Source organism: Pristis pectinata, chromosome 7 (genome assembly GCF_009764475.1).
Source record: "Pristis pectinata isolate sPriPec2 chromosome 7, sPriPec2.1.pri, whole genome shotgun sequence".
Classification (NCBI taxonomy): Eukaryota; Metazoa; Chordata; class Chondrichthyes; order Rhinopristiformes; family Pristidae; genus Pristis; species Pristis pectinata.
In genome coordinates this window covers 98,583,243-98,655,331 of record NC_067411.1, presented here as the reverse complement: position 1 = coordinate 98,655,331, position 72,089 = coordinate 98,583,243, and the positions used below count along the sequence as shown (strand labels likewise).

The following is a 72,089-nucleotide window of genomic DNA, read 5'->3' as shown; positions in this document are numbered from 1 at the left end:
GGGAGGTTATGCTGCAACTGTACAGGGTACTGGTGAGGCCGCACCTGGAGTATTGCATGCTGTTCTGGTCTCCTTACTTGAGAATAATGTGAGATCACCCATTTTGTTTGAAATCAAAAAGTGGATTATTTAAACAACAATATAACACTAGCAGTCCTCCAAACTTCTGATACCATGTGCTACCAGGAACTTGGAGGACTGCCATTGTTATACTGTTATTCAAAAATGAGAAAACAAGATAAATCAAGCAATTCAGCTCAATTAGTTTAACTTTAGTAGTGGGAAAATTATTAGAATCTATTTGTTTAGAAAGGTTTCAATTCACTCAGGAGCAACTAAGTTGATTGAACTTTTGAACAAGTAGCAAGCTTGTTGACAAGACAGCGTTCGATGTAGTCGACATGGATTTTAACAAGGCTTTGTCCACCATGGCAGGCTTGGTGACAAACATCAAGTCCTATGGAATGCCAGGGAGAGTGGCAAATTGGATTGATCATTGACCTAATGGCAGGAAGCAAAGACTAAAGATTAATGGGTGTTTTATAGCAGGTAGGCTGTTACCAGTGGCGTTCCTCAGAGTTCAGTACTTCGTCCCTTGGATTTTGAAATGTACATTAATGCTTTAAATCTAAAAGTAGGGGCATGATAAAAAAGTTTGCAGATGGTACAGAATTAGCCATGCACTTGACAGTGAGGAGGAAAGCTTTAGACTGTAAGAAAAGGTCGATGGCTTGGTCACCTGGGCAGGAAAATAGCAAATGATGCAATTTAATCAAGAAAAGTGTGAGGTTGTGCATTTAAGGAGAGACAAAAAAAGTGAAGGAATACATAACTGCCAGAATATTGAGTGATGTGGAGAAACAGAGAGATCTTTGTGTATGTCCATAAGTCCTGAAAGGTGGCAGGACAAACTTTAAAAAGCATCGGGGATGGTTCCGTTCATTACACAAGGCAAGCAATATAGGATACCTTTATTAGTCACATGTACATCGAAACACACAGTGAAATGCACCTTTTGCATAGAGTGTTCTGGGGGCAGCCCACAAGTGTCGCCACGCTTCCGGTGCCATCATAGCATGGCCACAATTTCCTAACCCGTACGTCTTTGGAATGTGGGAGGAAACCGGAGCACCTGGAGGAAAGCCACGCAGACACGGGGAGAACATACAAACTCCTTACAGACAGCGGCCGGATTTGAACCTGGGTCGCTGGCGCTGTAAAGCATTATACTAACCGCTACACTACCATGCCTGCAAAAGCAGGGAGGCTATTCTAGGACTGTATATAACACTAGTTAGGCAACAGCTTGAGTATTGCATCTACACATCCTTGTCTCGGTCCATCACCAGCAGCTACATAACAGAGAACGCTCTGATCTATGGGCTGTGCCCAGGGACACACACCGACACAGACATCAAGTACTGCTGGAAGGTCATCAACTGGATGAAAGATGCTCCTTGGTCTGCCTGAAACTTGTTGGTCTCCTAGCACAGCGAGGTGTCCATAAGGGAATGCTGCTGACTGGCACACTGCAGGAGTAGGTGCTGAGGGACGCACTGAAGCTTGGTGCAGCCAATGAAAGGGCCCTGTGGGGAAGGACCACAGTCTAGGGTCCTTCTGCTACTGCACATGAAGGGGCTGAGTCAGGTAGGGAAGCCCCTCAAACTTTGAAACAGTGTCTCACCCCAGGGGGTCACATGAGTGGCAATGGTGCTTTTTTCTGAAAAAAAGTTAACACTATTGAATGTATTGACCATGAAGATAAAAGTCTTTGCACTGTGTTTATATATTTTTTATTATGAATAAAGTAAATATTTTGGAAAAGATATTGCATCTGGTCATCACTGTAGTGTTGAATAATCTCCCATCGTGTGAATAATTGTAACATTGGGATCATATGGTGTGGTGGGAAGCTTGACTAAGTAAGTTAAGGCTTAATTAATTGCACAGCTAATATTTAAACTCTATAAATACTGTTGTTTTTGTTAGTTGTGATAAGAATCTTGGTTTTTTAAATTATCTGGGGAGATGCTGCAGAATGGAGACAATGTGTACACAACTCTTTGTTAAAGTGGCCTTTCTGTGCAATAACTCACAGTAGCATAGTGGTTAGCCCAATGCTTTACAGTGCCAGAGACCCGGGTTCAAATCCAGCCACTGTCTGTAAGAAGTTTGTATGTTCTCCCCGTGTCTGTGTGGGTTTCCTCCACGTGTTCCGGTTTCCTCCCACATTCCAAAGACCTACAGGTTAGGAAGTTGTGGGCATGCTATGTTGGCGCTGGAAGCATGGCGACACTTGCGGGCTGCCCCCCAAAATCACTATGCAAAAGATGTATTTCACTGAGTGTTTCGATGTACATGTGACTAATAAAGATCTTATCTTACAATAAGTTGCCTGTTTGATATTTAGAAGGCTTGAAAAATTTATATTACTATTTAGAACAAAGCTAATATGGTCATTAAAGCAATAGAAACAAGGGAATATGAGCAACTCCTGAGATCGCAGCTCTACGGGAAGAAAGGGCCAGGAATGAGAATTAATGTGGCTTTGGAACAGCAGAAGCAACTGATCAGAGACTGGGGTGGTAGATTTTCTGTGTAGTAACCTTTTAATGGCAAGAGTGCTATGTTTTTTTTAAATAAAGGTTAACACTACATAATGTATTGACCATGAAAGTTGTCTGCTTTATCATATGTGGGAGATGTTGGCATGGATAGCCAAACCACCATGAGGAGATATGGCTTAGGCTAATTTATAAAGTTTAGATGAAAGGGGAAAGAATGAGACTCCTTTCTCTGGAAATGAGGACAGTGGTTAGGCTGATAGAGTTCCACGAACTTGAAGAATTTGGTTCAAACAAGGTCTTTTATTGAGCTCAATATTAGAAGACTAGCGGACAGAATGTAGCAGTTGGCGTAACGCTACTACATCGCCAGAGACCCAGGTTCAATTCCAGCCGCCGTCTGTAAGGAGTCTGTATATTCTCTGCGTGGGTTTCCTCCAAGTGCTCCGGTTTCCTCCCACATTCCAAAGATGTACGGGTGAGGAAGTTGTGGGCATGCAATGTTGGCACCGGAAGCGTGGCGACACTTGCAGGCTGCCCCCAGAACACTCTATGCAAAAGATGTATTTCGTTGTGTGTTTCAATGCACATGTGACTAATAAAGATATCTATCTATCTATCTATCTATCTATCTATCTATCTATCTATCTATCTATCTATCTATCTATCTATCTATCTATCTATCTATCTATCTATCTATCTAATATTTTCTTGGAATATCCCCCATTTCTCTCCAGAAGATATTCAGAACCTGCAACATTCAAATCTCCCTTCAGAAAAGTGTTAAATCTCGCTAAACTGCAAACTGTACTTTAGCACTATTTTGTTTCCTTCAATAAATGATCAATACTTCCATATATCTGCAACTTAAATTATAACCACTCCACTACTTTTTCCAATATACTGCCAGTTTATTTTCTTGTATTTACAGGTTGTTTATAAATTTGGCTGAGCTGGTAGAAATTTCAATTCAGGCAGAATGTTTTAGCTCCAGTTTGGAGCCAATACCAGCATAGTTTAGATTATATACTTGATTGTAAGAGTTGAGTGTAATTCTGAAAAAGCACTGCATTGACGGAGGAGCTGACAGTCAGTGATTTGTCGAATGAAGATCACATCTGCTTCGGTGTATGAAATTCTAAGATGTTATTCAAAGAAGAGATAGGGAGCTCTCCTGGGGTTCTGGGCAAATTCATCCCTGAACTATCACCACAAGTACCAGATCTTCTGAACTTTAGCTTACTTGCTGCTTGTGGGACTTCACTGCATGCAATTTTATTGTTGTGATTTTCCACAGAACAACTGAGCACTTAAGTCGTCAAGAGATAGAAGGCAACAGACCAAGTGCTGATGAATGTGTACTTGGTGGCTAGCAATGGGACATGGTAGGCTGACGAGCCTTTTTCTTTGCTGTATGGTTCCATGACTCTTAGTATAATTCAGTAAGTGGGGAAAAAGGAGAAACTGGGGGAAAAGAGGCTAAATAAAAACTTGCTGCTCTTTTTGGTTGCTGTGCTAGGGTCTCAACTCGAAACGTTGACAGTCCATTTCCCTCCATAGATGCTGCCTGACCCGTTGAGTTCCTCCAGCATTTTGTGTGTTGCTCATGGATGTGCGCTTGTTTAAAAATACCTAATCTAATGCTTTAAGGTTAAGTTGTGAGTTAGTGGGCAGTGGGAAAATGATCCCTCTTGTGTCCATTGATCTTGATACTAGAGATTCAGTCTTACTGGACCCTGCCACTTTGATCTGGCCCACGCCTTCATTATCCTGGTCCCACTCCATTTGCCTTTATTGGGATCTGTGCCTTATTCTTTATTCCATATCTTAATAGGGTGGGATAGGGGTCCCAGGTATTGTAGATGTGTGTGTGAAGTGGGTGGGAGGGGTTATTGGGTTTGTGGAGGGTTTTGCCTTGTGGGGGTGTTGGCTAAGTTTTGTTGGGGTGGTTCAGTGTTGTGGGATATTAGGGTTAGGGGAAGGGTTGTAGGTTGTTACGGTTAAGGTTAGGCGTTGAGTTTGCAGGGCTAGGGTTCAATGCCCTGACGTCACTTTCAGGAGCTAGCACTGAGTAAGGGGCAAATGTTCTAACACAAGAAAATCACACAAAAAAAGTGCAAAGATAATGTTCAAAATGTACTCAAAGTTATTGGTGATGTTATAACGATTTGAAAAGTACTTAATATGAAGACTAGAGAAATTATGTTAATTTTAGTTTGCATTTTAAAAGAAAGAATAACAAAGTAACTGGATAAGTATCAAGACCAAACTGGTTAGTATTACTTGACTGTGAAAAAAACAACCTTACAGTTAGGTTATTTCCAACAATATTGGGAAAGCCTTAAAGAAACTAAGCCAGAATTAAAGGTCTTAAAGGGGTCTGTTCTTTTACTTGGAATTAAGAAGTTTAATTATCTAGAAATTGTTTAAAAATACACTTCTCCAAAGGTATGATTATCGTTAAATATGCCTTTAGACAAAGAGTTTAGAAAAGAAAATACCAGGAGTAAAGTGAGCCGGGAGAAGAATATGCAATTAAAATATAGTGTAAGTTCTACTATATTATACCAGATATTCTCAAGAGGACAGTCTCAGGCTTATATCATCAAGGTTTTTCTAAGATATCAAGCTTTCAGTATATATGTAGCCAAATTTTGCCAAACTCGGACTTTTGGATTTGCTGTTGGCTTGAGAGGATTTGAAAATGAGTGAGGTGCACAGGGCATGACTTCTGGAAAAGATATTGGAATATAATGAAAATCCTATTGTAGAACTCAGGGAGCAGGTACGGGAATTGAAGAGCTCACTTTCAACGAAGCAAAGGGAATCCTAATGTAGAAGCACAAGATAGAGTGAGTGGACAACTGACTGTAAGGTCTCTGAGCCCTGTTTAGAGATGGAAGTATGTTGCTACATGGGCAACAAGGATAATTAGCCTGTTTGACATTTCTTAACCTGCCAGTGACAAAGTTCAACAATGACCGATATATCGGTCTCACTTCACAGCAGTCTAGAAAGTTTGAAATTTTGTGACATGGGAAACATTCTACATCCTATTAAGAGGATACTCACTTTCCACTAGGAAAGTTACGAAAATCAAACAAAAAACTGCTGATGCTGAGACTCTGAAATAAAACAGAAAATGTTGGAAACACTCAGCAGGACAGGTAGCTTCTGCGGAAAAGGAAACAGAGCTAATATTTCAGGTCAAAGATTTATAGAGGCTGAGGGGTAGCAGAAAATCTGCATCACACTGTCCTTGATGCAGAGAGAATGGAGGAACACAACATAACAGAATCAGAATCAGGTGTATTATCACTGACATATGATGTGAAATTTGTTGCTTTGCGGCAGAAGTACAGTGGAGGACATAAAAATCTATAAGTCACAAAAATAAAGAAGTAGTGCAAAAAAAAAAGGAATAATGCAGTTCATGGGTTCGTGGATCGTTCAGAAATCTGATGGTGGAGGGGAAGAAGCTGTTCCTGAATCGATGAGTGTGGGTCTTTAGGCTCCTTTACCTCCTCCCCAATGGTAGTAATGAGAAGAGGGCATGTCCCAGATGGTGAGGGTCCTTAGTGATAGATGCCACCTTCTTGAGGCACCACCTCTTGAAGATGTCCTCAATGGCAGGGAGGGTTGTGCCCGTGATGGAGCTGGCTGAGTCTACAACCCTCTGCAGCCTCCTGCACACTGGAGCCTCCATACCAGGCTGTGATGCAACCAGTCACAATGCTCTCCACCGTACATCTGTAGAAATTTGCAAGAGCCTTTGCTGACGTACCAAATCTCCTCAAAATCCTAACGAAATAGAGCCACTGGCATGCCTTCTTCATGATTGCATTAATGTATTGGGCTCAGGATAGATCACCATAAATGGACTGAGTTTAGCAGATATTGCGAAGATGCATTTCTCTATAGTTAAATTGGTAAGAACTGGAGAATGTAAATCATGACAATCAAATGAGTTCATACGAGCATTATAATGACTGCACATACCCTAGCTGACAAAAGGGCCGGTGCCTTAAAGAGAATGGTACACTTTAACCTTGGCAGTATTGTGTCTCGCTGATATTCTTTACAACTGAGTGGTAAAACTCAAGTATTGTTGGCCCATGAGAAGCACTATGGTGAAAGGATTTATGGGATTTGGAACTACATTCAAAGTGCTCCCACTTCTCACTCATTGAACACAGAACATAGAACACTACAGCACAGTACAAGCCCTTCGGCCCACAATGTTGTGCTGGCATTTTATCTTGCTCTAACGTCTATCTAACCTTTCCTTCCCACATAGCCCTCCATTTCTCTATCATTCATGTGTCTATCTAAGAGTCTCTTAAATGTCCCTAATGTATCTGACCTCACAACCTCTGCCGGCAGTGCGTTCCACACACCCACCACTCTCTGTGTAAAAAACTTACCCCTGACATCCCCCTTATACCTTCCTGCAATCACCTTAAAATTATGTCCCCTCATGTTAGCCATTGTCACCCTGGGAAAAAGTCTCTGCCTGTCCACTCGATCTATGCCTCTTATCATCTTGTACACCTCTATCAAGTCACCTCTCATCCTCCTTCTCTCCAAAGAGAAAAGCCCGAGCTCGCTCAACCTATTGCTTCCAATTCCTTCCATGTGTCTGTACCCAGCATATTGCTGGCTCTCCTGATCAGATGAAAGCTTTCTTCAATTTGTACAAATGCTCCAGTAACAGCAGTTCTACCAACAGATGAAGTCGTGTGGCATTACTTACACATTATTTCCACTCCCATATTTAGTGTTGCATTATTGACAAAGAGAATAACAATTTTTTGTAAAAAATTCATGTATACATAATATAGAACTGTACTACTAAATGAATTCAGTGCTTCTGTTTTTAAGACCACTCCCCAATTGCTGTTGGATTGCAGACACATACAGCAACTAATATTTTTCCAACTGCTGCATAGGAAAAAATAACAGGAGAGTGAAGATATCATAGAGTGATATTTTAGGATATCTACCTGTGTTGTAGGAAAATGTTATGTGGTACATCAGCCAAAAAAAAGCTTATAATCTCATAGTGGTATACAAAAAATAAATTGGAAAAATCTTTCATAACCTTGAGTGTACCCAAATCAGCTTCAATGTGCTGCAGTATTTTATGAGAGGCAGTGATGATGTCAAATGCTATAATGGACTTCCGTTCTAATGGCAAAAACAACATGAAACCACTTGGGTAATGTAGGCCAAGTGAAGCAATTCTACATTGTGACTGGCCCATGAGTATTAATAATGATGTAATTAAATTGCTTTAATTGTGCTTTAATGAATGTTATCCAATGCATAGCATTCAGCAGCGGTTAAACAAATTGTACTGCTGTAAACAGAAATATCGCAATGCCATCAGTTATTAAAAAGCATTGCTACTGAAGACAGAAAAATATTATAACCAAAACAGGAGGACTTGCATTTTAAAGCAAAATGGACATCTGATTTGTGATGAATGAAAATAAACTTTTGTACTGTTTCAACCATAGTGTTCAATAACTTCATTCAACTCAATACCGTGTAACTTAATTTAAAGATGGTTGTCATATTGCCCTAAAGAGGGGTGGAAGATAGCTCAACGGTATGGGAGTATTTAAAAAAAATGATCTGGATCAATTGGTCAAAAAGAGTTGTAAGATGGAGTGTCCTGTTTAAAAGTAAATGCAGTTTTCCTCTTGCAGAAGTATTGATATTGTAACTCTGATAACCAGCTATCCAACTATTTGGAAATCCCAGTGTTTGGCATCTGGCACATAGGTGATGATTCCCATGCTCCATTGAAACCCAGCAGAGCCCCGGTTCCCATGCATCCTGAAAATGTTTACTGAAAGTTGTATTATAACACCACGTGACATCTAAGCAAAAACGAGTTTAAAGTGTGTTGGACTATTAATATGAATAACATTGAAAATCGGCCAGTCCAACACCACCAAAGTCCTGAGCGTGCCAGATCATTGGAGTTTTACTGTATTTCCAGTTTGATAGTGTACTGATTTGTTACTTGATCTTTTGATGAATACAACTTGATAAATGACCAAGAAGCTCCATTGGAATTATCTCAGATCTATTTGGTGGAATATATATTCAGGAGAAGATACAGGAAAGAACTGTGTGGCAGAGTATTTGGTATAAACAGCATTTTGGACTTTAAAAATAATATTGCAGCCCATTGCTTCTCACATCATATTCATATTATGTCCAATTCAAGATGAACATTGTGCATTCATTAGTTGAACATCAAAAGGTAGAGTTTCATATTGTTCTATCCCTCTCAATTAAAACAGTCGTTCTCTACCATTCAGTCAAGTACTATACAAATTTTCTCACAAAAGACCTTTATTTCATACCTCAGTGTCTGCATCAATCAGCTTCCCACTTTTTATAATTTCAACTTCCATCTGAATTCATCACTCACTTTATCATGAATTTACTGCCCTCTAATCCCCCCTTAACCTCTCTCCATAAAAGTTCCCCTGACCCCTATATTCATCATAACTCCCCTGATCTTGCTATTTCTATTACATTACAGCCATCGCTGATCAGTCCCTTATTTTAGTCTCCATTCATCCCCCTTCCTCATCTCAATGCCTTTGTGTCTGGCCTTGGAAAAGAAAACGTTCTCACTGAAAAATGCACACTCCCAACTGTCTAGTGTTTTTGTATATTCGAAACAGATGTGAAGTTAGTACAGGAAAGTGATGCTGAAATAAAGATCAGCTAAGATATTACTTTAGGGCAGAGCAGGAACAAGGGGCTGAATACTTTCTTATTACAACACAGGAGCTCATTCGGTCCACAGGGTCCATGGTGGCTCCTAGAAGATCAATACCATTGGTCTTACTCCCCAATACTCCTGCAAATGATTCTCTCTTACCAATCCATTTACTCCCCTTTAGTTCTTTCGGCATTTATCTAAACTAGAGGATAATTTACTGCATGAGAAACACGATGATGCTGGAGGAACTCAGCAGGCCAGGCAGCATCTGTGGAGAAAAGCAGGCGGTCAACGTTTCGAGTCAGGACCCTTCTTCAGGACTGAAGATAGGAAAAGGGGAAGCCCGATACATAGGAGGGAATTGCAGAGCAGTGATAGGTGGACAAAAGAGGGGAGGCGGGGTGGGCACAGGGTGGGGATAGGTAGATGCAGGTAAGAGATAGCGACGGGCAGGTGCGGGGGAGGAGGGGAGAGCAGATCCACCGGGGGATGGGTCAAAGGTGAGGAGGGAAAAAGGGTAGAAAAAAAAGAGATAGACTAGAAAAGGGAAGAAAAGAAGAGGCATGGGGGTGGGGGGGGGGGGGAGGTTAAGGGAGAACATCTTTGGGAGAAACCAAAGCACCCAGCAGAAACCTATCTGGTCACGGGTAGATTGTACAATCTCCATGCAGACCGCGCCCGGCGTCAGCATTGAACTTGGGTCCCTGAAGCTGTGATGCGGCAGTGCTAACTGCTGTCGCACTTGTATTCTGTTTCTACCTCTTATGTTCTTTACCGTCCATTCACATTCCTACGGCCACTGATCTGCTCAGCTGCACACTCGGGTCCTCGTCCTAGTCCACATTAATGCTAAGTCTCTCCCCCCTGCCCCGCCCCCAATCCTATAACCCTCATACGTAACTCCTGGCTTTTCTCTCCTGGATTCTCCTTAAACCTCTGTTCTCCAGTCTCCTCAACTCTCAACGTGAACAGTGCAGCTTCTCCTACAATGAGTCTTCAGCCACTAGATTTGAAAAGTAATCAGCTGGCCCTACCATTAACTCCCCACTCCAAACCAACCAAGCCAAGCTTCCTCTACGATCCCTTTCTGCCTTTGCTGTAAACTCAGTTTTCCCTTTTCTGTTCCTGCTTGAGCTCACTTTGTCTGTGAGACCTACATCGAACTCTCAGACTTACTGCAACCGAACTGCTGCCTTTCTTTTCTGCATCCCCTTCTCCTCAGGCATTGCCTCATCATCCTCTTGTCCAAGTCTGCCGTCATCTCTCTCCTCAAAGAATCTCTGATGCCTTTGTCCACTCCATCTATAATTTCTCTTCCCTCACCAGAGGTGTTGAAGACAGTGGTGCCTTCCGAACCTGTGATCCTCAATCCTGCAACTGCATGCTTGTAATTTCCCGACTACCTGTCCCCTGCCTTGGTAGTGGGAGTGGAATGCAGTCACTTTGATTCTCCATTCCATTCTGACCTCGGTTCTGATGCCTTCTAAGTATATAGATGGCAATCCCTTCACCCGCGCTCCTTCCTGTGTGTGAAACAATGGTTCAGTTCTATTGCAAGGAGAACTGCCTGTAACATTGGCTCAGTTCTTCCTCTCTCCAGACACTGCTGGAGCTGCTTTTTTCCAGCATTCCCTTTTAATTCAGATTTCCAGCAATTGCTATATTTTGCATCTCACAGTTCCTTCATTTTTTTTCTTTTTACTGTCTAGAGGGACCCAGGACTACAAGTGCAGAATTCATTGAAAGCAGCGTCACAGGTAGACAGGGTGGTGAAAAAGGCGTTTAGCACACTGGTCTTCATCAGTCAGGGCAATGAACATAGGAGATGGGACATTTTGCTGCAGTTGTATAAGTCCTTGGTGAGGCCACACTTGGAGTATTGTGTACGGTTTCAGTCACCTTTTTGTAGGAAAGACATTTTTAAACCAGAAAGATTGCAGAAAAGATTTACGAGGATGTTGCCAGGACTAGAGGGCCTGAGTTATAGGGAGAGGTTGGCCAGGCTAGGTCTCTATTCCTCAGAAATGCAGGAGAATGAGGGCTGACCTTATAGAAATGATTAAAATTATGAGAGGTATAGATAAGGTGGACAGTAACAGTCTTTTCCCCAGGGTAGGGGAGTCCAAAACTAGGGGACATAGGTTTAGGGTGAGAGGGGAAAGATTTAAAAGGGACTGAGGGGCAACTTTTTAATGCAGAAGGTGGTGAGTATATGGAACGAGCTGCCAGAGGAAGTGGTTGAGGCAGGTACAACAGTTTCATTTAAGCACTTGGATAGGTCCATGGAGGGATATGGGCCAAATGCAGGAAATTGGGAGTAGCTGGGTGGACAATGTGGTCAGCGTGGACTTGGGCTGAAGGGCCTGTATCTGTGCTGTAGTGCTCTATGACTCTATGATTCTATATTCATCTGCCCCAATTTGCACTTCTTCAGACAGACTGCTCCCTCTTACACAGCATTGAAGGCAATAGTGTCAACTGGGCAACCTTGGTCTTTGTCATTTTTCTTTCCAATCTTTTGCTGAAGCTGAAACACATTTTCTTTCATTTCCAGTTCTGACGGAAATACATTGACCAGAAACCTTTGTTTTTCTCTCTCCACCAGCACTGCCTAACCTGCTGAGTATACCCAGAGTTTTTGAGATTTCCTGCATCTGCAGGTTTTTTTTTCCTGCGCAGCTACCATCGGGCAGGAGGTACAGAAGCCCGAAGTCCCACAGCACCAGGTTCAAGAACAGCTACTTCCCTCCAACTATTCGGTTCTTGAACCAACAGGCTAAACCCTAATCACTACGGTTTAGCAACACTATGGCCACTTTGCACTAAAATGGACTTTTTTATTTGTTCTAATTGTGTTTACTTGTAAAAAGTGTATGATTTATGTTTTTCTTGTGAATGTTGCTTCTCTGATGCTATGTGCCTGTGATGCTGCTGCAAGTAAGTTTTTCATTGCACCTGTGTATACATGGACTTGTGCATCTGACAATAAACCCGACTTTGAATTGTTTGTTGCTGTAATATCACATTAGGCCCTAAGGTGGCCTTTGAGCCAATATATATTTGTACATATTCTCACTAAGTACTCTGTTCCATAACATTGCTTCACTCCAGTCTGCTTCAGCTAACTTACATTTTTATTAATTGCAACTTTGCTTTCTTTAACATACTCTTCCCCAAACTCCCTTCCTACTTTACTCTTTGTAAACATGGAATATAAAACACTCTGTCACCAGTGTTCTAATTAGCACCAAGTCCTGTTCTCAGGTCATCCATTTTTGCCATCTACACTGCTGTTGGTTTATAAAGAATTTAAAAATTCTCATCGTTTTCAAATCCTTCTACAGTCTTATTACTCCTTGTCGCCTCTATTTTTCTCCATATATACAACCTATCAAGCTCACATTCCGTCCTCTAAGATCACACCCAACTTTAATCACACCTCTATTCACAGCCTTAGCTTCCGCTGCCAATATTGCAAAGTTCCGGCATTCCCTCCCTAAACCTCTCCACCTCTTTTTTTCCCCCTTTAGCACACTTATTTAAACTCACCTCTTTGACCAAGCTTGTCTTGTGTCTCATGTCACTCGGTGTCAAATTTTGTTTGATATAAACATTGTACTATGTTACAGCACTACATTAATGTAATTTGTCACTGCTGAGTGTCATTCACAAAATATTTCTGTACATTGTTTTGTGTTCATCTCTTAATTGTACCTATTTGTAATAAGTTAACACTTCAAAAATGAATTTAATCTCACTGTGCAATGATTTTTATGACTATAAATATCCATTTAACTGAATAAAAATGTTTGTGTTATGCAAAACCTAGAGCTACAATCTCTTAATATTTCACAACCTCAGGACATCCCAATGCATTTTACACACAAGTCATTTCCAAGCTGTAATGTAGAAACTGCAGTCGTCGGTATGCAAGCAGCAAGCTCCCACAATCACGGATGAAAAAAAGTGGCCAGATGATTTTATTAGGTTTATATTGATGACTATTTTCCAGAACACCAGGAAAACTTCCTCTGCCCTTCTATGAATAGTCCCAGGGAATCTTTTATATCTACTTGAAAGGGAAGACGTGGCCCCAGTTTAACAACTCATCCTAAAGAATATGCATGTAATGATGTACCTGAAGATAATCTGGTGGCACGGTCACCTGAATTCCACAATAGTTTTCCATGCCTGTGGAACAATCACACTACACTATTTTCACCTGCCCAAGTACAGCAGATATGAGCTGTTCCCTTTTCTTTCCCAACATTATTCTACTTTAGTCTTGCTTTTTATATCTTCCCTATCCCGCATTTGTACCAGATAATGGGCACTGACAGATTTGTTCAGTTGGAGGTTGAAAATTGTTAGTATGTTATTAAAAATTTAACCAAATAATAAGCAAATAAGATGATTATTTGGGATGTTTTCCCTCAAATATGTTCAATACTGACTTTTGTTTAAAGAAGAAACACTAATGTGCACATTTCACTCTGAATAGTATTGCACAAGTTTTATTTAACTGCTTTTTTTTTTGCCATGATAGATATTTCTAATGACTAGGTATTACTAGCAAATAGCTTACTCACTCCAGCAAGCTCCGCTACTGTTGCTAGGTTTTAGCTGTTGTGCTACTTCATATTTAAGAGTTTATATATTTTTAAAACACCATTATGTAGTTAGAGCTTTCAAACTGCACTTTAGTATAATCACTAGTGGTAACAGTATCGTTAGCTCAGATTGGTTCCAAAGGCTGTAGAAGAGTTACAATGGAATATTGAGTATAGTGTACAAAATGCAGCACATTATTCATTCACATTCTCTTTGGTGTTTGGTAATCCCTTGAACTAGATAGGATCTTAATTCAAAATGAGCCAGTTTTATTGCCTTGTATTTTAATCAATGCATTAAGTGCACAATCCAACCCTAGATTCTATAAAATATGAATGAAATACATTGCCACGGCTTCTTAATTTACAGATTCTTACAATATAACTTATAGAAAACATCAAGTTATTTGTGCAATCACTTCACAATCTTAAAATTGGCAACCATGCACATTCAAGAATCATTTATAAACAAAAAAACTTTAAAGATATTTGGTATTTAAAAGTCTATCCATACAGAAATCCAGCTCAATTACATGTTACAGTGAAACTAGTTCCTCTAGTCACCCTGATTTCTCTTCAAAACCCTTGGTTATTAACAATCAAATATAATTTGAACTTGGAGTAAGGAGCCACAATCTGATATAATTACAACTTCTGAGTAATAAATTCTGATGTTAAATGCACGATCAAGCATCATGACAAACCTGTGATGAATAAGAGTATGTGGTTATTTACTATCTTGAGATCTGTACTTCTTTTATTAAGTGCCTTCACAGAGAATTAGTAAGCCTTTTTATTTTGCCAGATTTTGCAGAAGGACTCCTGTATTATAAAAAAGCAACAATAGTGATGCTGTTCGCAAGAACTATTCCATAAGCTACCGATAGAATGAAAGAGGGGTGGTGGCAAGAACATTAACTTACACAGTATAATCATTTTACATGTAAACAGGAGATACAATTTTGAACGTGCAGAATTTCCTATGAAGTGTATCCTTGACTGGAGGATGGAACTTGGAGCTGAGCACAGCCCTACAACTGTCCAAATCAGCATTGGTGCTATGATTGAGTCACCTGCTAGTATCTAAATATGATAAAACACAGGTGTTGCTACTCGAGTTTATTTCAGATATACAATTTTTATTTCATTCCCAGCATTAATTGCATACAAGGATTTCACTGGTGGTATTTTTTTTATTGAATTGCTACAATTTTCTTTGATGCTTTATTTTATTTCTGAATGGTTGACTGGTTAATTGTGCGCTAGGTTGGAACTGGAGATATATATAGGCTTGACCAGGGCTGGGTTTTTGCTGAAATCCTGGAGTTTTATGTTTACTTTAAATGATTGTGATTTTCCAGATTTGTTTGCTTTATATAAAATTTGATTAAAGTTCTTAAATTGCCATGTACAAGTATGAACTTGTACTTTCTGGATCATTTATGCAGGTCTCTGGATTACTGCAGTGGAATACCACTACAACTCCATGTTCCCCACTATAACAGAAATAAACTGAATTACAAACTTGCATCATTTTGGAGAGATGTTTACATCATAAAATGCATTAAATAGGTTAAAGAAACATCTGTATTAAGTAACTAGTTCAGTCCCCAAGGTGACCAATTTCCACTAGTTTTACTGAAACATGTATCTTATAACCAATAAACAGCCACCCACATAAACACAAGAAAATACCCTGCTGCATTCAAATCAATAACAATGATTTTATTAAAAGAAAGGCTTCAAGCCATTTCAGTGCATTCCAGCACAAATTAAACATCAAATGCAAATACATTTCTTTAGAAAGGCCTCAAACATTTACTACTGGTTATGGATAGCCAACCATATGTCATGGAACATTCAAATTCCATATTTATGTTTGGCGCACCAACTTTAGGACTATGATTCAGAATCAAAAATGTTCAAATTCTCTCCTAGGATCTTGGCTTCACTGATGTTAAACCCCAACTCACTGATACCAGCTAGCCAAATTAAATGTTGACACTGAATCTCCGTGTACGTAAAATGTGAGATATGTTATTCCTTAATATTCTTCAGGAACATTATATTCCTTGCTTAATTACAAGTACTATCAATTTATTACCCTATCCTCTGATCTACAATTGTGCAGGTGGGATTTCTGTGTTGCCTGGTCTCAGTGCAAGGTACTTTTGTCAACAGTACTAAAATAGCCACTTTGTTTTGGTGATAGGAGTGTCTCAGCTAGTTTGGAGATGGAGTTGCCTGGTTTTACCTGATTTGCCCTCAATTCTATCCCCAATGTCGCTGCAGATCACCTACAGCATTGTAACCATCGTTAATGCTGGCTACATAGTGTAGCTGCTAACTGGCTAGATAAATAGGAATAAATTATGCCCGTCAACGGCTTTTGGCAAAAGGATCAATGAATTAGCCATTTTTACTAACTTGTCAGTATTGCTTAAAAAAAAATGTATGATTACATTACTTCTATCTTTTGGTACAAAGAAGGATAAATAACTACATAGTTTGGCCATACCTAACAATTTATAATGCAAAAAATTAAACCAACCAAGCACAGACCAATTCCAATTACTGATATTACAGATTTCAGTTATGACTTGGGTTTCATTAACATGATCATCTTCAAATTTATCACAGTACAAGTCACATTCACAGAGGAAGTTGTTATAATTACATAAACAAAGAATATGAAAGGACTAATTTTATTAGCTTCAGAACATAACTGTATACAGCTTAGTGGGTATTGCAAATGGATATTACCTTAAGGGTTAGGCCTCATTATAAATGGTCAATTACGATTACTTGCTATTTCTAGCATTCTATTCTAATTAACTGAATTTTGATCTTACTTGTCTGATATGTTTTCATTATTTAATTTGCATCTACAGTAATTGCACCTAACTTTCAAAGAAGTTAAATGAAAGTGGAATTTGTCATTCAAAAAAAGCATTATCAAAATGGCCAGAGATCATAGTTGGCCTATAATGTATCAAAAATGTGCTGTTGTACTATATGGATGAAACTACATTTTGGACTGTTGAATCAGACAGATTTGTCTGAAACAGCACCATTCAAGGATGCTATATACAATTTGTATTTAAATGATAAAATCTGATGAAAATTTGTTTCAAATTTCCAATAGTTATTATTTGCATGTCTTTAGCAAACTGGATTAAAATCTATAGCCTAATCAAGTGTAGCACTCCCATCCATCGCTCGCAACGGATATGTAAAGTTACACACATCAAGAAGAATACCATTCAGCAGCAGGACAAGTATACCAAAATAAAAGACAATAAAACCTTCTTGGCACATTATATTTTCTTGAGAAAATGTTAAATATTCCTGTATCAATTACTGAAATTCAATTTAATGGAGGGGTAGAGAAGTTGTCAGCTTTTACATACTCTATTTAATGATCAAAAGTGTAACCAAAATCAAAAGTATTTTCTCATCTTTTCATGTTGAAAAGATATTGAAAATATTGGAGGTTCACCAATTAAATAGATAGGGGAGACTGCTTTAATCACAATAGCCTTCCTGTCCTACACTTTACCTTGTATCATCCAATCTCCCAGTAACGTATTTTTTTGCAAGGTTTTGGAACATGAGAAGTATTATATATCTGCATGGTGCTGTTACAGGCAGAGAAATGCATATAACAAAGAGTTTAAACATTTAACTTGCAATTTTGGGGCTTTCAATCTAAGATGGAATTCAGTAACAAAATTTGTGGAGGAGAGGCTAAGATGTTACAATATCAAAGTGAAATAAATCCATCAGCTTGCAAGTGAAGTTTCATTCAATAGATCTGAAAGTTATGTAAAAAATTGGAATTCCAGTTCTTCTTTATGATGTGGTTACAGTGCTGAGGTGCTTTCAAAAATAAGTTTCCTTCACTGAGGCAAGCCACAATATCAGAGTTCCATTGTACTGCAGGGTTTTTTGGACAATTCAAAAACACTATTAAAATAAAAACCACTCACCTAATACCTTACCTCAAGCAACAAATCAAACTCTCTTACAGCAACAACCACAACTTCAAAGAAATTTGTTCCCTTAAAAATCTGAAATATTTAACCTTTACTGTAATATACAGTAGATATATTCACATTCCAGCTGTAAAGACTTCTTTACAGTGAAGAATGCTGGATTTTCCAACAAAAGGATAAACACAACACATTTTAACAAACAGCTCAGTTATTGCTAAGAAATCTGTCAATACCAATTGTTGTTCAAACTGGATTTTCTTAGCTCAACATTTAGAACCAATGAAACAGTACCTATGTTTTGTTCAAAATCATCAAGAGCTCACAACTGATAAAATAAAGCCCATTTTCACCTGTCTGTGGGGCGGTGGGGGCAGGGGGAAGGGAAAAAAACTCACCCATTATCTTTATGTTTACATATGTATATTGAAGGGACACAGACGTGTTAAGATTCAAGTCAAGCTACACATTAACCAGAATGTCATTTTGTAAAGCTAATTCTAGAATAAAGTTCTATCCCTTTGCTAACTTTTGGACTTAAAATTCTGATCTTAAATTTCTAAGCAGATTAAAATTGATGTGGAGTTGGAGAATTAAGTCCATCAATTTTTAATCTTATTCATGGTTATACATCAACTTTGATCCACTGGTTTACCAACCACTTAAGGCCAAATGATCTTCTGTTGATAACTCCAAAGTTCTATCAAAGATAAATGACCTATCCATGGCATTAGTAACATGTCATCATTCCAGCTTCTAAGTTTCAAATTGTTAAGACATTTATTCACCCTGAGAACCAGAGGAAGTGTTTGAAACGAGCAGGTTAATCTGTGCTCTGTACTTAGCAATATGCTGTTTCCACAATGGTTTAAAATATCCCTTCATCCCCAAAAAGTGACTTTAATTTTATGTTCAGATCTAGGAGAATATTTGGACGTCCAGCTTTATCATGCTAGTCACTCACGCGACTGTCAGGTACTGATGATAGAACAAACCAAAAAGACTTGTAGAGAACAGGCAAGCTGCAATCCACCAGGTTAGAAAGGAGAGGAGGCCTCGGAAGAGTAATGGAGTGAAAACGTTCTGCAGACCATCCAGTGCCATTGTTATTTGTGTAACAGTTAGCTTCTTGTTTTCATTGGCTACAAGGGTAGATGATTTAACAGAATTGGAGGCTTCAACGATCTCCTTAGGAGACACATACGAAGGTTCTGAGAGGAGTCCCCAGGAATGGTGACCTGTTTCATGAAATATAAATGAAACACCGGTTTGTCAATCACTTCTGAAGCTTTACTTTATATTCTTCTTTAGTCATCATAAAAAGAGGCAAATTACAAAGATGATCACAGTCTCAAGAGGTGAATTTGAATGACGTAAATTCACCTTAGTCTCCATGTCGGAAAGACAAAACGACGAATGCTTGTGTTTATTCTGTTTGCAAGTATGTACCCAGCTTGTTTCCATATCCTTTTATCCTCCTTTCCTGCAAACACCTGCCCAATCCGTTCTGAAGAATTGCCAAGGAGTCTGCTTCAGTCACAAACTCCAATTCCTCTTCCATCCTGCTGCAAGGTTGTCCCTCTTCCTGTGCCGCAGCTGCTGCCAGCAGCCCCTCCCCAACTTCCAGTGCCTGTTGTTATTGCTGACTTTGGTCATGGGCTGAGACCACTGACCTTCCCACCCTTTGGTATATCCACAGACCATCCTCTCTCCCTCTGAGCTGCAGTCAATGCCCACCTCTCTGTGCAGTTGCTGTTGTGCTTTCCAAGCACGTCCATTTCTCTCAAGATCAAGACTATATTGATTTCTCCTTTCTCAAGTGGCAACTAAACCTAGAAATAGTTGACATTTGTATAATTTCTAATAGTGTGAAAACACAATTATTGAAAATTCATAAATAAAAACCCATTGCACTTTGATTTATTGGGATACAAAATTCGGAAATGCCATAAAATTGCACGGGAAGATCTGCCCTCAAACTCTGAGCTCAATTACTGCTACTTATTTTGCAATTTACAAAATCACACTCTAGTCAGAAAGGAAGCAATACTGTGAAATAGGAATCAAACTAAAAACAAGTGTTACCACAGTTACAAAGACTGTGTAAGCAAACAGCCAATAGAGGGCTCTCTCACATATTTAGCAGCAATGTTCAGCAAAAGATTTTGCACAATATGTTTTACCTAAAAACTAAACTCTTTGTAGTTGTCTCGCCGTACTAATGTTCCCCAATAAAAATGACTACTTGGTGTCAAAGCTACAGCTTCAAACAAAACACGTTGCAGATTTTGACTGAAGTGAATAGCATAGAGCAGCAGACTCCATTTCTACTTCTCTCCTTGTTTCCCAGTCTTCATTCTCCCAAGAAGGTGCCAGTCTAATGGAGTACTAATGCACGGATGCATGCAAACCTTCTATTCCATGTCAAAATGACAATTTTTCCTGTGTAACCCCTGCACAACGATTGTTGCCATGCTACTCTTACCTCATGCAGACTTTCCAAAAGAGACCACTGGGCATCAAATGGAGGCAGAAAGGTTTTCGAATTTTCCTTCATGGTGAACTTGTAATCGCAAAGAATTGGGACACTACCTTGGCTGACTTCACGGATCAAACACAGGGTATTCTGGTCAATTACAGCTAAAGATCAGATTAAGTTCTAGCTTCTACCACCATTGAGTTGAGATACCAGAAATGAGATTCATCAGTATTTCATATCAATTGAAGTTGAAAAGAGAACGTACCAATGTTTCAAACTTACCCAGGGTTTTTAAAAGCAGTGTTGTATGAAGAAGCATTATCACAGGTGCCACATACTGAAGTGCGATCACACAAAGGTAATAGAAAACCCGGGCAACCTTCAAGCAAAGAAAAATATTAAGTTATTTTATCTTCATCGATACGCTGCTTGCCTTAGAAACAAAGCACGTCTTTGATACATCACCTTCCCAGGTTCAATTCTTAGCAAATATTACTAGTTAATATGTTGTAATTCATATCTTTCACTAAACTCACTGACAGAATTGCATGTGTTCCATCTCAAAGCCATACATTTCCGATACTTGTCTAATATGAAGCTATTGTAGTTCTTTCCTACCTTTTCAAAATTCACAATGTTCAAACATTAACAGAATCGTCCACCGAACTTGTCTGTTCAGCATTCAGTGAGGGAGCTGGCAGTGCAGTATTTAAAACAATTCTCCAGTGAGTGCAAAACACTAGTGTGGTACAATAAGACCCAAGTTCCTCTCCCATCCTGAACTTTATGATGATTCCAGCATTTTAGCACAGTCTGCTGGCATCTGATGTTTCACTGATGGCAACGTCAGAGTTTTTGTGCTTGCACAAGCATGCACTGAGACCCCAACGTGGAACAATGAGAACAAATAGTGACAATTTTGCTACCGTTACCTTGCAAAACCCCATTCATTCTCTCATGCACTCTTTTCTGGAGAAAATCAGGGTAATGAACAGAGCAGCTTTTCAGCGCTGTTTTAGTATAAATACGCACTGTATGTGCAACGTGAAACCCACAAAGCAATCATGTGTTGCGAATATTTCCTTTTGCCCTGTCATAAATTCAACACTACTACAATGTTTAGTTATCTTTCCCCAAACATCATGGCCAGGTCTTTTCCTTCCACAACAAAATATACAAGTATCAACAGACCTCACTCTTTTTCGTGCTACTCTTCTGTGCAACATTTAGTTGCTCCCATTCACCTTAGTCCTTTAGGCATTCCTCATTTTCTTACCATCTTTTGCAGATCCTTCGTACTGATCCGCCCTGCCTCTTTCTTCATTTGTTCTACACTCTTTTGTGCTAAGTTTAGGTATGCTTGCAGGTGTTGGCGAATTAAGGCCAGTCGAAGAACACAGAGAAAGATAATAATCCACAGTCGCAATGAATCATATGTAGCCTCTGACATTCTGTAAATCATTTAACAAAAGTAGTTTTAAACAAAAGACTTACAAAAACCTTGACCGGAATCTGTGAGCACACCCACTTTATCAAAAATAAATAAAAATAATTTGTTTGTCTTGTTCAAAAAAGGTGAATTTGTATATTAATTTAACTTATAGCTGTGTTGAAGATCAAATGATAAAATAAGAAATGTATGTAAAATAATGTGGGACCCTTTTACCTCAACTAAGATAACTCGATATGGTTGGAATTACTGCTTCCATGTTCAAATGCAAGGAAATTAAATAAATGTTCAGTTGAGCTTTCACTGTGATTGCAACATGCAAATTATTTCTCAGCAATACCAGGATGCAGTTAATCAGGCTGACCTTAACTTAGCATAAAAGCTCACGGAACTGAGTAAGGAATCACATTGGAGCTACAGATCAATAGATCGGACTGGCTCACAAGCCAAATCTTAACTTCAACTGTTTTGTTATTAAGTAGAAAGGCTCAACAAATAGGAACTGACTATTACAGCTATCACACCATTAACAAGTCAAACTAGAGGAAATCAAAGATCATATTCTAGAATGCAATTTGTTATGCAAGTAAATTCTTCATCAAACATATATACTTACAAAGGAATATTTTCTTTGCCAAGTGGTGGATTCATGATATAGTCCTTTGTAATAGGTTTCACCCACAGAAGTACCATGATTAGTGGTGATAGAAAGTTCACATGAAGCATAGTCCTGCAAGTCAAGAAATCCAAACAATGCATGTGGTTAACAAGGCGTTTTACTATTATTTCATATTCTGACCAGTTAGTTAGCTTAGCATTTTTAAAATATTATAAATCATTCATCAGCTGCAATTAAGTAGAATAAGTTATAGCTAATTATACTTTAACAAATCATGCATCCTGAGATTCCTGGTGATTGGATTGGTATAAGCAAACCCATAAAGTCATGATATAGGCCAAACTGTGCCTACCCACAACTGGCAGCAACTCATAGAACTACTGACCACCAGCCATTCTCTGACTCCTTGCTGATAATCAACACAGGCGCACCTCAAGGACGTGTGCTGAGCCCACTGCTCTACTCTCTCTACACTCATGACTGTGTGGCCAAGCACAGCTCAAACGCCATCTATAAATTCACCATTGACACCACTGTTGTTGGCAGAATCTCAGACGGCAATGAGGCGGCGTACAGGAGTGAGACAGATCAGCTGGTTGAGTGGTGTCGCAACAACAACCTCGCACTCAACGTCAGCAAGACCGAGGAACCGATTGTGGACTTCAGGAAGGGGAAGTCGGAAGAACACACACCAGTCCTCATTGAGAGGTCAGCGGTGGAAAGGGTGAGCAGCTTCAAGTTCCTGAGGGTCAACATCTCAGAGGATCTATCCTGGGCCCAACACATTGATGCAATCACAAAGAAGGCACGCCAGCGGCTCTACTTCGTTAGGAGTTTGGGGAGATTCGGTATGTCACCAAAGACTCTTACGGATTTCTACAGATGTACAGTGGAGAACATTCTGACTGGTCGCATCACCGCCTGGTATGAAGGCTCCAATGCACATGATTGCAAGAGGCTGCAGAGGGTTGTAGACTCAGCCAGCTCCATCATGGGCACAACCATCCCTGGCATCGAGGACACCTTCAAAAGGTGGCGCTTCAAGCAGGTAGCATCCATCACTAAGGACCCTCACCATCTGGGACATGCCCTCTTCTTGTTACTACCATCAGGGAGGTGGTACAGGAGCCTGAAGACGCACACTCAACGATTCAGGAACAGCTTCTTCCCCTCCGCCATCAGATTTGTGAACAGTCCATGAATCCATGAACATGACCTTGTTATTCCTTTTTATTTTTGCAATTTATAGAAATTTTATGTCTTTGCACTGTACTGCTGCCGCAAAACAACAAACTCCACGTCGTACAAGTCAGTGATAATAAATCTGATTCTGATTCTATGTATGCACATTAAAACATGCAAGTCTGAGTCATCCTGAAAGTCAGATGCTGGCACCTCTGAGCATCTGCTCCAATATTGGACTTATCTGTGAATCCAGTAGTGCAGAAAAATGCCAAATGCATTTCACATCTTGCCCTCAGATTTACAAGACATGACTATTAGAATAGTTAGGGTGAACTCGTGGATATTGCAAAGTTAGATTTTCAGAAGGTTTTTAGTAAGGTTCCACACAACAGGTTGGTCAACAAGGTTAGAACCCATGGAATTGCAGGTAATGTACTGACATGGATTGAGAATTGGTTGTGAGACTGGAAGCAAAGATTGGGAATAAACTGATCTTTTTCAGACTGGCAGACTATGAATCGAACCAGGCGTGGATCAGTGCTCATGCTGATCTACATCAATAATTTGGTTGAGGAGAGCAAAAGTCTATTGCAAGTTTGCTGATGATACAAAACTTGACGGGATTGCGAATGGGAAGGAGAATGTAATGAGGGTTCAAGTGGATGTTGACAAGCTACATGAGTGGGTGAGAATATGACAAATGGAATGTAATGTTGAAAAATGTGAAGTCATCTCTTTTAGGGCGTACGACAGAAAAGTAGATTATGTTCTAAACAGTGACAGATTGGGAAATTTGAGGGACCAAGGCATTTTTGAACACAAATCACTAAGCTAAAATGCAGATGTAGTAACCAAATAAAAAGGCAAATTAATTGGCCAGAATTGGCCTTTATTAAGGGAGTATTTGAGTACCGGAGTACAGATGCCTTTACTGTGATTATACAGAACCCTCATCTATTTTATTGAATGGCCACATGGACATAATCAGCAGTACACCAATATTCTAAGTGCAGGAGAGTTCTTCCAATGAATCTGGCTAATATCTGTATCTGAATCCAACAACAAACCAGATGATCTGGACATTGCTATTTCTGGGACCTGGAGCATATAGGTGTAGATGCAATGTTACATTTGCCTACATGATGAAAGGGATTATATTACAGAGGGACAGAGGGACAGAGGGACAGAGGGACAGAGGGACAGAGGGACAGAGGGACAGAGGGACAGAGGGACAGAGGGACAGAGGGACAGAGGGACAGAGGGACAGAGGGACAGAGGGACAGAGGGACAGAGGGACAGAGGGACAGAGGGACAGAGGGACAGAGGGACAGAGCAATATCCATGAAAAAGCAACACATTTTCATTAGTATTACAGGAGACATCAATACACTTCACTCCCAATGTTGCATTTTTGAAGTCCTATTATTGTTGTAATGCAACCAAAAGTGGCAGCAAATTCACACACAGCAAGTTATTGGAATTACCAAATAATCTGTTTCAATATAAAAGCCAAGGCTTTCGGAAAAGGATTCTACTGTTCAAAAGAATGCTATTGGGTCTTTTACATCCAGCTAACAGAATTGATAAAGTTTTTATTAAAGTGTCATCATAAAGATTACAAAAGTGCAATATACTCTCAGCATTGCAGGGAAGTGTTAGTCTAGAGTGGAGTCTGAATTCACGACCTTCTGGCTTCTAGACTTAAGTGGTGTTAAAATATTACATGTGTTATTACTGAGTCAAAGCTAACATCTTCACATAAAATTCACATTCTGCTTTCCAAAACAGATATTACTTTCCCCTATTTGTTATTTTTTCATTTCTATTTTCTGTTGACTTTGTTCAGTGTCGTGATTTAAAAAGTCACACATTCATATTACTGAGTAACCTGTAGGACAACAGCAGCATTGCCAAAGGTTTGTCGCTCACATTTTCACTGACGATGACAGGGAGAAAGATATTATGCAATGTAAGTAGTGGTCACGTTCCAGTCAAGAACCAAACCACCTCAAACATTCAAATAGTGGATGAATGATTTGGGAACATACTCTGCAATGAGAATACTGTGTAGTCAGGGTAACAAATGCTACAGTAATTATGATTAATTTACAATCAGTAAATTGCAATTGCAGAAGGTATAGCTGAAATCTGACATCCTGGATAGTGATGCATGAGAGAACAATATTCAAGGATCAAAATTAACACATTTGGACTGCGAATGGATAAACCGGAAGAGCTGCAAAATGCAGAACCAGGGATGAGGATAGTTTGAAGAGGAAGATCTGGTGGTATCTACGGCCAGATTGATTATTCTGGAAGTAGCATTTTACTTCTATTAGTAATTTTGACTCTAAAACAAAAAGCATGTTTCACTGCAATATCAATAGTTAAATAGCTGGGGGAAAAGTTATATGATTAGGATTTTTCCTCATTTATCCCATATGCTTCACTTCAGATAAAGATGGTAACATTTGCTGAATTACTAAATCATTTGCTTAACTTCTTTGAATGGCCCTAATAACTTTTTAACTTATGAGGAGCTCAGGTAAGAGTAAATTGGCAGGAGCCATTTCCCTTAGTATAGGGATCGAAAACATGGGGCATAGATTTAAAACAACAGGGAGATCAGAAAGAAAACAGTAGATATCCAGAACTCATCATGTGAAAGCGAAGTAATAGCAGAAACCCTCATTGCAATTAAAAAGTACTTGGATGTGTACTTGCAGAGCCACGATCTGCAGAGATACAGACCTATGGTGTTTGTTTTGTCCCTGACTACAAATACCCTGGGTTGAATGGTCTTCTGTGTCATAATTTTTCTGTGATCTTCATCTTCATCAAGCAAGAAGCAATAGATTTGTCATTAAGATAAAGCCACTGAAGATAAGCTTGTGTACAAGTAAATATGAAGGCTGAAATGGCAAAATATTCGGAACATCCCAATATATTCTGCAGCTAATATACAAAGTTTGGTCATTGTTGAAATGCAGGCAATAGATTAATGTAGAGAACAATGGACAAGTAGCATGATATTTCCAGTCTTGATATGAACCAAGAGCTTACTGTGCGTATACACATTATAGACATAAACATGGCTTCCAAAAGGACCAGCGTGAGAATACAAAAGATCAGCAAACAACATCTTGTCTCCGAATGTAAGAATATTAATCGTTTCTGAACATCCAAACAACATTTTTTTTTAAGAAAGAGATGCAATGCTTGAAGCACCAGTGAAATTCTTCCTATGCAGCGGAGCACATCATGGCTTCTTGACCACTTAAGGTCCAGTATTCACTAGTCCTCCAATATAAGAAAGAATTATTTGAACTGATAACAAATGCCCAGCCCATAGAACTTCTCCCTGAACAGAAGTGGAGATTTGGGTCATAAAATCAATCTTTAAGACAGATAGATTGAAAAACAATTACTATGGATTCAAGAAACCTGTAAGGGTTTCTTGCATCCATAATGGGTCTGAGATTCACTGATGGTTTGAAGAATGCAGTGTAAAACAGTAACAGCCACCTTTCATGGAATGTCAATATTAGAAAGGAATCTTGTAGCATCAGTATGGGAAAACCTTACTTGGTAACCAACATTAAAAGAACCCACAGGGCTGAGTGCACTAATTATCTCATTGAGTAGTACTCCAGACTCAGTCCTGTACCTACGCAAGAACTCTAAACTGATGCACCAGTTTCAGAATGTCAATCACACATCAGTGATAATATCAGATCTCACCTTTAAAAGCACCACTTTGCAGGAACAAGTTGACATGTCCACCAATGACTGTCTCTTTAATGATCAATCTGGATTGAGAGAAGGTGGAGTCTGCATATATTCTTCCTCAGCACAAGTACTTTGTTTCAGATAGTTGAATCTGAAAATTAGAACTAATGAGTTGGTTCCAATGATGTTGATTTACTTCAAGTTTATTGAAAAAAGGGACAAGTCATTGGGATGGCACAGAGCTTGTTGTGTGGTGAGGCAGACAAGAAATGGCTGTTGCCTTTATCTTTTTCTAGGTTTAGAAGATTTGTTTTTGAATCTGATCTGGAATATGTTACAAAACCCATGCATTATGGTTATAAATGGTGGAAACAGTGTGACAAAAACTAACAACACTTCCCGAGAGTTGAACTAAATGTAATTTCATTATTTTTTGACTGGTTTGTGCCCACACTAGGCAGCAACAAATCCTTTTTACAGAAGACCAATACAAATGCAAAACTAAAATGACAGTTAAGAACTGACAGATGGTAAGAGCTGTTTACACAACATGCAAGACAGTAAAACCACTGGCTGGCACGGTGCAGTTTCAAAAGAGCAGTCTAATTCTTTGAGTCTGCAGATTCATTTGGCTTCAATGAGAATATGGACATAAAAACACAAACAAATTTATTACTGTTAATATTCCACATCAATTTCTAGAATAGATAACCAACTTGCTTAAGACTTAAAATAGTAGAGAAATATTTTTTTGTTATTTTTTTCAAGTGGAGAAGCTTCTGTTAATTTTAACTATAATAATTACAAAGTTTCTTACTGTGTTAGCTTCTCCTTTGCAAGATTTAGGGCATCCAGATGCATCTGAGCCAGTCGCAGGCCAGGAAATGTCAGAAAAGCACCAATGAAACCACAAAGAATAGCCAGGGACATTTTAAAGGTCAGTTTTGAGACAGGACCTCTGGAATAAATTATTAAAAAAAAATAATCATGCATACAAATATTAAAAATGATTCATCAAAAAGGTAATATTATAAGATGAAATTAAAAAGATGAAGTTAAAAAATCCTTCAGGTACAAAATATTATGAAATAATTAGCAAAAATAGCTCAAAACCTCAGCTTCGATGTTGATTCACTGACCAAAAGAAAATGCTGAACTACTGTAAAATCATTTTTCGATTCAATGGCATCTTAGTGTCACACTTGTGCATTACAAGTTCTATGCTATGAGTGCCTTCAACATGCCATTTCCAGGTAAGCCAACTTCAAACTTCCAATATCATTATATGTTACAGCAAACTGAATGTACAAGCAAAGTGTATAAGTTCTGTGTGCCCGCTGAGGGCATCTACGTGATGTCCTGAATGACAATTGACTTGAAATAAATTCTAAACCACAAAGTGGAGATTATTTGTGGCTATCTTAATCCTTCACATTTTATTTTTCCACATATTTACGCACTGGAAATAAATATGAAAATGACTGTCATTAATTGCACAGCATATTGTAAAACAGAAAATGCACAATAGCAATTTGAAATATTATGAATCCAATTTTCATCTGAAAAGCAGAGTTAATACAGTAATTCCATGAATAATGTAAATGGACAACCAAAATATTAAAGCAGTAATCAAAACTGTAAAAATGATAAAACTTACTGGGATTGCAAGCCTTGTTTCTCAAGGAACTGCACGGCCCCGCCAGAAAAGTTTGCAAACCCTGAATACGGGTGGTGGGAAAAAGACAGAAGAAAAAACAGTTAATCTGAGAGGAATTTCAATGCCTTTTTCCAGGAACAGTCAAGGTAATATCAATAAGAATATTAAGTGTACTTTTTACAATGCATAAAACTAATGTACCTTGCTGCACTTGAAACATCTTAATGTTTCCAGGGTACTGACTTCTTTTTAAAAAAAAAATCAACCCATAATCAAATAAGGGCAATGGATCAAATCTGCAGTAATGTAAAGGGAACAATGAAGTTCTTGTAAAATTATACAAAAGAAAATTATCTGCTTCAGGAAATAATAAATCAACAAATGGTATCCGACTGAGAAAAGCAAGCTCCCATTGAAAAGGTAACACTAACAAAGGATGATAGGACAAATGGGCACCATAGGAGCTGTCTCTTCTATGATTCTATAAACAGACTATTTTCCTAATGGGTGTTAATGTAACATAGACAAAATCTGATCAGTTACAGTTTTCTTTTTAAATACAGGCAGTGGAAAATCATTCTGTTTATTAAAAACATTTCTTTGAAGAATATCTATTAGATAATGGAAGTGTGCAAAATGCACAAAGCATGGTCATTCTCCACTAGATGAAATAAGTACAGTAGAATCTGTATTTATTGTCATAAGCTTTTTGTAATTAGGTTGGATGCTTTTCAGTTTCCATCATCTACCTTCCAGCACATCCCCACTCCCATTTACCCCTTTCAGTTTAATTGTTTTTTTATAATTTTGATCTTTTAAGAGACCATTGCAATCAGGAAGACAGTTTTTTAATCCCTGTTTAAAACTGTTAAAAAGAAAATATCAGTTTAAATCAAGCTACAGAAGAAATAGATGTGCAATACCTTTCTTTGTGATTTTTGGAAGCAACACATTTTAAGTAAATAATAAAACGACTATTTAGAACATTTTAAGATTCAAATTTCAGAAAGCACTATAACCAATTAAATACAATCAAATGATTAGCCGATTTACTGGACTAGTTAGATATTATACCCATTGATACTCCATACACTTTTAATTATGTTTTTATATGTTACACTGTAGAATAATAAACTTTCCAGTGAACTTCACGGGAGTGCGGGACCTGGGGCTACAATGTGTTAAAGGGAGTGCAGGAATTAGTGCCTGGTGAGCCAGATGCAGAACCATCAGTAGTTCTGAATTGTTGAATAATGGATTATTCGTTTTACTGTACCACTGAATGTTTCTCCATGGAACCTTGTTTGGCTTCCTGTACACAATGCAGTAGACATATTGAGCAAAATATGATAATAATGGCAGACAGTAGGGAAAGAAGATAGAGATTCACCATGCAAAGTAGCAACTGCTGGACTGTAATCTGGTTGTTCTGATTTGTTACTTTCAATGTTATTCTAAACTCATTAAAGAAGAATAAGACTGCTGCAAGTTAAATCTCATGGTTTTCAGAGTCACACACAATTTTCTATGAAAACTATGCCTTAACAAAAGACTTTGTGGGTGGTAATGTAGGTTTGTTATTCGGATAGGAGGCCTGTGACCAGTGGTGTACCATAGCGATCGGACTGGATTCACTGTTGTTTGTCATCTATAATAACGATTTGGATGTTAATATGGTTAGTAAGTTTGCAGATGACACCAAAATTGGTGGTATGGTGGACAGTGAAGAAGGTTATCTCAGATTACAAGATCAAGATGAACTGAGCAAGTAGACCAAGGAATGGCAGATGGAATTTAACTCAAACAAGAGTGAGGTGTTGCATGTTGTTAAGTTAAACCAGAGCAGGACTTACACATTAAATAGTAAGACCCTACAGAGTATTGTAGAACAGAGGGACCTTGAAGTACAGGTACATAGTTCCCTGGGGCGGCATGGTAGCATAGCGGTTAGCGCGACGCTATTACAGCGCCAGCGATCGGGGGTCGATTCCTGTCACAGTCTGTAAGGAGTTTGTACGTTCTCCCGTGCCTGCGTGGGCTTCCTCCGGGTGCTCCGGTTTCCTCCCACATTCTAAAAGACGTATGGGTAGATCAATTTGGGTTTAAAAAATGGGCAGTGTGGACTCGTTGGGCCGGAAGGGCCTGTTACCATGCTGTAAATAAAATTTAAATTTAAAAAAAATTTTAAAATTTAAAAATTAAAATGACAACACAGGTAGACAGGATGGTGAAGAAGGTGTTTGGAATGCTTGCCTTTGTCAGTCAGGAGTTGGAACATCATGTTGCAACTGTAAAGTCGTTGGTGAGACCACACTTGGCGTATTGTGGTCAGTTCTGGTCGTCCAACTATAAGAAGGGTGTCATTAAGATGGAAAGGATTAAGATGAACTAGAGAGCTTGAATTATAAGAAGAGGCTGGACAGGCTGGGACTGTTTTCCCTGGAGCACAGGATGCTGAGGGGTGACCTTACAGAGGTTTATAAATTCATGAGGGGCGTATGTAAGACAGATGGTCACTGTCTTTTTCCCAGGGTAGGGGAGTCTAAAACTTGAGGACTTAAGACTTAGGGTGAGGGGGAAAGATTTGAAAGGGATCTGAGGGGAAACTTTTTCACACAGAGAGTGGTGGGTACATGGAATGAGCTGCCAGAGGAAGCTGTAGAGGCGGATACAATTATAATGTTTAAAAATATTGGACAGATACATGCATAGAAAAAGTTTAGAGGAATATTGTTCAAATGCAGGTAAACAGGATAGACGTCTTGGTCAGCATGGACGAGTTGGGCCAAAGGGTTTGTTTTCATGCTTTGTAGCTTTGGTTGCCCAGAATGACCACACTGCCTAAAGTAACTACAGCACAGCCACGAGACCATGCAACAAATACCCCTCTACTTCTGCAGACAATCCCTAACTTTTCAGGCATACATTCACCATTTTGTGCAAGCGGACAACATGTTAAAAATAGTTCCTTTCCCTTCATTCTATTGGCAGGACCACTTCTCTTACTGTTGGAATTGGTTATTTGACCCTTGATCACAGAGTTTTGCCGTTACCAGGATTGCAGTGAGTGACTTTCATTACAGCGAAGAAGTCTTTTACAGATGTGTAGTGCTCAAAGATATACAATTAGCCTAAATAGATTAGATTTCTGAACAGTCCACGAACATTGCCTCATTATTCCTCTTTTGCACTATTTATTTATTTTTGTAACTTATGGTAATTTTTATGCCTTTATGTCTTGCACTGTACTGCTGCTGCAAAACAACAAATTTTACGACAGATGTCAGTGATAATAAACCTGATTCTGAATTACAATTGCTCCCGTGGTTTCAATTTGATCCTGAACTTGGAACTATTTTGATATATAGAAAATAAAAACTGAGTAGCAATAACTGCAATAAACAGAAAAAAAAGATTACCAACTTGTATCAAACCCTGCCAAGGATTAAAAGACAGGATACATGAAAATACACAACTTACTAAAATTACGAACTCTTCAATGAATAATATTTTTACGTAGATAGTTTTCTTGACCTTAAATAATTTATGATCACATGATTACCAGGAATAGAGTTTTAGTGGTGTCCAAGAAATTTTGATGCAAAACCAGCTGCACTAAATTTTCCCTCTGCTTTGTTAACCTCTATACATTTGCCTTTATCTCCATTTGAAATCATCAATGGCTACCAAGTAGGAAACATTGCTGACTCCTTGTCAATTCAACTAGCTCTGGCCACTCCCTATCCAATGCTTCGACACACTAGCTGGTAATTTCACCTCATCAGGTTCCCAAGTTCTCCACTCACACCATCTCCCCAACACTGATTCCCTTTGTCAGACACCAATTTGTTGGTACCTGACAAAGGCACCATAGTGAGCAAGTGTACACCTGAGAAAGTGAACAAAAGAGAGGAAAAGCAGATGTAGGAACATCAGTCTAAAACGTGAGTAGCATCATAGAAAATTAATTCTTTAAAAGCATATATACGGTGTATTGTCCTTCATGAATCGTGGAATTGAATTTAGGAGCCGAGAGGTAATGTTGTAGCTATATAGGACCCTAGTCAGACCCCACTTGGAGTACTGTGCTCAGTTCTGGTCGCCTCACTACAGGAAGGATGTGGAAGCCATAGACAGAGTGCAGAGGAAATTTACAAGGATGTTGGCTGCATTGGGGAGCATGCCTTATGAGAACAGGTTGAGTGAACTCATCCTTTTCTCCTTGGAGCAATGGAGGATGAGGGGTGACCTGATTGAGGTATATAAGATGATGAGAGGCATTGATCGTGTGGATAGTCAGAGGCTTATTCCCAGGGCTGAAATGGTTACCACAAGAGGACACAGGTTTAAGGTGCTGGGGAGTAGGTACAGAGGAGATGTCAGGGGTAAGTTTTTTTACTCAGAGAGTGGTGAGTGCGTGGAATGGGCTGCGGCAACGGTGGTGGAGGCGGATACAATAGGGTCTTTTAAGAGACTTTTGGATAGGTACATGGAGCTTAGAAAAATAGAGGGCTATAGGTAAGCTTAGTAATTTCTAAGGTAGGGACATGTTCGGCACAACTTTGTGGGCCGAAGGGCCTGAATTGTGCTGTAGGTTTTCTATGTTCTATGCATGGATTCCAAAGATTGACAGCACTGCAAACATGGAGTGATATTATTTTTACAAAAAAAATGATTTCCCAAAGTACAGTCACTGGTTTAAATGTTTAAACCATTTCAGGATTAGCACCTCAAGTACCTGTTTCCAGTCCAAACTCCAAATAGTTTCTCTGTTACAATTAGGATCGCCATTGCTTTTACAAAGAAAAAGCAGCCAAAGGTAATGCAGACTGACCTCTCCCCACTTCTTCCACTTTTAAAGTAGTGAGTGGTCAGAGAAAATAATACCTTACTGAAAAACAGTTAAGGAAGACAAGATAAAATAAAAATAACATTTCAAAATAACCACCATGCAAAAAAAAAATGTGATAAACAGACATTGAGACAAATAGATATTGATTTCAGTGCTACAAATGATTCCAGCCAAGGTACCTTAGTGAAACATCAGATATTTCATTGCTCCCAGTATTCATGCAGCAAACCCAATCAATCTTTTTTTTCTTCTCTCCTCCTTTCATATGAATACTGTAACTGGTATCATTGTTTTGTTATGAAGTACAGTCCAGTCTCGAGAGGGAATTGCATATACAAGTCTCTTCCAGATGATGTCTATTCTGTATTTTTAGTTTTCACTCTCAAAGTAGTTTTCTACCTTTAAATTTAAACATAAGGTCCTCTCTAAGTGGCAAATAATTTAAGAGGATTGAGAAATGAGAATGTTACAAATACTAACCAAGTTTGAAAAAAAAACAAGATTTGCTAATTGCTGGGCTTCAGTATGAATTTGTTTTAAGTTTTCAATGAAGTTTATTGCAATACATAATTGATATTTTAATTACTTAGTCTTGTAGTTCACATTAAAACAGTGAAATGCATTACCTGTACGTTCTTAACTACAGTGGAGCATTTTTGTGTAAAGTGGCCACATTTTCCCTGCAGCCTTTTTTCTCCTATATTTAGTTACTTCCTTTCATTCTATTTTAACCATCCCTCTCACTAAATTTTCTTAAAAGTTATATCAGTCTTGCTTCCTGTGATTTCTAACCTCCTTGCCTCCACACTTGAGGGATCCATGCCATTAACCACACTTGAGGAGGGATCCATGCCATTAACCATTCCTCTGATCCACTACAAACTGTTCCAAAGCCAACCGAAGTCTACCAGTCATCACTAAGTCAAAATAACATGTAATTTTGTAGAAAACCAAAATTACAACTGAAGGATAAGCCACCTCCAGAAAGAATCAATTCTGCATTATGTTTCCAAATAAAACACTTGCATCATTAATCGAGTAGACAATGGATAAGGACCAAGTTACAACAGTGATACGGTTTAATTTATTCTTACGAATGTAATACAAGTTTTAGGTACTCATATAACAACATTTTCTACACCCAATATTTCAATTTGATCCCCAATTTTATATTAAAATAGAAAAACTACATTATAATGTTTTCCCTCTATAAATAGTCACTTAACCATGTGTGCCACAGTAAAAGAGCAAATCAACATTGCAACTGGGGAGTAGCGTTCCATTCCTGAGGGCATTCTGGGTACCATTACATCACCACAGATGGATTGCTTGCCTGCTCAAGAAAGATTTGGCTCATAAATAAAACACATTTACACAAAGCCAAAAAATGTAGAATAATGACCATGGTAGAGGGAGTTACAAGACTGTAATTCAATCATGGAGTACTAATAACATCACAAACCACCAGAGAGCACAAAACGAAGTTTTAATTACAATCTGAAACACCCTCCATAACAAGGTACAATAGCTGACTGTTCTGTGCAAATCTCAGCAACACATAGTTCATGAGCTCTGAATAGTGAATGTTCAGGAATAAATAGAAATAATTATTCAGCTCTGATTTTAGGTATGTAGTGGTAAGTAAATAACAACATCTGGCAGATGAGATTTTAATAACTTCACCTAACAAGAAAACAATAGAAGGAATATTAACTCCTTGCCCTAGGAGAATCAGCGAAGTTGAACTCACAATGCAGTACACTTGCTGCTCTTTTTTTTTATTGCTTGCTTGGGTAGTCAAAACACCAACCAAACTCAGGCACGAAACTCATAAATACCTATAAAAGTGGATCTACGATGTCATCAGGAGTCATCCCTGTAACCTATCAAAGATAAATAGGTCAGAAGTCAGGGACATCTGATTGGCAGAAAGTTAAAACAAGCAGACTTTTGGATGCGCTCTCTAAATTGGCAGCAGAGCATTATTACAGCTTCAGGTTTATCCTGGTTTCCTTCTGCAGGTCCTGAATGTCCATTTTCTATACACTTTTAGGTATTTTATTGAATAGTCAGATTTCCCACTGTGACTATATTATCTGGCACTCCTTTTTATGAAACTCTCCAATCAGATTTCCATCCTTGCCAGGGACATTGAAATGATTATGTTCAAAATCAATGACATCTTATGTGATTGTGACAATGGAATTCTATTCCTTCTCTATTTGCCTCCAACTGTTGATATTTCTGACCATGCCATCCTTCTCCAACACTTCCATCCACTTTTGCTTTGCTGGGTAGGTTTGCATTTTCTGGTTTTATTTTTATCCATCCATTTGTAGTCCAAGAATTACTAGTGCTGTCTTCTATTCCCAATCTGATTACATCTAACCTTCTCATGCAACCATCCCTCTTGATCTCTCCACTGCTGTCAGTCCAACATTACATAATGAATGAGCAGATGCTTCCCCCCAGTAGTAGAAAGAACAAAGACTTGGTATTTAGAACCCATGAGGAAAACTCTGTTACCTAGCCACCAATTCAACTCCTCTTCCTAGCAACAGTCAGAAACTGAACCAGAGTAGCTACAACTTTGGTTTCATATTGGACACCCTCTCAAGTTTAGTACCACACAACTTTGCCCTCATTAGGATTAGTTTCCTACCTCTATAATATTGCCCATTTCTGCTCCAGCTTCAGTGCTGTTGAAACCCTACGTATACATTTTTCAACATCCAGACTTGTCTACTGCAAAGTATCCAGGCCAGTCTCCCTCATTCTACTTTCCATAATCCTGAAGCCATCCTAAACCATGCCATCCATGTCCTGCTTTTTGTTTCACGATGAACTTGCTGACCTGTAGCGATTCCCTGTTCAATAATGTCTTAATTTAAAAATCTCACATCTCTTCCAAATTCCTCCATGATCTGCCCCCTTGTCATCACTCCCAGCTGGCATCCCTTTAAGATATCCAATTCTGATCTCTTGGTCATATTGGAATTTAATCACTCCATTATCGGTTGTGTCTGGACTTCAGATATTTAGGCCCTAAACCTGGAATCTCTCACGAACTACTTTGCTTTCCACCATTCCTTCATCCTTTTAGGCATACACTTATGTGGCCTGGAATCGATTTTTTGATTGATAAGCTCTCGTGGAGAGTTCTTTGAACTGTTCTGCTACTTTAAAGATGCAGCATTTCTGGAAGTTTCCATTACTATGTACTTCAGTTCAATTATTATGCCTGATGAGCTGAGTGGTCAGAGTTTCAATTGAGAAATATCAATTGGTAGAGGCAAGGAACAATGTGAACAAACAATATACACTTTACCGTAAGATTAGTGCAATTTCATGGATTGCATCAAGGAGAAGTAGGGTTGAGTGAGTGGGGAGCTAGGGAACTGTATTGGGGAAGCCAGATAGAGCACAGTCCCAGAATAAAATAATGGACAGTGATGTCTTAAAAGTTTTTGGTAGTTTTTATTGTGCAGATTGAAAACATGAGAAAAGAAAAATGTTAATACAAATGAGCAAAAACAACATTTCTTCTATTTCCACCAATTAGAAGTGTCAGTGGAAGGGGCAATACTTTAAAATAACACATTTTTGGTTTTTTTCCCCCACATACTCTGAGTGTGAATGTCACCTGTTACACTTGAGAAGGTGCTGAGGTTTACTAGACTATTTCATATCATGATTAATAATCAAGCACATTTGCTGTAGAATTTTAGTCATATATGGGGCCAGAGAAGAGCAATAGAATTCCTACCATGAAGGACATTATTGGACTGATTGGATTTTGAAGATCAAAGTTATAGCTTTATGGCCATTTTTTCTAGTACCAATTTTTCAATTCAGATTGGAAGAAAAATGAACCAAAAATCTCAAACTACAGAATCTAGGTGGGATTTAAACTCACGTTTTACTATCAGTACAGTAACATGTCACTAAATTACCTTATCCATGCACTATGTCCTTTCAAAAGGCAGAAAAAATAAGAAATTTAGTTAACATTGCTGCTATCGAGATCAGCTAAAGGTAAGTCATTGAATATCTTATGTACATTTCTTACCTTGGACAGTCAGTGAAATACTGCCTGCCTGATTGTGAAACAGAAACCAGAGGAACAAGATAGCAAAATAAACGTAAGCATTTTCATGTTTCTAGGTTTTTCATCAATAAATTGGCTTTAGATAAAATTAGCTACTAATGACTTGAATCTAATCATAATTAATCATTATGCATATATGAAAAAGGAAATGTGTATTAAAACATTCATTTAATAATTAGAGTGAATCCTATTACTTCCGTAAATGTAGGTTGTTCCCACAAAGATTACTCACATCTTCCACTTCCATGACAGCATATTTTAAATGCAACATTAATTATAACTTTACTGCTATTAAACAAACTATACAAATATTGTAGCTTTTCTGTCATTATATAACTATGGCTAGTCCACAGGTGACTACAGTTGCACCGTATTCAAGTACGATAGCAGAATTTCCTTATATACTAAATATTCCCCTTGCCTATCAAAAAGTTTTTTTTTCTCAAAAGCCAGCAAGAGAAGGTAATTTGGAATTTATAAGGATCGATAAATGGGGTTATTGCATTAAAGGTAAGCTACTCTCAATATATTCTGCAAGAAAAAAAAACAAGACCATTTTAAAAATTGTGGATCAGTCAAAGCCCTTCTCATCTAACCTAAGAACATCTGTAGAAACATTAATGATTCAACACTGGAATGGCAGAGGCAGAGGGAAGACCTGATAGAAGTTTACAAGATTAAGAGAGGCATAGATAGAATAGATAGCCAGTATCATTTCCCAGGATCAAAATGTGTAATGCCAGAGGGCATGCACTTAAGGTGAGAGGGGGCAAGTTGTTTTTTTTTAAGTATACACAGAGTAGTGGGTGCTTGGAATGTGCTGCAAGAGATGGTAGTGGAGGCAGATATGTTTAAGAGGCTCTTAAATAGGCACCACGGATGTGCAGAAAATGGAGGGATATGGACATTGTGCAGGCAGAAGGGATTTGTTAGTTAGGCATTTAATTACTAGTTTAATTAGTTCAGCACAACATTGTGAGCTGAAGGGCCTGTTCCTATGCTATACTGTTCTATGTTCTAACCCCTACTGTATTATAATACCATCAGATGGTTACTTTATAAGCTTACATATTTTTCACACAATTTGTGAATGTTGAGTTTACTTTCCCTTAAAATTTGCTCACATTGACTCCTTGAATAAAACTTGTATTTCTTCTGTGCAAATTGTGTTGTTATACTTGAATAATTTAATCAATTGTATATTGGCCTGGATCAAAGATATCTACCTAGCTGCTCATTATAATTAACAACCACAATAATATTCCCCTCCTCACCTCTTCAGTATTTCAAAGCGATCACTTTTTTTTGCCACTCCCTGGTCATGCTCCCACCCACCACTCCCTGCTGAATAGCATTTTCCATACAGTAACTGGAGATACAACAACTCTTCCAGTTCCACCATCCAGGTCTTTTTCAGGGTGAAGCTGCAATTCATTTGTACTTGTTCTCAATGCAGTGTTCTGCATTTGATGTTCACAATGTGGTGCCCTCTATCCTGGAGAAACCAAATGCAGCCTGGGTGGTCGCTTTGCGGAGCACCTGCCTCAGTCTACAGGAGTGGACCATCCCATCCCACCCCACCACCCCACTTTGACCCTTCTGTATGTGTCCTCATTTATAGTTACATGGTCCAATGCAAGCTTGAAGCACAACACATCTTTCAGACTGGACATGGTGCAAATATAACTCTCCTACTTCACATTACTGGTTCTTCCTTTCTGTATGAGAACCATTTTTGCCAACTTTTTCTTTAAATTTATATACTCTACCTGTGGGCATGTCACAGTGGGCTAGACTATACAGCATTACACAGATAAGACATTAGCAACACGTTACACAAATATGACCAATATGATCTTAATGCCACATTACTTCACCCTATCAGAGAAATTCCCTCTATTCCATCCATCGCAGTTTCCCCCACCTTCCCTGCTATCTAGATTAATGTGATTCTCTCTCAGTACTGATGAAGGTCAAAGACCAGAAAAAGTTAATTGTTTCTCTTTCCATAGATCCTGCATGACACGTTAAGTATTTCCAGGATTTTGTATTTATTTCAGATTTCTAGAACCTGCAACTTTTTCCAAATTTTCATTCACCATAATTATTTTCTTTGTCTTTCTCAAGGAACGTCACCAAAAGCCGAATTGAACATGAAGCAACACCAAAAATTATTGTCAAGTTGCTGTGGAACAGGCTTTTTCAATGTATCAGGCAGATGCCGTTATGCCCTGAAATTGCCAAAGCCTGCCCCTGTTCTGGAAAGGCCTCTGGCAGAGTCTTCTTTTGGGAGTTTAGCCCTGGTGTAGCTGAATGAAGCATGGGGGCTGTTTAAGAACAGAATCAGCTTGGTAGATGGGGAATCTCTGTACTCTCCTACTCACAGGCTGTCAATGTGGTTGAGGCAACTGAATGTTTGTCTTTGATATTCATTCAGTAACATATGACCACGGTTAAAGTTTGTTATAATTGTATTGTTAAAAGTTAAAAATATGAATTTTACATTTAAAAAATAAAAACTTTATTCACACACCAAACATCCATTCATAGACTAAACTAATTTAAATAATTAATAAAAACATTGCCTTCTCTGGCAGGCAACATCTCCAATTCATTTGTTTGGGAATTACCAGCTTTAACTACGACAGGCTCACAATAAGGACTCCCCAACTTGCGAGATAAGATTGTGCTTCAGCACAAGGGCAACTGCAGTCAGAGCTGACCATTGCTCACGTTGGCCAATGCCAGCAATGGAAACCAGAACTTCCTCAAGGACATCCAGGCAAGTCCTGACCTAAGTACTGGCTTCAGGGTGAAAGATCATTTTTTATTTTTCACAAGATAACAAGAGCAGTTAAGACCAAAAAACTCCCATTTTCCAGAACCTATCAAGGCAAGTTTCTACAGTGCTTAAATTTATGAAGAAATGACAATTTGCTGCTTTTGAATTCAGACACATGGTTCCATTGCCAAGATTAGAAAGACATTAGCAATACTCCCAACTCACCAATGCAGCCCATGTTTAAATAATTAATAAACTGAATGCAAAAAAATTATTCTCTTTTCTAACTAGGTAATGCACTTCACAGCTTAAACTAATTCTTTAGATATTTTAAATAATTTGTTCTCAACATAAACATTCTTTTACATTCTGCAGTGATCAAAAAGGATACAATACAAAGGTTAGGACCAGCAGGCTCCAAACAATACTAATGTTCATCTCATTGCGGGGATTAGTCAGACTGTAGTAGACTCAGTAATGATGTAGACAACTGTGGCAGAAACTGTAAAATCCACAGCCATTGGTACTCGGGGAAGTAATGCAGAACTACGAGAAAAAAATTAAACCAGTGCTTTAAAACTATTATTCACAAAGAAAAAAGTACCTCAAGTTATTTACACCATTTCTAGTATATATTTTTAATATAACCAAATAGTTCCATATTCAATTCAGGCTGTCATAGATAAATGCACACTATAATGTGGATTTAGGCTTATCTTACGTTTCATATGTAATCCAGTTGATGAAAGTAAACAAAAAATGTTCATTTTCCAATCTGTTTTCACAGGCACATTATACTTGTTTTGAGTCAGTACTGCACTTTAAAAATGACATGACACAAAGTGAATTTCCAGTTGAAAGTACCCGTGACAACATCCAAGACAATATACAACACAAATAGTTCAGATAATCTTTCCACTTCTGTCACAAGTGTGATTTTAGAACACGCAGGAACATTTCTGAAGCTAGGACTTGGTGCCTACTATTTATTTCCCTTATGGAACCATAGCTAGAGCAGAATATATTTTGTTAAATTCTTTGTTCAAAATATTATGCTGTGTTCAAAGTCCGATTGAAGACTTTCCCTGAATTGTATACTTGTGTTTAGCTTTTCCTCTTTCCTTTCCCTCTTATTTCTATTCCCATCAACAGTACTAAATGTTCATTTTAATTTCAAGGTAGCTCGTTGGTATTGGTATTGGTTTTTTATTGTCACTTGTACCGAGGTACAGTGAAAAGCTTGTCTTACAAACCGATCGTACAGGTCAATTCATTACACAGTGCAGTTACATTGAGTCAGTACAGAGTGCATTGATGTAGTTCATCCTCCTTCCATAGATGTGGCTTGAATTGCTGGTTCCAGCTTCTGTTTTTATTGGCTATTTCATTAAATTGTTTTTGTTTAAAATGGCTAGTAGACAAAGTCATGGAGTCACAGTTGTACTGCACAGAAACTGGCCCTTCAGTCCACCCCAATCTTTTTGCTCATTTACAGTACTTCCATTTGCCTGCCTTTATATCTGTGCACATGGACAATAAGGTTAGCTCTTCATTTTGCAACTTTTGAAGTTGGTACAATTTTGCATATACCATTATTCTTCCTTCTGTTTCACCAACCCGCCTACATCCTGAAATTTATTATTCTTATTTTCACATTTCCAAATAGTGTCCTGTACTGCCGCTACACGTTGACCCCATCCTCTACCCAAAAAGTGTACTTTTCAGCTTACAACTAATTTAATCAGATTGTTTTCCAACTAATTACATTTCTCTTCAACAGTACTAGTAACTTCTTTCTTCCAAGTGAAGAAAGGAGGTTTTATTTGGAGTGTAGTGGGTATCGCAAAGGATAGTCATTCCATCCATTTCCCATCACCAACATTTGAATTGGACCCATTCGCTTTCATTATTAGTATTTTAGTTAAGATATTGCTGGAGAATGCAACTTTTGATTTAAGCATACCAGACGATAAACAAACATGAAGTATTTATGCACATTGAAAATATATCAATGGAGTACAGTGGTTTCCATGATAAAGTGGATCAATTAAGGGAGCATCATAAATAATCAAATTTAAACAACTATCAAACACAATCTACCTGTTATGGTAGATACGTTTGATACTTGTTTAAATTTGCTCTTTTAACAATATTATTGACCTGACCTGTTATCTTCAAGGGTCTGTGGACATGCACTCCCAAGCTCCCTCTGGTTCCTGATACCACTCAATTTCATCCCATGTAATGTATACTTGGGACTCGGCACAAATGCATTACCTCATACATTGTTTACTTTGCTCTTTTTCCTTCCCAATTGACTTGACCATTCTATATCTTCCTGCAGCTTAAGGTTCTCCTCCTCACTGTACATAACCAGTATTTACATCCTCTTTAAATAAAGGAACCTGGGCAAAGATACAAGCCCATTTAGTTTCACGTGAACAATGTTAGAATTATTGGGGGACCATCTCTAACACTTTCAGTTTTCAGGAAAAGTAGGCAAAGCAGTCTGGAGTGATTATCTGAACAAGGTGGTAGCAATTTTGTAAAATCTCTCTCGGTATTTGGTGGTCCACTAGTTCTGAGCAATATAATCAGGTAGGTTCCAAGTGTGGTTCAGGTATCTGTTGAATAACAGATCTTAGCTAGCAGCGAAGGTCCACGATTTTCCTTAAACTGGGGTAGTTGGGGAGGGGGAGGCAAGGGAAAAACAATTGAAAATAAAGAGAACAGCTAGCAGCATTCCTTCTTCCACTGGGAAAGTGCACACAAATGCCAGTACAAGGTTAAGATTGGTCTCGGTTGACAAATTCAAAACAATATAGTCGCATTAACTACAAGCTTTCAGATTCGTTTAGGGAAGGCTGCTGCTACCTTCCACAAATCTAATAAGTCAATAGTGAAAAGAAATGGAAAATAAATTTTCATGCAAGGTATTGGAATTCCTGATCATGTGACATGTACAAAAATTAATTGACATGTAATGTGGTGAAACTAAAAACGAAGTACGAGATCTTCGAAGTTTGCAAAATTTAGAACCACATCTGAACAAGGCTGGCATTGTGCATTAGAGCAGAAAAAGCATGTGGCACCAACAAAAATAAATTATGCATTACAGATGGGAACTTCCAATGGCATGAAACTTGCTGAGAGAAGCAGAAAAGGCTAAAACCTAGTCAGCATCTTTTACAGAACATGGGTATCAAAAAAGTTCACTTGATCATAGAGCAAAAAATGCTTGAAGAATGCTTTTAAAATGACATGTTCAAACCTGGTGAACAAACATGATAAAATCAGTTAAAGACAGCAATTTTGATGAGAAATGATAGGTTTTAATACATCTGTGCCACAATCCTCAATTACAATGAAAAAAATTGAGTAGTGTACTCACCATATAAAGTTCAAAGGAATTATCAACATAATAATTAAATGTGCATCTTCAGCTGTTCATCCTACCTCGTGTATCCATTTCTGTAATGCTCCTTGCTTCCAATTGCAGATTAATATCCTTAGGAACAGTCAGCGGCTTGCTTTCTATGTGCCCATTATACTTCCTGGTAAATCCACAATACAAATGGTTGTAAGTCTACAAATAGAAGCTTGCATTCTTTCATGTGGAAGATCCTTATTGCCTAACGCTTGGCAACGTTGTTTTTAACCATGTCTTAACATCGTAAATAAACTGTTGTTCTTCCACTTGGAAAATAAGTAAACATTATTACTATAACAATGACTTGCCTTGATGGAGAGACAGTTAACGCACAAAATGCAAGGCAGAAACAAAATTTTGTGCATTAAACAAGGCAGAGAAGTTGGTGAAGGAGAAAAAAAATGTGGGGAGGCAAGGAGCTCAAAATAAAAGAATGCATAGAAAGTTAAAATCAAAAGAATGCTAATCGGAAACATGAGCATTATGGAGCTAGGTGGAGGAAATCAAGTATAAATGTTTTATGCTGGAGAAAGGTGGTCAAGAAAGGTCAGCAAAATGGGAATGATAGGTGATTGGACCTTGAAGTGGATGTGATAATGAACAGTTGAGTTTTGAACAACTGACTTTACAGAACATTAAAAGTGGGAGTCCAACATTGGAGTAATCAAAGATAAGCAGAAAAGAACACACACACACACAATTATTAATGATTTTACATAATGAGTGGGAAAGTGCATGATGGTACTGTTATTGGAGTAGGTAAAATTTGAAGGAGAGTATACGGGATTGGAAACACAATTCAGTTTATTTTGCAAACCTGAGAATGACCGGAGTGGTCGTGGTGGTGGTGAAGGTGAGAAGGAGTGAAACAAAGAGGAAGACAAAAAGGAGAGAAAGATAAGGGCTTAGCATTAATCTTATTATCTAGTGCATCACCTTGACATCTTAAGAACATGCACTGTAATTCAGAGATCAACTTGTCAGATTCATGGTTACATTTGACAAAGAAACCTTTTAAGTAAATGTAACTTTATGTTTTTATTGATTCCTTGGCATCTTAACAGACTTCATTCCAAAGCAGTATTGTAAACTGTGGGACTATGTTTTTCCTGGTAATTTCCTTTAATTTCTCATAAATACTCCAATAGGCAGTTTGAAAATAGAGGTTCCAACAGAGCACAGTAAGACAGTGATAATGACATTGGACTAGTAAAACCATAAGAAAAGTAGAAGTTAAATTACAAAATGTTGCTACTTTTGAGGTAAATTAAATTTTAAAAAAAAGTATGGAAAAGAATTTATTGGCAAATATGTTTGTTGATGCAAAGCAAGTTAGTTACTGTTTTAAATTAATGGTCCATATATTCAAGTTCCATTTCAAGAGTAGAAACCCACTGTGGTTGGTGGAAAACTATTTTGTTTCTAAAAGTTCCAGATATTTTAGCCAACAAAAAAAAAATCAGGCGCACACACTACTCTATTTCAGCAAAGACTAGAAAAGGTAAACATTTCCACTTCCTTCTCCAAATGAGGACTCGTACCTGCTTCCACCTTATGGTTGGCTTTTCCACCCCATGCCAACCAGCTCCACAAAATTTCCACTTTATCTATATTGTAACCTTTCCTCTTGCATCCCACTTATTTGGTACCCAACATTCACCACCCAAAACTGCAATCTAAAACCTAAACTTCTCTACTTCACATCCCAGCCATAACTCAATGCCACCAAAGTAGTCCATGATAACCTAAGCTAGAGCAATACTCTCACCAATGCCTCGTTTGGCCATTCTCTGATACCCCTTTCCTTTCCATCTGATTTGTTTACCCCTTTAAAAAAAATGGGAAAGGCAGCTAAGAGGGCAGAAAATGGGAGAAACAAAGGAGGGTCAAAGAAGGGTGATAATTTTTCTTCCAATTTATATAGCAACTTCTATTACCCCAAGGCATTCAAACCTTCTCTGCAATCAATGACTTACTATTTTAGAATCCGGTCACTGACATAATATTGGATATGCAATAACCAATTTTTGCCTAGGAAGATTTCTCAAACAGCAATATAATAATCAGATAATTTGGGTTATTTTAGAAATTGGTAAAGGAATAAATATTTACTAGGATACTGTGACAAACCTTGGTTCTTCTTTAAAATGGTACACACAATCTTTTACATCTAGTCAAACAGAATCATGGTATAATATTTCATTCAAACGAAAGGATCACTGCGTATTATATTGAAAGCAATAATCTCAAGTTTTTGTTCAAGTCTTTGGAGCAGGAGGCAAGAATGGCAACACAAGCCACAGTTGTCACCCAAAACTAAGATAGGGGGAAGAAAGGGACAGATCCATCACTTGGGAGAACCTCAAGAGAGTCAAAATAATTGGACAATCATAGGGGCCTTGAATATTTTAAGCTACTAAATGCCAATCTGATGTCAGACAGATAAATTTGAGGTAAAGCATGGCATTACCTTTCTTTCTTGGATTTTGCTTTCTGTTGCTTTCCAGCAAGGACTTGAAGTTGTTCTTCTGTAGGATGCTGGTACCATTGCAAGCTGTAACAATACAATTCAAATATTTTCCACTTTCCACCATAATGCTTACTTTCCAACAAACAGGATTTCAAACAGGCAAGTGCACACACAATCTAATGATGCAATCCATTTTCAATTGGAATGTTATGTGCAATAATCATTCCAATGTATTAATTACTGTTTTCAAATCAGATAAGTCTCTCACTTTAGACCAATCACTGTAAAAACAATCAAAATTTCAGTGACACAAGAGATTCTGCAGTTGCTGGGATCTGGAGCAACACACAAAATGCTGGAGGAACTCAGCAGGTCAGGCAGCATCTGTGGAGGGAAATAAACAGTCAATGTTTCAGGTTGAGACCCTTCATCAGGAGTTTCACAGTCTTTATTTGAATTCATGTAGCATTTGCAACAAGATAGATGAGTTGACAGCACAGTTAGCAACACGTGTATGATCTAATAGTTATTAGAAAGATGTGGTTGCAGGGTGACCAGTGCTCAATATCCCAAGTTATATGATGTTTCAAAAGAATAGGGGAAAGGGGAAAAAGAGGCAGGATAACATTGTTAATCAAGAGCAGTGTTGAGTCGTCTTATCAAGGCTGCAGATAGTAATATAGAATTGATTTGAGTTGAAATAAAGAATAGCAGGAGAAAGAAGACATGATTGGGAGTAGTCTATAGGTCCCCAAAATGTGACCGCTCCATAGGGAGGATCGTAAATGGGGAAATATCCAGGGGAGGACTGAAGGAAGCTGATATTGTCACGGGAGAATTTAATCTACATATTGATTGGATGAACCAAACTGGAAGGGTATCGTAGAAGTAGAATTTGTTCAGAAAAGGCTATTTTAGATTTGGTCATGAGTAATGAAGGATTTTTAAGGGATCTCGTTGTAAAAGATCACCTGAGATAGTGACCACATTATGATAAAACTCCAGGATCAAAACCACACTTAAGTAAGGGCAATTATAATGGTACAAAAGTGGAGTTGGCCAAGATGGGCCAGGAAAATAAGCTACGGAACACATCAGTGGCAGATATTCAAACAGCTGATCCATAACACTCTGCAGGAACTTAACCCAATTAGAAAGAGGGATTCCATAGAGAAAGAGACACACTTTGCCATTAACAAAGGAGGTCAAGGATAATATTAAATTGTAAAGTAGGGCATATAACGTCTCAAGGGCTGGTGGTAAGCCAGAGGTCTTTGAAGTTTTTAAGCAGTGGAAGACTAGAATGCTCATTACGGGAGAAAACTTGCATGTAATATCAAAACAAACAGTAGAAGTTTCGATGGATATATACGGAGGAAGAAGGCAGCTAAGGCAGATGTGGGACCTCTAGAGAACAAGGCTGGTAAATTAATAACAGGAAACAAAGAAATGGAAGATATTGTTGAATCTCTTTTCTCCCCCCATCAGTCTTCACTGTGAAGTCACTGCAGGTATTCTTATATAATTGAATAGTTAACTGCATATCAGTGTAGTAGGCTGATCCAGGTGAGAGTACATGGGATCCAGGGTGAGATAAAAAATGGATACAAAACTGGCTTGGTGGTGGGACCAGAAAGTTGGAGTGGAGGGTTGCTTTTCAGATTGGAAACCTGTAACCAGTGGTTTGCTACAGGGATCAATGCTTGTTCCTTTATTGTTTGTCATACTCTATATATTGGTATTGGTTTATTATTTTCAGTTGTACCAAGGTACAGTGAAAAGCTTGTCTTACAAACCAATTGTACAGGCCAATTCATTACACGGTGCAGTTACATTGAGTCAGCACAGAGTGCATTGATGTAGTACAGGTAAAAACAATAACAGTACAGAGTAAAGTGTCACAGCTGCAGAGAGATGCAGTGCAATAAGGTGCAAGGTCACAACAAGGTAGATTGTGAGGTCATAGTCCATCTCATCATATAAGGGAACTGTTCAATGGTCTTATCACAGTGGGGTAGAAGCTGTCCTTAAGTCTGGTGGTACGTGCCCTCAGGCTCCTGTATCTTCTACCCAATGGAAGAGGAGAGAAGAGAGAATGTCCCGGGTGGGTGGGGTCTTTGATTAATAATTTGGAAGAAAATTCAGGTGGCAAGATTAGTAATTTTGCAGATTGGTATGGTGGACAGTGAAGGTGATTGTCTAAGCTTACAACAAGATCCAGGTCAACTAGAAAAGTGGGCAAGGGAATGGTTGATGGAATTTAACTCAGACAAGTGCAAAGTGATGCATTTTAGAAAGTTAAATCAGACCAGGGCATACAGAGTGAACGGCAGGGCCTCGGGGAGTATTATTGAATAGTGAGGCCTTGGGGTTCGAGTACATAGTTCACTGAAAGGGGTGACACAGGTAGACAGAGTGCCAAAAGAGGGATATGGCAGGATTCCCTTTGGGTTTAGGAGTTGGAATGTTGCAATTAAGCTAAAGAGGGTGCAGAAAAAGATTCACAGGAATGTGCTGGGACCGGAGGACTTGAGTTATGAAGGAGATATTGGATATGTTTCCTCTGGAGGCTGAGGGGTGACCTTCTAAAGGTTTATAAAATCATGAGGGGCATGGATGGGGTAGATAGTCACAATCTTTTTCCCAGGCTAGGGGAGTCTAAAACTAAAAGAGCATAGGTTTAAAAGTGAGAAGGGAAAGAGTTAAAGGAGACCTGAGGGGCAAGTTTTTCCCAACTAAGGCTGGTGGGTATGTGGAACAAGCTACCAGAGGAACTGGTAGAGGCAGGTCCAATTGCAATGTTCAAAAGACATTTGGACAGGTATATAGATAAGAAGGTTTAATCTGGATATGAGCCAAGTGCTGGCAAGTGGGATGTACATAGATAGGCATCGTGGTCAGCATGGATGAGTTGGGCCAAAGGGTTTGTTTCCGTGCTGTACAACTTTATGGATTTATAAAATGAATCTGTAATAGATGGGCTAATTTCAAATAACATGGAAGAATGTGTAAAAATCCTAACCACAAGGAATAAAATACGAGACAAACTCAAGGGGGCTAAAGATGGACAAATCATCAGGAACCGATGGCCTGCACCCAAGGGTTTTAGTGGAAGTGGCTGCAGAGACAGTGGACACATTGGTTGAAATTTTTTCAAAATTCACTAAATTCCAGGAGGGTACCAGATTGAAAAACAGCTATGACTCGCTTGTGTAAACAAAAAACAGAAAGGGGGAATTATAGGTCAATTTGTTTAACATCCATTCACCAGGCCAATTCCAGGGATGAGAGAGTTGTCCTATCAGGAGAGGCGAGACAGTTTGGGTCTATTTCTTGGGGCTTGATAGGGTAGATGTTTTGATGCTTTCACGAGTGGGAGAGTCACAAAGGGATACAACTACAAAATAAGGAGATAGTTATTTAAAACTGAGGTGCACCGAAATTTCTTCTCTCAGAGGGTAATGAACCTATGGAATTCTCTATACACTAGGGTGGTAGAAGCCAGATAATTAGATATATTTAAGGTGGAGATAGATAAAAATTTGAAAGATCGAGGAATTGTAGGTAATGGGGAAGTAACATAGAAGAGTTGAGGCCATGATTGCATTGAATGGCACGGAAGGCATACTGCTGCTCCTATTTTCTTGTGTTCAATCATATTCCAAACAATCAACATCAATTTACTATTTTGGCCACACAAACTGTAACATGAACAGTTTGGCTGAATTATGTATTAACCTGTATTTTTATCCTGATCTGTGGTCTTCCCTAACCACACCTTTCAAACTAATGCCTTCAGGTTATGTACTGAGCAGCAGTACAGTAATTCAACAATTGACAAGCCTGTAAATACCCGGAGCATCCCTCAACAGGAATATTAAACATCTTCAACTACATTTCAGTCTAGCTGTCAATTTCTTCAGCGGGTCAGAATCAGAATTAGATTATCACTGACGTATGTCGTGAAATTTGTTGTTTTGTGGCAGAAGTACAGTGCAAGACAAAAATTATTACAAGTTACAAAACTAAATAAATAGTGCAAACAAGAATAACGAGGTAGTGTTCATGGATTATTCAGAAATCTGATGGCAGAGGGGAAGAAGCTGTTCTAAAACGTTGAGTTTGGGTCTTCAGGTTCCTGTACCTCCTCCCTGATGGTAGTAGCGCAAAAAGGGCATGTTCTGGATAGTGAGGGTCCTTAATGGACTCTCACTATTCAGTGATAAAAGTATAGTAAACAATTCGTGTAGGTCTTTTTTTAAAAAAAGAACAGGGTTGCAGCAAGTTGTTTATTCCTGCCATTTTTGACTGGCAGAACTTTGTTCCCCATGGCATAATAAGGCGACACAATTAGTCTCTTGGGATCTTATTTTAATGCCTCACCTGAGTGGTTTGGCATCTCACCTGAAAGACTCTACCTCAGTAATGTACTGAGAAATGCTGACCACTTTTATGTGTTCAAATCACTGGAATAGGGCAACAATGCTACAACCAATCCAAGGCACATACAGTATAATTTCAACATTACTGGTGTATCTGCTTTCTCAGAAGCTGTAATGAGATCCTGGCTGCAACTATTGCTACAGATGGCTATCTTAGCTTTGAACTGAATATTCATCAGTTTCCAGTGAAGCACAAGAGACCTTGACTACACTAGATAGTTGACCGAATATTAAGGTGCACCCAGTGTCTCAGACTTCTAGTGGCCACTGTTTATTAAGGAAAAGTGAGGAATGCAATATGCATTTACTGGATCAGGTGTCATTGGATGCTTCACAGTTTCATACTTTGTACAGAGGTTTGAATTTTCCATTTGATACCTGTCCCAATGCTTTGAACTGCAATTGCTTTCACTGGCTTCATTTGGTTAGAGTTAGATATCCCTGGAGTCAACCAGAACCTCTTTTTTTTAATATCTTAGTTTCAGATGTCCTCTGACACTCAGTGCCATAGGTGCACTGTCTGACAGGATGAATCACGAGCTCCTATTTAGATGCTGGTAAATCAATGCTTAATTATCCAAATGCTTCAGAGTCTTGCATTCCTGATCAAGCAACAGATTGTCACTTGTGTTGAAAGATGAATAAGAACTTTGAAGTTACAAGTTCAATTTCTTGTCAAATATCTAACTGGGAATTAGATAGAGCAGTGGAGCAGAGGTCAGAGAACAGCCATGATATTAAAAGGTGGAGTAGGCTCAAGGGGCGAGATGGTCTACTCCTGATTCCATTTCTTATGATTTAATGCAATTTAAATCTCAAACCTAGTCTTGACATCTGCCTAAATTTTCAAGGCGACAATTACGACAAAAAACAGGGAAAAAAAACTTACTCAAACTTCTAGCTAACAAATTTAAATAGGATATTCTAAGATATATGAGATCCTAAGAATTTGTTGTGCTGGACAGGAAAGAATTACAGGGAAGAACTCTATTTTGCAGAGTTGCAAAACAACCTGCTTGCTGCTACGCTGCAGTTGTGCAAGTTGTTGGTGAGGCCGCACTTGGAGTACTGTGCATAGATTTGGTCACCCTGTTATAGGAAAAATGTGGTTAAACTGGAAAGAGTGCAGAAAAGATTTATGAGGATGTTGCCAGGACTAGAGGGCCTGAGTTACAGGGAGAGGTCGACCAGGCTAGGTCTTAGTTCCTCAAAACATAGGAGAATGAGGGGCAACCTTATGGAAATGTTTAAAATGATGAGAGGCATAGATAAGGTGGACTAACAGTCTTTTCCCCAGGTTTGGGGGTGTCCAAAACTAGGGTGAGAGAGGAAAGATTTAAAACAGACCTGAGGGACAACTTTTTCACCCTGCACAAAGGGTGGTGAGTATTTGGAATAAGCTGCCAGGGGGAGTGGTTGAGGCAGGTACAATGATATCATTTAAGCAGCACCTGGAGGGGAGGGGCCTAGAGGGAAATGGGCTGAACGCGGGAAATTGAGACTAGCTGGGTGGACAACGTGGTCAGCATGGACTCATTGGGCCAAAGGGCCTGTATCCATGCTGTATTGCTCCATGACTGTATGCCCTGCATTTTTATAGAACCCCTAACGTGGTAAAAGGAAGAGGTTGAGAGGCAGGTTTAGTGAGGGGATTCCAGAACTTAGTACCTTTGCAGCTGAAAATGTGTCTACTAGTGTTAAACAGATTAACATCAAAAATGCACAGAAGTCTAGAAACTGGAGAAGTACATAGTTTTCAAAAGCTGGAATGGTTGAAGAGCACAAAAAGGGTGATTGGTGAGGAGGTTAATAGAAGCAACGCCGAAATGCAATTTGAAGATAGTTTGTAATTTTAGGATCAATGAAGACTAGTAAGCACATAATTGATATTTGAACAATACTTATTCCGAGATAAACTGAAAATATTAAAAAAAAGTTGATACTGGAAATCAGAAATAAAAAGAAAACCTGAAAAAAGCTCAGTAGGTCAGGCAGCATCTGTGGAAAGAGAAATTTCAGGTTGAAGACCTTCATCAGAACTGAGAACTAGAGAAAATAGTAACAGAGAAGGTAGGGCAGGGCAATGTTGGAACAAAGGGAACGTCTGTAATGGGGTGAAATAATGTAGCCATTCATTAAGTGGCAGTTAACCTCCTTTGTCTGTGTAATTTTTTGCCAATGTTGTGAAGTCTACCCAATACTGTGTAGTCTGGCTTACTGGGACGTGCCCAGCAGGCCTGAATATACTCTGTGGCACCTGTACTGTTACAACAAAAGTCCAATGCAAACTTGAGGAGCATCATCTCCTCTTTGGTCTGGGCATGCTGTGGTCTGTCAGATTCAACACTGAATAACCTGCTCTCTTTCTGTTTGTATCAGGACTGCCTATTTTTGTTTGCAATGTTACCTAGACATTACAACATTAGCAACAAAAAAAAAGTACTGAAAATACTTGCAGCCTGGCCAAGATGTGTGGAGAGAAAAGCAGAGTCAACATTTTGGATTGATGTCCTTTGATCAGAGAGAGAGAGAGAATGACGAATATTCTGATGCATTGATCCAGTTTCTCCCTCATCAGATGTGCTTGAGATGATCCAGCATTTTCTGTTTTTATTTTAGCATGCAAGAGCTCTGTCTGAATGAAAACTTGCAGCCATTCCTAATTGGCATAAACACAAATGAGAAATCATAGACAATGAAAATAAAAATTTGGAAGAATCAAATTGTAGGCCAAAGAAAAGTCTGGTATCAGAGTAACGTTATACTCATTCTGAATGCAGATATACTCTGACTACTCTGGGGTGTGCAACTCTCTCTCTCAGCATCTGTCATATCTCCTCAATGATAGACATCAGTTGTAATGGATAATCTGTTCTATCTTCTAACCTATTTTCTAATGTGCTCCAGTTTCAATGTGTATATTAACACTAATAACTTCACTGTTATCAATACCATATCAGCAACTAAATACACATCACCTGCAAAGATGGATGAAAAGTACTCTCAAAGCATATCCCGATAATACTGACCCATCCCCAAGTGCACTATGCAGTCTTTACTGGACCTCTGATATTCAATGCAATTAAAACAGCTTTCTGCTTTACTTTCACAGCTATCTACAAATTGTCTTTCCAAATAAACCTTTTAGCAAATCTAATGGTAGCCTTAGTTATTTTTATTTGCTTTTGGTATTTTTAGTTTTTTCTGTGCCTCATTTATCTTTGTGCACTCATCAAATATCAGAATGATAAAAAAAAATCACAACTGTAACCCATCATAAAAGAGATATTCCATTATTTTCTTTCTAAAACACCAGTATAGAGATCTATACTAACTCAAACAAAACTTCACATATTTTAAACTAAATTTCTCTTTCATCTTTCTCAAAAGTTTCAAACTCTAAAAAATTTAAAAACCAATTCACAATTCAAAGAGAATGGCTTCAAAAGATTTTACCGGGCTTTATCGGATTTTGGAAAAAAATTTTCAGTGAAGGATAATCTCTCTAAACTTAATCAATCACACAGCATTAAGTTTGAAATATTCCTTGCTCAAATGATTAACTGCTCACAATTGTCAATATAAGCAGGTAGTGGAAGGCACAGAGTAAGAGGATATCTTCTAAAGGAATTAAATATTCAGAGATTTTTGTGTATTGGTTCATGCAATTTAGTAAGCATACTTGCAGGCACAGCACCTTTTTCAGGAAGATAAATGTTGCAATGGCCTTTATTGTAAGCAGGTTGGATTACAAAAGTTGGGAAGTCTTTCAATTATACAAAGCTTCACAAGACCACACATGGAGTATTATGTGCAGTTTTGGACTCTGGTGGAGCAACTGAAGGAAATGCTTGCTCTAGAGTCAACTATTCTAGGTTCACCAACTTTATTTCATACAGATTGGGGTATCATAGTGACACAGCTATTAAATTACAGGAGTAATAATTCAGGGGACCAAGTTCAAAGCCCAGCATGGCAGCCGTGTTATTTCAGATAATTTCAAAACTCAGTTAATAAACTTAAAAATTATCAAATTATTGTAAAAACCCATCTGTTCACCAACATCCTTAAAGGGGAAAATACATCATTTTTACTCGGACCAATGTGCTTCACTCAAGTTAAAAACACTCAGATCCAGAGAAATTAATAAGACTAGAGATGAACTTGTCCTAATCAGAGAGATCAAGCAACATTGCCTATATTGGCCAGTGTTTAGAAGAATGAAAGGTGGCCGCACTGAGACTTACAATATTCTGAAGGATCAACGGGATAGATATTAAGAAGTTGTTTCATCCATTTGGAGAATCTACCTACAAGTGCAACTAGTACATTTAAAGATCGGATTAATAAGATTTTTGTATGCAGAAGAGTTTGTGTTGGGAGGTTGTGCTCATTTTGACATGTGGAGCCAAGAAAACAGAGTAAAGTGCACAAGGCTCAGGATTAGCTAGGATGTTGTTGAACATCAGAGAAAATGCACTTGCTTCTATTTTTCATGTTCTGATGACAAGCCACTTCATTTGCACCAGCTTGGAAAATGGAGTTACAATGTTTGCATCCTTTACTCTTGTAAATCTCCAATAATAACTAATGGTATTTTTAAGATCTAGAGTTTATCAACCACTACGAACTATCTGACGTATCAATATGAAAAAGGCAGACCTTCATGATACCACCAAGTACTTAAACAAAAGCAGAATGGAGCAGCTTCATTACAGGCAAGAAGAAACAGAAGGATCAGTGCTCTTAAACATCAGACTATTCAGTATAATTGGATCAAAATTTAGCAAGCATTGACAAAATAATAACAAACTGATCCAAGCAAGAAATCAAGTCAACCACAGACATATCTAGTTCACTACTGCAGTTCAGAGGAGCAAATCTGTCATCTTTACCCAGCTTGTATGCATTTCCAGGTCCACCAAAGTGGTTTTTTGCTTTAAGTGCTCTCTGAATTAACCTAGCAAGTTAAAAGGGCAATTAAGCATGAACAATTAATGCTGGCCTTACCAGAGATACTCTGATCTGAAAAATGAACCAAACAAAACACAAATTTTCAACCAGGAGTTTGAAGCTTTACATGGAGGATAAAGGGCAAACCAACAGCTGTTTCAAGCAAAAAATAATTGTCTGAATTGCATATTCATTGTTCTACTTTTTCTTTAAAAATCATAAGTTTATTTTTCCCAATGTCAATAACAGTCTCCACATTATCCCTTTAGAATATTATTAATGTATATTCTAATCATGGCTAGATTAGTTTTCATTCAGTTTATCTCATGCAACATGATAAGAAAATCAGGTGACAACAAAGGCATCCAAATTTCTAACACCCATAACCACACTAAGGGCATTCAGGTGACAATACTACACTACATTTCTGTATAAAAGAACATCTGATTCAGCTGTAATTTTTCGATGCAACTGAGATAAAGTAAATAATTATTCAATTAACATGTTTATGTAGCACCATTGAAATAGTAAAGCACTTCAGAATACTGACACTAAGGCACATTACCAATAATGGTCTAAAGCATAGTTTCAAGAGCATCTTCTTCAAGTTGATATGGGGGGGCCAGGGGGTGGGGGGTGGTGATATAACAATCTGAAGGTCCACTGATAATGAGCAGCTCCCAACCAATAACAACTCGCTAACTGGTTATTCCCTTATCTGTTTTCTATCCTCAACAAGCTAACATATTATGGCAAAACATGCTTGGTTCACACTTTTCAACTGTTCCTCATAAATGACTTTGAAAAGCACATACACCATATCAACTAGTTCTTCCTGAAACCCTACAAGTTGCAGATTCTTTACAAAATATATTTCTTGATTTCTCTGTTCACAAAATTATGACGACTTGGCTAATATAATTTTCAAAATGCACAGCTCCCAATAACTGACATCAGGCTAACAACTCATAATTCCACAGTAAGCATTTCATCGGTAGACTATTCATTTTACATTAACCAAGATCCATGACTAACAGTGGGTAATTCACCTTGCAATCTTGTTCCTCTCTCTCATTTGATCGACACACTTACATTCCCACAAGAACTTGAAGGGAAGTTCAGGACTTGTGTAGATCAGCAAACAAAAGTTCCTACTACCTTTCACTGTGCCCAATGTTGGACCAATCCTTGTGGGAGATCGGCATTGAAGCCAGCTGTGTGGAGATCACTCAAAGTCATATAAAGCAAAACAAAAAAAACGAATAAAAAAAATCTTCTCTGATCCTATTCCACTAGAAACAGTGCTGAACTGGAATAGGATCAGAGACTACAAACAAGACAAGTTTTTTTCTTTATTTATTTTAGTTTAATATTTGTAATTAGCTCTAGGTATTTTAAAATGTCTTAGATCAACTTTTATATTTTGTTTAAATTAAAATTATTTAGAAAGTTCCAATTACTTGTCTAAATTCTAATAGGTTTTAAATCAACTGAATGTTTGATGGTTGATGAGGACCCTGTGGGCTAAAGGGCTCATTTCTATTGCGGGGGGGGGGGGGGGGGGGGGGGGGGGGGGGGGGGGGGGGGCACCGCACAGTTCCACACCCCATCTGTAAGAGCTAGTCAGCATTATTCAGAAGCAAGCACCTCAGGACCACACCATCTGAGTGTTAGTCACCCACAAGACCCCACCAGTGGTATCAGCCTGCCACGTTCAGCCCAGGTGTTGTCGGGGGGGTCGTGGACTAGTGAATCTGGGTAGCTAGCCAGGTCCAGGAAAATCTGGCCTTATGACCAGTACCAAGCAACTGCCCATTTCATCCTAACCTGAATAACAGCAATGTTTTTGTTGCCACCCGGATCACAACTAGGTCAAAGCAAACCCAGAAATTTTATTTTGAGAGCCGACATTCAGAGTTGTTGAACACGAATCCAAAAACCCGATCAAAACAATTAAAATCTATTGCTCTGTTTCTACTGCGAATTTTAGTCCAGTTTTTTTTTCCTGTCTGTTTTTTTTTTTAAATTTTTTTTCCTTTAGCTTAGTTTGGTTTGATATACTGTTTACAAATTTTCTTATTGTTTTGGGGATTTTTTTTCTTTTTATATTTTATAATAAATCTTTTTCTTTCCTTTCTTTTATATTATATTCATTCACTGAGATCGTTGGATCTGCAGATTTTTTTTATATACTTTGTTTTTTATGATTATCCATGCCATGATTGTTCTTCCGATCTCTTTGTATTACATGTACAAACATTGATGTTATATATTAATCTGTATTAATTTGAAAACTAATAAAAAATTGAAAAAGAAAGAAAACAATTAAAATTAAAGAATGTTACCTTTAAAGGGTCTCTGAACAAATATTTATAGGTATGCAATGCATGTAGTATGATAAAAGCCAGTGTTCTCAGAATTCTACTTATAATAGCTACATGAAAAAGGTTGCTATTTTTTTGTAGTTGTTGGGGTGCTTGCAAGTGAGAAAGCAATGATTTAATCTAAATTTCTCCCTAATAAATACAGAAGATGAGAGAATCATCCCAACTTGGATGAAACAGATCTAAAACATCAGTAGAGTATGCTGAGGGATGTTTTGCTGATAAACCTTTGATCTCCAACATTCAATCAAGAGGGCTGTGCACAACAACCTCAAGTAAATACTGGAAGAGAGAACACAATTCAACACACTAGATGCTGAACCCTCCTTTAGCCAGAAGAAATTAGATGGATATCACTTGAAATGAAAACAAAGCTAGAAAAAGTAAAAAGAGGAAGGGACAATGAATACAAGAACTATAAAACACAGGAAAAGAACTTGAATGAGCTGTAAAAGATCATTTAAAATAGAGAAAAGGAGAATGTTAAATGATAGCAGTATGCACATAATATTAAAGGAGTTATATTAGGACAAAAGAAAAGGCACAAAATATATCTGCAAGACCAGAAGGTGTTACCAGCTAAAAGGGAATAGCAAGTAGAATGGAAAGCATTAAAAAAATTGACAATGGAGGTCAGGATTCTGTCAGGCAAAAGCCACAAGTCTGCAGACCACTTTACTAGCCCATATGTTTAATCATAATCTGATTTTTCACATAAGCATTTTACTTCACTATTTACTTTACTGGTCGTATGGCTATTAAGTATTGCGCTTCCTGTCTATTGTTAGTTATTAATCAGAAATTTCTTCCAGTTATAAGGAAGGGCTTCACACCCAAAACATTGACCTGTGCTTTCCCGATGCACTTCCTAACTTGCCAATTGTTTCAAATGTTTTTCCTGTTTTAGATTACAAACATCTGCATGATTTGATTTGTCTTTTATTCTCTGGGCTTCAGGAAAATTACATTGTCACTGAGGTCACTGAGTCTTACCTCAGTGGCTGGTAAGCTGATGGAGAAGATCCTGAGAGGCAGGATTTATAAACATTTGGAGAGGTATAATATGATTAGGAATAGTCAGCATGGCTTTTGTCAAGGGCAGGTCCTGCCTTACGAGCCTGATTGAATTTTTTGAGGATGTGACTAAACACATTGATGAAGGGAGAGCAGTAGATGTAGTGTATATGGATTTCAGCAAAGTGTTTGATAAGGTACCCCATGCAAGGCTTATTGAGAAAGTAAGGAGGCATGGGATCCAAGGGCGCATTGCAGTGTGGATTCAGAACTGGCTGGCCCACAGAAGGCAAAGAGTGGTTGTTGAAGGGTCATATTCTGTGTGGAGGTCGGTGACCAGTGGTGTACCTCAGGGATCTGTACTGGGACCCCTGCTCTTTGTGATTTTTATAAACGACCTGAATGAGGAAGTGGAGGTAAGTGGGTTAGTAAGTTTGCGGATGACACAAAGGTTGGATGTGTTGTGGATAGTATAGAGGGCTGTCAGAGGTTACAGAGGGACATAGATAGGATGCAAAGTTGGGCTGAGAAGTGGCAGATGCAGTTCAACCCAGATAAGTGTGAAGTGGTTCATTTTGGTAGGTCAAATATGATGGCAGAGTATAGTATTAATGGTAGGACTCTTGGCAGTGTGGAGGATCAGAGGGATCTTAGGGTCCAAGTCCATAGGACGCTCAAAGCAGCTGCACAGGTTGACTCTGTGGTTAAGGCGGCATATGGTGTATTGTCCTTCATCAATCGGGAAGTGAATTTAGGAGCCGAGAGGTATTGTGCAGCTATATAGGACCCTGGTCAGACCCCACTTGGAGTACTGTGCTCAGTTCTGGTCGCCCTCACTACAGGAAGGATGTGGAAGCCATAGAAAGGGTGCAGAAGAGATGATTTACAAGGATGCTGCCTGGAATGCGGAGCATGCCTTATGAAAGCAGGTTGAGGGAACTTGTCCTTTTCTCCTTGAAGTGACGGAAGATGAGGGGGGACCTGATAGAGGTATATAAGATGATGAGAGGCATTGATCAGGTAGATAGTCAGAGGCTTTTCCCCAGGGCTGAAATGGTGGCCACAAGAGGACATAGGTTTAAGGTGCTGGGGAGTAGGTACAGAGGAGATGTCGGGGTAAGTTTTTTTTACTCAGAGAGTGGTGAGTGTGTGGAATGGGCTACCAGCAACGGTGGTGGAAGCGGATATGATAGGGTCTTTTAAGAGACTTTTGGATAGGTACATGGAGCTGAGAAAAAGAGGGCTATGGGTAAGCCTAGTAATTTCTAAGGTAGGGACATGTTTGGCACAGCGTTGTATGCCGAAGGGCCTGAATTGTGCTGTACGTTTTCTATGTTTCTAAAAAATAGATTTTCCTCTTGGCCACAAAAAGCATGCAGTAATTTAACTAAAAGAAAAGCATTGACTAAAATGCACAAACATGCTTCTTATTACATCTACTTCTTATGTAAAGCACAATATTAAAGTTGGAATGGTGTGGGGTGGAATTATTTAAAATCCAATAGATACACAAGCTGCAAATGCCCAAAAGATGTCCCACACCCACCATTTGAAAATAATCCCCATACCTTCCATTGCAAAGCAACCAACGAGCAAACGAATAGTGGGGTGTAATCTTCTGTATGATGCTGGCCATTACCATAGTAACCACCAACTGCACACCTATCACACCCTGGAAGGGAAAAGAGTCAAGGTGAATCACATCTGTTTGAAACTATACAAATAGTATTTCTTTAAAAATTAACAGTATTTCAGCAGTTAAAGGATTTCTAATCTATCCATGTATTGACATGTTTTAAGATGCAACAGGTTACTTTTTGTACAGCATCAAAGGTTGTGACACAACGGCTTTGGGTCCAATAGTTAGTTTGGAGCATTAAAATGGGTGCCAATGTAGCGTTAATCCACGGCAAATATTCTTCTTGGTACTATACAATTTAGAACTATCTTAGTACATCAGTTCAGGTCATCCACTGTCTTTCTCTCTCTCAATAGATGCTGCCTGACCTAAGTATTTGCAGCATTTTGTTTTATTTCAGTATGTCTGGTCTCATTAATATGTGAATGAGACATTAATACCAATGTAGAGATACATTCACACGTTACGAAGCAGAGTCAAATGAGCAGGGATTTGTGCAGAAACGTTGTCAGAATTTCTGGACCAAATTTGTACCACGTATTTAACTTGGTAACAATCATGGATGTCCCATCCTTGTAATCATAAGCCCTCCTCTTAGTATGCACCCGCCATTACATGTCAGAAGATACAAACTTGTATTCCATCCACCGAAAAGCGCACACACACATATTAAAATAACTAAACAGGAGTTACTAAAACATTTTAGTGGACATATAAAAATAAGCTTTGACAAAAAATTTTGGCACAGCTTTGTGGGCTGAAGAGCCTGAATTGTGCTGTAATTGTTCTATGTTCTAAAACAAAAGATTATCATGAGAAGCAAGAACAGTAGAAGAGTTCTCCTTTCGTAATGTAATATTTTTGTACATGGAATCACAGTGAAGTCATACAACTTAGCCTGAACAACCAAAGGTGCTATTTATATTTCCGGCTAAATACACATTGAATCTAAAAAAAGAATGCTCAGCATAAGCTAGATTCTAGATTCAATTACAAAGCAGTGGCACTTGCCACTGACCTTCAAAAAAGCTACCAACAAACATCTAACAACCTCTAAAGTGTGGACTTGCTAATTTGCAGCATCAGCTGCTACCTGATGTCAACTCATGGGATCCCTTTGAGAAATTCTCAAAATAGCCAACCAGGAAATCACATTTTAACAGAAGTATTTACAGAATGTAAATAAAGATTAGTCCAGCTAGAATATAAAATTTGGAATATTTTAAAATCCATTTTGAAATATTTATCACAATAAAATACTATTCACATAAATAAAATTAGTTTTAGGACCAGCGGGTGTGTGCCAAGCATTAATTATGGGCTTAAAAGCTCACACCTAACACAATAAAGCATACATTCTCAGGTATTTGTTTATTATTGTCACTTGTACTGAGATACAGTGAAAAGCTTGTCTTACGAACCGATCGTACAGGTCAATTCATTACACAGTGCAGTTACATTGGGTTAGTACAGAGTGCATTGATGTAGTACAGGTAAAAACAATAACAATAGAGTAAAGTGTCACAGCTACAGAGAAAGTGCAGTGCAATAGGTGCAAGGTCACAACAAGTTAGATCATGAGGTCAGAGCCCATCTCATTGTATAAGGGAACCGTTCAATAGTCTTATCAGTGGGGTAGAAGCTGTCCTTAAGTCTGGTGGTACATGCCCTCAGGCTCCTGTATCTTCTGCCTGATGGAAGAGGAGAGAAGAGTGAATGTCCCGGGTGGGTGGGGTCTTTGATTATGCTGGCCGCTTCGCCAAGACAATGAGAGGTAAAGACAGAGTCCAAGGAGGGGAGGCTGGTGTCCGTGCTGCGCGGGGCTGTGTCCACAACTCTCTGCAGCTTCTTGCGGTCCTGGGCGGAGCAGTTGCTGTACCAAGCCGTGATACATCCAGATAGGATGCTTTCTATGGTGCATCGATAAGTTGGTGAGAGGGTATTAAAAAGCAAGAATTCTTCATAAATATATGAAGATCATACCGATTTATTGAAGGCAGCTGCAAAACATCACCTTGACCAGGAGTAGGGAAACACTAACAGTTATTTTCAGTTTTGTCAATTTGGATTCTATCCAAATACATGCTTCAGAAGTTGGTGTCAACGTAACCACGCAACTACTGAGAACAATGATAGTTTCACTGTCACTGCAACTGCAAAAACCCAACCCCAGGAGTGACCAACCCTCTAGATTATCCAGGATTCTCTTGAAAGTGAAGACAGATTTCTGGGCATTGCTGCAAACAAGCTGGGAGAAGGCCTGCCTGCCAACTACCCCTGATGGATCCAATGAAGCTGCTCCCTAACATCCACAGAATCCTCCCGTCTAATTGTTGAGTACTCGGTGGAAACCATTAAACCACTCTCCCAGAAACCACAGGTAAAAGTAGTACTTTCATTAGCAAGCAGTTAAGAGAGGGATGCAACCTGTGGCTATGACAAACTGCAGCAGCTGTCAAGAAAGAAAACACTCGGAACAGATTTAGAAAGTGCTGTCACTTCATAATATGTTCAAGAAAATTAAGTACATGTGGTCCAGACAATAGGAGAACGGTCAAGGTGACATTTTGTAGCCTTCTTCATTAAATTGATACAATCTTCATAAATTTATGAATAATTCTTGCTTTTAGCACACCCTCTGGTGCTAAAACTAAATTATGTGAATAGTATTTTATTGTGACAAACATTTCAAGATTGATTTTAAAATATTCCAAATTTCATATTCTATCTGGACTAACCTTAAAAAGAAACTCCACTGCCAAACACATGGCTTGAAATTCTTGATGAATGATAGCAAAAACTCAGGATTAGTTGCTCTTGCAAGGGAATCAAAGAATTATATCTAGTATCTTATGGAACAGACACCGCAAGAACTCAACAGTAGAAACATAGAAAAACCTACAGCACAATTCAAGCCCTTCGGCCCGTAAAGCCGTGCCGAACATGTCCCTACCCTCGAAATTACTAGGCTTACCCATAGCCCTCTATTTTTCTCAGCTCCATGTACCTATCCAACAGTCTCTTAAAAGACCCTATTGTATCAGCCTCCACCACCATTGCCGGCAGCCTATTCCACACACTCACTACTCCAAGTAAAAAACTTACCCCTGACATCTCCTCTATATCTACTCCCCAGCACCTTAAACCTATGTCCTCTTGTGGCGCTCCAATGAGAAAAGGCCGAGTTCCCTCAACCTGCTTTCATAAGGGATACTCCGCATTCCAGGCAGCATCCTAGTAAATCTCCTCTGCACCCTCTCTACGACTTCCACATCCTTCCTGTAGTGAGGCGACCAGAACTGAGCACAGTACTCCAAGTGGGGTCTGACTAGGGTCCTATATGGCTGCAACAGTACCTCCTGGCTCCTGAATTCAATTCCACAATTGATGAAGGACAATACACCATATGCCTTCTTAACCACAGAGTCAACCTGCGCAGCCGCTTTGAACGTCCTATGGACTCAGACCCCAAGATCCCTCTGATCCTCCACACTGCCAAGAGTCCTACCATTAATACTATATTAATATAATGAACCACTTCACACTTATAGATGACAATTTTAAAGTTACCCTGATTATGTCTTCAACATTTAAAAAGTTTTAAACATATCTAAAATTCTTACTTTTTTTATTAGAAAAAAAGAGAGAATAACAGGAGTTGTGAAAATTGGCCATCCAGACCAAGGAGACATCAGTATTTACCTTGTGAGTTAAATAGTTCTAATCCTTTTGTCTTCATTATCTAATCTTATCCTATATGTTTCTACATTGATGACAAAGTCAGGATTGAACCCTGGCTCTCTACCAGCTATGCCACTGCTTTACCATGCTCCCCATAAGTGTTTGCAGCATCTTCTATTTTGCCGATTTCTGGCGTCGAAAGTTATTTTTTGATATCCAAAACCGTGCACTCTGCTATATCCAAACTTTCAATTGCCCCAACACTCCTCTTTTTGCCACCTCAGCGTACAAGAGTAAGAGCTGCAGCAACTATCCTTTCACATCACCTTTCCCATGTCCAGGACCTGAACGCTCCTGCCAGGTGAACCCACTATTAACTGGTAGTACTTTCAACTGTTTTTTTGCTGTGACCTTCTCTGCACAAAGGAGACAACGTAGATAAGGTGATTGATGGAAGGTGTTCAACAAAACAACGTGCAATCTTCTGGTCACTTGCCATTTTAATTCTCTGCCCAATTTGCACCGACTCTCTCTGGAACGCACTGCCTGAGAGAGAGGCTCAAGCTGGGTCACCGACAGCATTTAAGAAGCGTCTAGATGAGCACTTGAATTGCCTGAGCATAGGAGGCCATGAAGCAAGTGCTGGGAGATGGGATTAATACAAAAGGGTGCCCACTGGTCAGCATTAACAAGTTGGACCAAATGACCTGTTTCCCACGCTGTGCTATATGGCCTCCTGCTCTGTTCCGATTAAGTTCAATGCAATCTGGAGGAATACCACTTCGTTTGTGATTAGGGTCTTCACAGTCCCCCAAACAACATCAATTCAAACAATTTGATGATCACAACCACATGTCCTTTTTTTTTTTTGCTTTCCAGGTAGAAAGAGCAGGTAATAATCCAGCTGTTTCCATTTACTGTCCTCTAGAGTCCACGTTTTTGTTTCTTTACTTATCCCTTTACTAATCCACTTCTACCTTGCACTGTTCCCTCTTATCACACAAGCATTCCCGTCTCCACACTATAATGGATTTTCCCTTCCTCGTTTTCTCCCCTCTCGCTTGCCTCTGTATTTGTTAATAAAAACTATGTCACTAACACTTTCCAATGTTGGTGAAAGCTCACCTAGTCTCTCTCTCTCTCTCCACAAGTTCTGCCTCCTATGCTGAGCATTACCAGTGTTCCCTTTTTATTAAATTTCAGAAGTATTCTACTGATTGAGCATTAAGGGGCATCCAAAGAAATAAAGAAAACCCTTTGTAAAGTATATTTTTAAACCTGGAGAATAAAGGAAAAAAAAATCAGTAAAACATTGATTCAGATGAAGGAAGCAAAAGGGTGAATTTTGATTCTAAGAACTCAGCAACGCCTATGACATACAAGCTTCAGGACACTGAATGACCCTCAAGGAAAACTACTTCATAAATGGCATCTTCTACAGATGCACGGGGAAACAGATGGACAAGGTGATGATTTGGGGGTCAGCAGAGTTTTGGATGAGATCAGGTCTGCATTACATATTGCAGCTATCATTTTGGACGGCAGAGAAAATACCGATCCGAAATTAAGTGCAGTCTAAAAGTAGAGAGCATAAATTTAAAGTAAGAGGAGAAAGATTTAAAGGAGACCTGAGGGGCCAGATCTTTCCATACAGAGGGTGGTGGGTTTATGAAATGAGCTGACAGAGGTGGTGGTACAGGCAGGAACAATTACAAGGTTTAAAACACATGGATAGGAAAGGCTCAGAGGGATATTGGCCAAACGCAGCTAAGTGTGACCGGCACAGATAGGCAACTAGGTCAGTATGGACACGTTGGGCCAAAGAGCCCAGCTCCGTGCAGTATAACTCTATGACTATTTCATTGCACTTGTGCATCCATGTACTTGTGCATATGACAATGAACTCGACTTTGACAATTCATTGCATCACTTATGCTAAGTCACCTTGTAATTACCTGACTGTTTTCCATTTTATATAAAAGAATGACTTATTTCTCACATTGAGGATGTTCATTCTCACACTTTCACTACCATTTCTCTCCTCCTGGATTTGCAGGAGTGTTGGCAAACAAAATTGATATGGAACCAGATAAGATGTTGGAATGTGTAATCAAAGCCTGGTCAAAGGATAAGATTTCATGGAGCAACTTAGAAAGAGGCAGATAGAGGGCACGTAGTGACTTTGATTACTATGCTGACGACACAAATGTAGGTAGGAAAGAAAGTTGTGAAGGCTACAAATGAATCTCGGTAGGTTAAGTGATTGGGAAGCTAGCAAATGGAGGTCAATGCAGAGAGGTTGTGGACACAGCTCAGCACATCACAGAAACCAGACTCCCCTCCACGGACCCTATCTACATTTCTCGCTACTTCAGTAAAGCAGCCAGATAATGAAAGACCCCACCTACCCTGGACATTCTCTCTTCTCCCCCGTCCCATCAGGCAGAAGATACAAAAGCCCGAAAGCATGTACCACCAGGCTCAAAGACAACTTCTATCCTCCTGTTATAAGACTACTGACCAGTTCCCTATATGATAAGATGGACTCTTGACCTCACAATCTACCTTGTTATGACCTTGCACCTTATTGTCTGCCTGCACTTTCTCTGTAACTGTAACTTTATTCTGCACTCTTATTGTTTTACCTTGTACCACATCAATGCACTGTGTAATGAATTGATCTGTATGAACAGTACGTAAGACAAGTTTTTCCACTACCTTGTTTTGGATTGAGACCTTTCATCAGGACTGGAAAGGATGAATCACCAGATTGATTCCTGGGTTTGGGGATGTGTTAGGAGGTGAAATTAAGCAGTTTTTGTTATTGCTTTATTATTGCCATGGTATCGAGGTACAGTGGAAAAACTTGTCTTGCATACTGTTCGTACAGATCAATTCATTACACAGTGCATTGAGGTAGTACAGGGTAAAAAGAATAACAGAATGCAGAGTAAAGTGTCACAGCTACAGGGAAATGCATTGCAGGTAGACAATAAGGTGCAAGGTCAAACAAGGTAGATTGTGAGGTTAAGAGTCCATCTCATCGTATAAGAGAACCATTCAATAGTCTTTTCCTTCAATAGTTTGGGCTTTTGCTCCCTGGAGTTTTGAAAAATAGAGAGGTGATCTCTTTAAATGTTCCAAATCCCGGCTTCTGCCCCCTTCCTTTCCAGCCCTGATGAAGGCTCTCAGCCTGAAACGTCGACTGTTTAAGTCCCTCCACAAGTGCTACCCGACCCTCCGAGTCCCCTCCAGCACTGTGTATGTCTGCGTGTAGCTCCAAGGTTTTCCACCATGCCTCGGACAACATCAAACCAGTTTACGGGGGGAAGGGAGGAGGAGGAGGAGGAGGGGGGGAAGGGAGGAGGGGGAGGAGGAGGGGGGGAAGGGAGGAGGGGGAGGAGGGGGGGGAAGGGAGGAGGGGGAGGAGGAGGGGGGTGAAGGGAGGAGGGGTGAGGAGGAGGGGGGGAAGGGAGGAGGGGGAGGAGGAGGGGGGAAGGGAGGAGGGGGAGGAGGAGGGGGGGAAGGGAGGAGGGGAGGAGGAGGGGGGGAAGGGAGGAGGGGGAGGAGGAGGGGGGAAGGGAGGAGGGGGAGGAGGAGGGGGGGGAAGGGAGGAGGGGGAGGAGGGGGGGAAGGGAGGAGGGGGAGGAGGGGGGGAAGGGAGGAGGGGGAGGAAGGAGGGGGGGAAGGTGAGGAGGGGGGGAAGGGAGGAGGGGGAGGAGGGGGGGAAGGGAGGAGGGGAGGAGGGGGGGAAGGGTAGAGGGGGAAGGAGGGGGGGAAGGGAGGAGGGGGAGGAGGGGGGAAGGGAGGAGGGGGAGGAGGGGGGAAGGGAGGAGGGGGAGGAGGGGGGGAAGGGAGGAGGGGGAGGAGGGGGGGAAGGGAGGAGGGGGAGGAGGGGGGGAAGGGAGGAGGGGAGGAGGGGGGGGAAGGGAGGAGGGGGAGGAGGGGGGGAAGGGAGGAGGGGGAGGAGGGGGGGAAGGGAGGAGGGGAGGAGGGGGGGAAGGGAGGAGGGGAGGAGGGGGGGAAGGGAGGAGGGGGAGGAGGGGGGAAGGGAGGAGGGGGAGGAGGGTGGGGAAGGGAGGAGGGGGAGGAGGGGGGGAAGGGAGGAGGGGGAGGAGGGGGGAAGGGAGGAGGGGGCGGAGGGGGGGAAGGGAGGAGGGGGACGGAGGGGGGGAAGGGAGGAGGGGAGGAGGGGGGGAAGGAGGAGGGGGAGGAGGGGGGGAAGGAGGAGGGGGAGGAGGGGGGGAAGGGAGGAGGGGGAGGAGGGGGGGAAGGGAGGAGGGGGAGGAGGGGGGGAAGGGAGGAGGGGAGGAGGGGGGGGGGGAAGGGAGGAGGGGAGGGAGGGGGGAAGGGAGGAGGGGGAGGAGGGGGGGAAGGGAGGAGGGGGAGGAGGGGGGGAAGGGAGGAGGGGGAGGAGGGGGGGAAGGGAGGAGGGGGAGGAGGGGGGGAAGGAGGAGTGGGAGGAGAGGGGGGGAAGGGAGGAGGGGGAGGAGGGGGGGAAGGGAGGAGGGGGAGGAGGGGGGAAGGGAGGAGGGGGAGGAGGGGGGGAAGGGAGGAGGGGGAGGAGGGGGGGAAGGGAGGAGGGGGAGGAGGGGGGGAAGGGAGGAGGGGGAGGAGGGGGGGGAAGGGAGGAGGGGGAGGAGGGGGGAAGGGAGGAGGGGGAGGAGGGGGGGAAGGGAGGAGGGGGAGGAGGGGGGGAGGGGAGGAGGGGGAGGAGGGGGGAGGGGAGGAGGGGGAGGAGGGGGGGGAGGGGAGGAGGGGGGGAGGGGGGGAGGGGAGGAGGGGGGGAGGGGGGGAGGGGGAGGAGGGGGGAAGGGGGGAGGGGGAGGAGGGGGGGAAGGGGGGAGGGGGAGGCGGGGGGGAAGGGGGGAGGGGGAGGAGGGGGGGAAGGGGGGAGGGGGAGGAGGGGGGGAAGGGGGGAGGGGGAGGAGGGGGGGAAGGGGGAGGGGGAGGAGGGGGGGAAGGGGGGGGAGGGGGAGGAGGGGGGGAAGGGGGAGGGGGAAGGAGGGGGGAAGGGGGGAGGGGGAGGAGGGGGGGAAGGGGGGAGGGGGAGGAGGGGGGGAAGGGGGGAGGGGGAGGAGGGGGGGAAGGGTGGAGGGGGAGGAGGGGGGAAGGGGGAGGGGAGGTGAGGGGGGAAGGGGGGGCAGGGGAGGAGGGGGGGAAGGGGGGAGGGGGAGGAGGGGGGGAAGGGGGGAGGGGGAGGAGGGGGGGAAGGGGGGAGGGGGAGGAGGGGGGGAAGGGGGGAGGGGGAGGAGGGGGGGAAGGGGGAGGGGGAGGAGGGGGGGAAGGGGGGAGGGGGAGGAGGGGGGGAAGGGGGGAGGGGGAGGAGGGGGGGAAGGGGGGAGGGGGAGGAGGGGGGAAGGGGGGAGGGGGAGGGGGGGGGAAGGGGGGAGGGGGAGGAGGGGGGGAAGGGGGGAGGGGGAGGAGGGGGGGAAGGGGGGAGGGGAGGAGGGGGGGAAGGGGGGAGGGGGAGGAGGGGGGGAAGGGGGGAGGGGGAGGAGGGGGGGAAGGGGGGAGGGGGAGGAGGGGGGGAAGGGGGGAGGGGGAGGAGGGGGGGAAGGGAGGAGGGGGAGGAGGGGGGGAAGGGAGGAGGGGGAGGAGGGGGGGAAGGGAGGAGGGGGAGGAGGGGGGAAGGGAGGAGGGGGAGGAGGGGGGGAAGGGAGGAGGGGGGAAGGGAGGAGGGGGAGGAGGGGGGGAAGGAGGGAGGGGGAGGAGGGGGGGAAGGGAGGAGGGGGAGGAGGGGGGGGGGGGAAGGGAGGAGGGGGAGGAGGGGGGGAAGGGAGGAGGGGGAGGAGGGGGGGAAGGGAGGAGGGGGAGGAGGGGGGGAAGGGAGGAGGGGGAGGAGGGGGGGGAAGGGAGGAGGGGGAGGAGGGGGGGGAAGGGAGGAGGGGGAGGAGGGGGGGGAAGGGAGGAGGGGGAGGAGGGGGGGGAAGGGAGGAGGGGGAGGAGGGGGGGAAGGGAGGAGGGGGAGGAGGGGGGGGAAGGGAGGAGGGGGAGGAGGGGGGGGAAGGGAGGAGGAGGAGGGGGGGGAAGGGAGGAGGAGGAGGAGGGGGGAAGGGAGGAGGAGGAGGAGGGGGGAAGGGAGGAGGAGGAGGAGGGGGGAAGGGGGAGGAGGAGGAGGGGGGGGAAGGGAGGAGGAGGAGGAGGGGGGGGAAGGGAGGAGGAGGAGGAGGGGGGGAAGGGAGGAGGAGGAGGAGGGGGGGAAGGGAGGAGGAGGAGGAGGGGGGGAAGGGAGGAGGAGGAGGAGGGGGGGAAGGGAGGAGGAGGAGGAGGGGGGGGAAGGGAGGAGGAGGAGGAGGGGGGGGAAGGGAGGAGGAGGAGGAGGAGGGGGGGGAAGGGAGGAGGAGGAGGAGGGGGGGGAAGGGAGGAGGAGGAGGAGGGGGGGGAAGGAGGAGGAGGAGGAGGGGGGGGAAGGGAGGAGGAGGAGGAGGGGGGGGAAGGGAGGAGGAGGGGGGACCCTCCCACTCCCTCCGTCTGCCGCCCCCGCCCCAGCTCCAGACCCGGTCCGGTCCGGTCACCCCCCCCCCCCCCCCCGGGGCCTCCCCAACACCCGCCCCACTCACCATGGCGTCGGCTCACTCCCTCCCGGGCCGCTCGGCGAAGAGACGAGGACGCGGCCCGGCCGCGCTGCCACCATCAGCGCCCCCGGTGCGGGAGGCGACGTCCCCGGCCGCGCCGCGCTGCCCTCCCGCCGCCCGCCGCCCGGCCGGTTTGAATCAACGGCCTGGCGCCATGGCTCACCCTCCACTGCCGCCGAAGGTCACGGAGGACCCGCGCCGCGCTGGCCCCGCTCCTGCCTCCCAGAACCCAGACACGTCCCAGCCGCTTGACACATGGCGGCTCTGTAACCCGGCGGCTCCTGAACCTCTTCAAAAATATATATTTAATTATCGCTGTCAGAGACCCAGCGCCCGCTCATCCCGTGAAGAGCGGCGCCGAGGCGACCGCGGAGACCGGCAGAGATGTCGCTTTATTTCAATTTGATTGGTCGGTGGTAGGCGGCCGCGACGGAAAGTTTGAAAGGCCCCCGAACGCCAGTCTCTCCTGCTTAAAGGGGCCGCGCCGCTGCCATCTTGTGAAGGTCAGTGGTCAATGGATGGATGGGTGGATGTGTGGATGGATGGATGGATAGGTGGGTGGGTGTGTAGATGATGGGTGGATGGACAGGTGGGTGTGTGGATGGATAGGTTGGTGGGTGGGTGGGTGGGTGTGTGGATAGGTGGGTGGGTGTGTGGATAGGGGATGGATGGACAGGTTGGTGGGTGTGTGGATAGGTGGGTGGATGGACAGGTGGATGGGTGGGT

The 72,089-nt window shown here is 40.7% G+C and overlaps 1 protein-coding gene across 1 annotated transcript; it reads right to left on the bottom strand.

Annotated features, from left to right (window-relative positions):
• Nucleotides 1–14,184: 14,184 nt before the first annotated feature.
• Nucleotides 14,185–71,537, bottom strand: tmem161b (transmembrane protein 161B). Its single transcript, XM_052020265.1, is given in 15 exon segments — nt 14,185–19,149; nt 20,673–20,769; nt 21,667–21,841; nt 22,457–22,570; nt 28,191–28,331; nt 29,031–29,091; nt 33,769–33,796; nt 33,798–33,921; nt 41,164–41,242; nt 41,245–41,289; nt 41,292–41,318; nt 44,229–44,326; nt 46,673–46,756; nt 61,034–61,137; nt 71,349–71,537. Coding segments are annotated over 15 exon segments (1,458 nt in total). The 5' UTR covers nt 71,352–71,537; the 3' UTR covers nt 14,185–18,871.
• Between the last annotated feature and the right edge of the window lie 552 nt (nt 71,538–72,089).